General features: G+C 38.4%; 3 protein-coding genes and 1 pseudogene across 4 annotated transcripts; 2 read left to right on the top strand and 2 right to left on the bottom strand.

Moving 5' to 3' along the window:
• Positions 1 to 22,195: 22,195 nt before the first annotated feature.
• Positions 22,196 to 27,904, bottom strand: LOC306853250 (Golgi-associated kinase 1B-like). Its single transcript, XM_079390513.1, has 4 exons — positions 26,973 to 27,904; positions 25,308 to 25,516; positions 24,948 to 25,174; positions 22,196 to 24,163 (listed from the first exon to the last, which is right to left on the bottom strand). The coding sequence occupies exons 1-4, from the start codon at positions 27,775 to 27,777 to the stop codon at positions 23,956 to 23,958; spliced, it is 1,449 nt and encodes a 482-aa protein (XP_079246639.1). The 5' UTR covers positions 27,778 to 27,904; the 3' UTR covers positions 22,196 to 23,955.
• Positions 27,905 to 29,002: 1,098 nt separating this feature from the next.
• Positions 29,003 to 32,213, bottom strand: LOC306853329 (transmembrane protein 144-like; the record flags this gene model as incomplete). The annotated part of the gene is made up of 11 exons (XM_079390643.1): positions 29,003 to 29,086; positions 29,335 to 29,388; positions 29,481 to 29,578; positions 29,798 to 29,917; positions 30,015 to 30,133; positions 30,190 to 30,263; positions 30,393 to 30,474; positions 30,973 to 31,044; positions 31,792 to 31,891; positions 31,967 to 32,089; positions 32,159 to 32,213. 11 exons carry the CDS (start codon positions 32,211 to 32,213, stop codon positions 29,003 to 29,005), a joined length of 981 nt encoding a protein of 326 aa, XP_079246769.1.
• Positions 32,214 to 32,662: 449 nt separating this feature from the next.
• On the top strand, positions 32,663 to 35,828 carry LOC306853328 (alcohol dehydrogenase class-3-like; annotated as a pseudogene). The gene is made up of 9 exons: positions 32,663 to 32,680; positions 33,051 to 33,152; positions 33,323 to 33,474; positions 33,639 to 33,724; positions 33,840 to 34,059; positions 34,170 to 34,432; positions 34,621 to 34,729; positions 34,833 to 34,971; positions 35,804 to 35,828. The product of its transcript is annotated as an alcohol dehydrogenase class-3-like (transcript).
• A 3,492-nt stretch (positions 35,829 to 39,320) lies between these two features.
• LOC306853171 (alcohol dehydrogenase class-3) lies at positions 39,321 to 44,661 on the top strand. The gene is made up of 10 exons (XM_079390379.1): positions 39,321 to 39,374; positions 40,262 to 40,347; positions 40,468 to 40,569; positions 40,731 to 40,881; positions 42,810 to 42,897; positions 43,034 to 43,253; positions 43,364 to 43,624; positions 43,798 to 43,930; positions 44,083 to 44,221; positions 44,442 to 44,661. The coding sequence occupies exons 2-10, from the start codon at positions 40,330 to 40,332 to the stop codon at positions 44,464 to 44,466; spliced, it is 1,137 nt and encodes a 378-aa protein (XP_079246505.1). The 5' UTR covers positions 39,321 to 39,374; positions 40,262 to 40,329; the 3' UTR covers positions 44,467 to 44,661.
• The last annotated feature ends 27,428 nt before the right edge of the window (positions 44,662 to 72,089 follow it).

The raw sequence follows: 72,089 nt of genomic DNA, 5'->3' as shown, positions 1-72,089 counted from the left end.
ATCTACATTCTGATCCCATATCAATCTGATATTTAGTGTTCAAGTACTTTCTCCTGTCTCTGGCCCAATCCTTTCCTTTGCACCTCAACCCTCTGCTACTGTTGTTTGGGCCAGTTCAAAAACATCCTGCACTGTTGAGTTCCTGTACTGTTAAATCTCTAGAGTTCTGTTCTTCCTCTTCTCTTTTTACCCCCACACGACCCCACACACCACTCTGTCTGTCTGGGCTCTTGATCTTAGATGGTCTATACAATCATTGCGGCCATTACACGCTCAGCTGGGCAAGGATTGCCTGTGGCGAACTGAGCAGGGAGCCAAACATGAAGACCCAGGAGCTCTCTGCTCACGTCCTCTGCTGTGCCTGTTTGTGTATGTGTGCTTATACACCTTATTGATAACTCATTTCATCTTTTCAATATATATTCAAATCATCAATCTTTAAAATTTGATATATAGAAACTGCAGGTGCACACTATATTGGGGGAAAAACTAATATTTACTTGTGAAAATGAGAAGAAGAAAATATCCTCAAGACTATGAAACATTATTTTATAGTTTTGCACATAGAGACAAATTACAGCTCAGAGTTATGATTTAAATGACAGTATATAAAGCGAAAATGTAAAAAAAAAAAAAAATTACAATATACATAATCAAAACAATCAACATTTATTTTTTAAGAATTAAAAACTAAGTTTCAGTGTAAAAAAGAGTGGCAATATCATTAAAAAGTTAACACTTGGGAAAAAGCTTTCAACTGCAAATACTAAATGATAAACTGAAAATATAATCAAATGATGCATGGATAAAATACTTATTACTTAATGAATTGAAGTATTTCTTGTGGAAAGAAAACCTTAATGCGGCTCTGAACAGAAACACATTCACAATCACACATAGCAGCTGCATGGAAAGCACTGCTGTGAAGATCAGGTCCTCAGGCACTCTGCTCAAATTGCGTGTGCATTTGTGTGTGAACTGGAGACAGACAAAAAGTGACAGAATACTACAGATGTGTTTTATTTCACCTTGTCATGACCCTGATAAACAGAGTGCTGGAAGTGTGTATGGTTTCTCTTGCTCTAGGGTAATTTATATGCAACATGTATCTGTCATAATTAGGAGCACAGCGAGTGCTGTATTCCCATTTCCTGTGGGGAGAGTTACTTTTAGGAGCAGATCCCATAAAACTCTCCTCCCTACATATAGAGTTCAGAAGTCAACCAATATGGGGTTTTCAATAGTTAATGTTAAGTAATTACATTTGATTGCCCTCAATCCTGAGTATATAGTTAGGCTTGTCTTGTTGTTTGCTTCCAAAAGACTGTGGAAGGACATGCATAATGAATATAAAAAGGATACAGAGTATTTCAATGACAAGAGAGAGTTGTAAAAGTCTGCTTTGGACCTTAGTTAGGGTGGATGCCATATCTAATTTCTCATGGATGAAAACAAGGTTGAGAGGGATAGATGTACAATCTGTTCCATGGGTTGTACGCATAATCACATATCAACACACATACCTGTAGAGACACATAAGTTATGTATTACAAGCATACACTGGGAAAAGCTTGAAACAGAAGTTCTCCACGTGTCTAATGCTCAGGGGACACACTGAAATTCTCTCTCAGCAGCATGCAACTACGTTCTGCCTTCATTTACTTATAAATTATGAATTTACCTCATAACACCCCCCATTCTTTCAGTGCTGAAACATTTCTGAAATGTTCTCAGTGCATGTCATTAAAGCAGAAATTTTAAGTCTCTGGGCCCTTCTCATGAAACACAAACAGAGTGAGTTTTTAATTTTTTCGTTCATAAATCCATTTTCATGTGAATTGTTGCACTGAATTGAACATGACAATATATGTAAGAATGGTTTTACAATTTACACATAAATCCAATCTGCATGTGTTTCATGAATAAGACCCAGTTTTATGGGATTTTTGATGGTTTCTCATTTTCAGCTCCCAGCATGTATATGTGAGCATGCATACTGTATGTATGTATATGCTTTTCCTTTTGCATTTATGGATTTAATCATTAATAGAGCATGAAATGTGTTAAAGGCATGGCACAGCGGGTAGTACGTTCTTGTACACACATAAGACCTATAATGGGGATGTAGGTTCAAGCTTCATCTGTTTGAACCATTCCCCTCACACCCTTTTTTTTTTTTTTTACTTCCCTGTTCCTATAGTCTCCCGTGAATGCAAAAGACCTTTTTTTTTTTTTTTTAAGTATGAGAGGCTAAATAGCTCAAGGCATATTATGGAACTCATATTAGTGTACTGGACCAAAAGTAATTTGAATCTAGAGGTATTCAGCAGAACTTTGGCCTATCCTGAAAATGTGGAGCCACAATGTGATTAAGGCATACAGGGGAAAATCCCCACAACACAATCATGCTATATGATTGTATCTCTGCCAATAAGCCAAAAATAATTGCTTTAAGAATGTTACCTTCCAATTCAAAAATTAGAATTAGAACAAAATAATTTATTCTATTTTTGACTTCATCATTTGTGGAGAGATAATGGCCCTTAGGGATACATATAGTAAAACAACACCATTTTTAATCAAATTTACTGTTAATAACATCATTATTCATTGTAAAACTTCCATTATCTGTCCTCTTCATACATCTTTTTACTCTTTCCCTTCTCTCTTTGTCTTGCCCCTCTTCCTCTATCCACTCCACATCTTATTCTTTGTTGTATTCCTCATTCTTTATATCTTTTTCCTCCTTTTTTTTTTCTTTGCCCTGGCTTCTGAGAGATGAACCCCTTTATGCATAGTAAAGTTATGATAGTTATAGCAGACACAGCAGCCATCAATATGACTGCATCTGAAATCAAAGACAAACGGACAACTTGTTTAGAAACTTTTTGCTCTGAGAGTATCAAATCATTTGAGAAAAACTGTAAATGATGACCATTACACCTTTTAAAATGACAAATTGACATTTCACTGCAACACTTATCTCAAGGTAACATGAGTTTGAGTAGAATTCCCACACAGAACCTGTTAAGCCCCTTTAAAAGGTTCTTTACAAGCCAAAGAACCACTGTTGGTGCTGTTTAGCACCATTTTTGTTGAAGAAATATCCAATGCAATATGGCACCTCTTATGGTTCTACATAGCAAAATTTGACAAAGGCGCTGTATATATGGTGCTATATAGCATCAAAAGTGGTTCCCCTATTATTACGAGCCAATAACCACTTTTAATGCTATATAGCACCATTTTTTTTTTTTTTTTTTGAGTGTACAATTTTGCTAAAATTTTGCTAAAAAAGTCAACTCAGTGTAGAACTCTGGGTCTAATTAAAGGCTAAAAGCTTGGGAGGCTCAGATAAGTTGAGTGACTATACGGTGTCTGTGAAAAATGTATTTTTAACTGTTAATAACAGAATATACTCCACAGCAGGGGTGGCGAATCAATTTAAGTGTGAAAATAACCATTTTACAGACTGTCTAAGAGCAATATTTGGTCATTATTATTCAAATAACCAAACTTTTAATTATTAAATTGAAGCCTTTTTCGTTACTTCGTAAAAGTGAGAATACATTTAGAATCAGGTTTATTTGCTAAATGGGTTTATATGTGGGGAAGTATTCTATATTCCCTCTAACCTCTGCTCTAACCAACTGTACACATCCAATTCTATAATTGCCTTTAATTAACTAGACTCTCATTGCTTAATTGAGCATGGTTGGCAATGCGGAGGTAATTTAAAAGTAATGGGAATGCATGGCATTTTCTGACATTTAAAACAAATTCTCATGTGCAGACACTTCCTTAAACTTGCTGAAGTAGCATTATTGCATTACAATTACAGTATTTTTTGCCAAAGAAGGTCTTAATTACCTTAATTACCTCTTAATGACTTGCTTCACAGAGCAGGTTCTTATTGATCTAATTAATGCAGCCTAACAATCCTTTAATGGATTTGAATAATAGAAGTGTATTAGTGTGTTATGTGTAAGCCAGGTTAAAGAAATGTGTCTTTAATCTAGATTTAAACTGACAGAGTGTGCCTCTCGAACAGTGTTAGGTAGATTGTTCCAGAGTTTGGGCGCTAAATAGGAAAATGATCTGCCGCCCGCAGTCGATTTTGATATTCTAGGCAGGGGCGTAGTTTGTGGGGGGGAGGTGACCCCCCCCAATAACCAAAACTAACAAGTTCAACCCCCCCAATATTTATACCATGGTTAATGGAAACTTAGAATCAGGCTATTTATTAATTGTTTGAATCGTGCCTTCGACGCTTTTATAAGCGCTAACCTCACATACGAACCGAATGGAGCGCTTATCAGCACAATGACTGAAGCAGTTCTTTTAATTGTGCATGAGTGGCACGCAAATCACACTATACTCTGTGCGCGTGCACCAGCGCACTCGAGAAGCGTGAGAAGATTTGCGCGAGCCATTCCTATCGTATTCTATTGAGAAACTGACACTTTAAAATGCTGTGGAGAAAGTCGAACATTATCTAAACAAAAGGCACAAACTAAAAAGGCTGATGAAAAGAGAACAGACAATATTGCACCAGCACTAACATAATATTAAAATATTTTTAAACTACTCATGATGACCACCTTTACTATAATTTATCACGCTTTACTGTAAGCTTATTTAGTGTGGTAAATTGTGTCTAACTTGTAGAATTTATAATAGATAATCTGTTAAGGGAATAGATTTTCCCTATAGATTTACACTCACCTAAAGGATTATTAGGAACACCATACTAATACTGTGTTTGACCCCCTTTCGCCTTCAGAACTGCCTTAATTCTACGTGGCATTGATTCAACAAGGTGCTGAAAGCATTCTTTAGGAATGTTGGCCCATATTGATAGGATAGCATCTTGCAGTTGATGGAGATTTGTGGGATGCACATCCAGGGCACGAAGCTCCCATTCCACCACATCCCAAAGATGCTCTATTGGGTTGAGATCTGGTGACTGTGGGGGCCATTTTAGTACAGTGAACTCATTGTCATGTTCAAGAAACCAATTTGAAATGATTCGAGCTTTGTGACATGGTGCATTATCCTGCTGGAAGTAGCCATCAGAGGATGGGTACATGGTGGTCATAAAGGGATGGACATGGTCAGAAACAATGCTCAGGTAGGCCGTGGCATTTAAACGATGCCCAATTGGCACTAAGGGGCCTAAAGTGTGCCAAGAAAACATCCCCCACACCATTACACCACCACCACCAGCCTGCACAGTGGTAACAAGGCATGATGGATCCATGTTCTCATTCTGTTTAAGCCAAATTCTGACTCTACCATCTGAATGTCTCAACAGAAATCGAGACTCATCAGACCAGGCAACATTTTTCCAGTCTTCAACCGTCCAATTTTGGTGAGCTCGTGCAAATTGTAGCCTATTTTTCCTATTTGTAGTGGAGATGAGTGGTACCCGGTGGGGTCTTCTGCTGTTGTAGCCCATCCGCCTCAAGGTTGTGCGTGTTGTGGCTTCACAAATGCTTTGCTGCATACCTCGGTTGGTTAACGAGTGGTTATTTCAGTCAAAGTTGCTCTTCTATCAGCTTGAATCAGTCGGCCCATTCTCCTCTGACCTCTAGCATCAACAAGGCATTTTCGCCCACAGGACTGCCGCATACTGGATGTTTTTCCCTTTTCACACCATTCTTTGTAAACCCTAGAAATGGTTGTGTGTGAAAATCCCAGTAACTGAGCAGATTGTGAAATACTCAGACCGGCCCGTCTGGCACCAACAACCATGCCACGCTCAAAATTGCTTAAATCACCTTTCTTTCCCATTCTGACATTCAGTTTGGAGTTCAGGAGATTGTCTTGACCAGGACCACACCCCTAAATGCATTGAAGCAACTGCCATGTGATTGGTTGATTAGATAATTGCATTAATGAGAAATTGAACAGGTGTTCCTAATAATCCTTTAGGTGAGTGTATATTAAAACTGTGGCATGTTGTAGCTATTGTTTCTAAAGGCTGTTGTTTCTCATAACAAATGCAATATAGATTATAGATTAATAAAAAAGTCCATTATTGGCCTGGTAATGATTAATAGGCTAGCCTTTTTATAACAAATGCTACAGTTAACTTAAGAACTATGGTACTTTTTCATAAGAACAAGTACAAGTCAGAATCGAGAGCCAATGGGTTCTAATGATGAGTGATAGAAAAACCTTCAGATATTCCAATGATGGCACAGATTAAATCATTAAGAGCCTGATGAACTGTTAAGGAGTAAGAAATAAACAATATCAATAAAAGAAAACGTTAAGTTAGATTGACTTCCCATGGCATGTTGAATTAGAACATTCTGTCAAACTATAGCCTAAGTGTCTAAATAATATAAAATATATTATATCCTATGTAAACAAGTATTTGTTAACTAGGTTATTACTTTATTGCAGTTACGCAATCAACCAACTTTGCATGTGAGGTGGATAGCACAAAAGACCATTTTACAAAAATAAACATTTAAGCAACCAAACAAATAAATAAAATAAACTAAGAGGGAGCATGACCCGGGGTCCACTTCAACCCCCCCAATGTTCAAACCAAAACTACGCCCTTGATTCTAGGTATTATCAAATGGCCAGAGTTTTGAGAACACAGCGGATGTGGAGGACTATAATGTGATAAAAGCTCGCTCAAGAACTGAGGAGCTAAGCCATTCAGGGCTTTATAAGTAATTAACAAGATTTTAAAATCTAATGTTTGATATATTTCGTCTGTAAATACAGTGAGGAAAATTGCAGTAGAATTCTCTTTCAATTTCAAGAAAGATCTTTGCAGAATTACCGGACTTGCGTGTTCTGTCCGCGGGAGTCTAACTCGTGAAGTGGGAACTACCAAGGATGCAAGTCCGACATTTGCGTACTTGGTATTAAGAAACGCACGCAGACCTAACGTTATGTCACCAGACTATTGGCCTAATCTTCTCGGTACTTTAGACCGCGATGGAAACGCGGACAGCAACAGGTCTGGGGGAAAAAAGTTCCTGGGACATATTGTTCCAAAAAAAGCGGCTTATGTTTCTCAGAACTAATCGTTGCCTGGGTTGCTGTGGGGCGGATCTATCAAAATTGGGGCGAGACCCTTTTGGAGTAGGGGCGTGTTTGTTTTGATGATTTCTAATATCAACATTGGCTTCCCGAAATTGCTTACCCTGCCTTTAAGTAAATGGATTTAGTATCTTGTGTAAATCTGTGAAATTTTACCACTTGAAAAAATAGTGTTTGTAATTTTTAATGTTCATTTTTTGACTAATTAACGACTAAAACAGTTGGTTCATGATAGACCACTTCAAAATTTGGGCACAGCTGCTTTGAGTGTCTGATGAGGTCACAGATGGGCTCACTTATCAGTGAGCTCATCACTGAACTAATGAGTTCAATGTAATGAGTCCAACTAATGACTCTGAGTTATGAAATATATGCCAATCAAATTGGGCAAAATGATTTAATGAATTTAACAGAACAAATTCTCACTTGTTGTCATCATTAATAATTACTGTTGGTATGTAAATGTAAATTACTATCACTTGTACTTACATACCTGATAACACACACACACACACACACACACACACACACAAACACATAATTAAATAATAATTATTAAAAAGAAAAAAGAAAAATAAATTCAATACAAAATAGAATGTTGTGTATTCACAAATTAAGATGTCTTACTGGATGTACCCTCCCAGGCCAAAATATATATGGCATCAATTGCTTATTACATGCCATCTTATTGCATTGGACTTATTATACTGAAAGTTTCAGTCAGGCTCTTTAACACTTATGTTAAGCAGTTTCCACATATACACCCTATAGTTTAACAGTGCTGTCCAAAACAGAGGCAGGTGATGAAAATAAAGTTATAGTAACTCACTGCCGTTACTTCTGAGAAAATAAGGTCCAGCATCATTTGTTTGCACATATTGATATGATATGTTGTTATCTAATGCAACATAACCAGTGTAATGTATATGGAGAAAGTAAATTATGTCAGAGTTCTACACATTCATACATACACATACATGCATACATACATACATGAATCTTTAGGTAATTATTCATTATTTTTCTTTGTATTAAACACATTTTTAACTCCATGTATTTATAGCTGGCTAATAGCTCCCAAACTCTCCCCTTAGAATATGAGGTCCCTGTATGACAAACAGTACTGAGAAAGCCACATGTTAGGTGGCTTGATGGTGCACACACACATTTATTGTAATACTGACAATGTATAAAAAATAATGCCACATGCAATTATGTGCAATTATATTTGATTGTATGTTCATCTGAATCAGCAATATGTTATATCAGAGTCATTAAAATGAATGAACATTCACGCTGTCATACAAGATTTTAGATTTGTCAGAATGCAAATGCAAGGGCATTGCATGATGCCAAAAAGAAAGCTGTAAGCTGTACTCATAATGACATATATTGCTATGAACATCAAGTTTGAAATTCAATATATGCTATAATATATGCACTGCAAATACTGTCAACACTGAATAGCTCTTAACTGAGTATCTAGCGTCTTATACAGTCATACTTCAAGGATGATCAAATACTGATAGAAAACACCAACAGTATATCCCTCATTCTAGATTTAATATAACAAAAACACCAACTAGATTTAATACAACAAAAGCATGAAAGATTTACTGAGCTTTGCACACTCCACATTAGAAGAACGCTGTCTAGGGATTACTATTATTTTGTTGTACAGCAGTAATTTTGCCTTGCAACTTTGGCGCTTTCTGTAAGATCAGTACTAACAGAAGTTCACTAATGAAAAACTGGCTTTAAATTATGGGTCGGAAAAATACATTTGGATTATGGGCTCAAAGTACTAGATGGATTTGTGGATGTGGGAAGAACAAAGGCAATTTAAACACAAAGGGAAATAGCCATTAATAAAAAAAATTATATATATATATATATATATATATATATATATATATATATATATATATATATATATATATATATATATATATATATATATAATCCTTGTGCTATGTTGCAAATTAAATTCTCTAAAAATCCTTCTCTTTTATGATTCCTGCTTTTGTGTTAAACGGAAATACAACAAAGTCTGTTTTTGCAAGATTGAATATTTAAAATTGTGCTACATACAGTATGCAGCCTCAACCCTCAGTATTCTACTTCAGTGTGTGGTATCCGGGGTGGCCTGGGATGTAATTTATTTCACAAGGCCAGTTCTAAATCACATTCAGAATATTGTAGGCATCTGGCAGGAGCTCCTTAGAGGGTCATTAAACAGGTTTAATTGAATTTCTGTCACCAGTTTTGACTAGACCAAAGAGCAATGGGAATAGCATATTTATTTTACTCCTTGTTGACTGGAGTATCTTACAATCTTATGAATCACGAACAACCACTTCAGGTGTTGCCATTTAACCATATATAACCATTTGGTGCATGCTAAACCTGGCTTATCAAATATATATATATATATATATATATATATATATATATATATATATATTGTGCAGGTTTAATTAAAAGAAACATAGATATACGAGTATTAAAAACAGACACCGAAACACACACATACATTGACCCCAAAACGTATTTTGACAGCCAAGCTTAAAATATATATATATATATATATATATATATATATATATATATATATATATATATATATATATATATATATATATATATATATATATTATAATTTTTAGGTTTAGTATGAAAGAATAAAATATATAGTGTTCAAAATTAAGAAAGCCATTTGAATAATTACTGGTTGTCAAATGTTAACGGAACATAGGTAATGTGATGAACTACACCTGTTAGGATACCTGTGGAAACTCAACTATATATCCTCAACTGGATATACATCAACTAAAATTCACATCATTGCAAAAACGGGATAAAATGCAATTACTTCTGAGGAAAAAAAGGTTCAGCAACATATGTCTGCATATGCCACTTGATATTCTCTCAAAGTCTCCCCTTAGAATATGAAGTCCCTGTATAACAAACAGTACAGTGAAAGCCATCACATGTGTTATGATGATGCATGGTGATTCATCGTGGGGATAATGACGGAACCTGATGAAAAGTACTTTGCTCTGCCTCATTTGTGTGATGAGAGAAAAAGAACATCTCCTGTGTCAGTCACACTGTCGGTACCTGTTTGTCTTTCAGTTGTGAAATTAGGCTACAAAGTTTATGCTGATCATTGTCATTTCATCTGGTCAATTTTCATCAGTTTATTGTCATTTACTGATGTCTGACCTAAACACACACACACACCACAAATATCCCTGTCACATTCTGCTATATGTATGGGTATGTATACGTTCTTGTTGAGGTTGTGGAGGTGAACGTGTGATTTAGCCTTTGTGAAAATCAGACTGAACTGCCTCAACCCAAAGTAGCATAAGCATCTAATATGCTGTACATTTTATGATTTGGGGCATTCACATACATTTATTGATCTCCATGAACTGAGGGAATGGGGAGGGTATACCAGCAAGGACTGAAGCCACTTCAAAGAGTAAAATTAATTGGAACAGAGCAAATCTAAAAATTGTGTCCAAACATGAATCTGAAATCCTGTATTCTCTTCTGCTCCCTTCTTCGATTTTACAATTACATGGCATCTGTATCAGCAACTTTCAGATCATTCACAAAACATTTCTCTGGGTAAACATTAAAGCATAACAGGCTTTAAAATACATTTGGTTCACAATATGCAACAATGGCCAGTCACATTACGCCACAGCTAGGCAATGAAAATGTTATGTATCCCAGAGCTCTTAATGTTATGGCCAGGAAGCATGCGCTCTTTCTGACTAAATTACTTTCTCTAATAAAAGGAACAGTCACATATAACATTAGACACAGTGTGTGCATTCTTGCAATTCTGTATTTCAACTTTTAGTGAATGCTGTGTTTAACTGCAGAGAAGCACTGCCCCCCAATGGCCATCTAAAATCGAAAGCTCTATGCTTTCTTTGTTCCTGCTCCCCAAGTATACCCCGGTCATCAAACGTGTGAAACCTACAACAAGGACTGTTAAAATCTGGCTGGAAGGTGCTGACTCCACTCTTCAACATCAATTCCAGCTCACAGAATGGAGTGAGTTTGCTGCCCAGGCCACCACAAACTCTCAGATTAACATTGACACTTACACCAACTCTGTCATGGAGCACATCAACAGCTGTGTGAGCAGAGTGACTACACACAAAAAAATAAAAATCTTCCCCAATCAGAAGCCCTGGATGAACAGAGAGGTTCGCCTCCTGCTCAAAGCAAGAGATGCAGCCTTCAGGTCTGGAGACCAGGAGGCTTACAGCTCAGCCAGAGCCAACCTGAGGAAGGGTATCTGCCAGGCCAAACTCACACACAAACAGAAGATTGAAGAACACTTCAATTCTTCAGACCCCCGGCGTATGTGGCAAGGCATACAATCTATCACGGATTACAAACCACCTAACTCTGTGCCCCCCTCCAGCTCTGCCTCCCTCCCAAACGAGCTCAACCACTTTTATGCTCGTTTTGATCAAAATAATAAGGAGATCTCACTCAAAGCTGAGCATCAACCCAGTGAACTGCCTCTCACTCTCTCCACATCAGACGTTTACTCCACTTTGCGTAAGGTGAATGCACGGAAGGCAGCTGGCCCTGACGGAATACCTGGTCGTGTGCTTAAAGCCTGTGCGGAGCAGCTAGCTGAGGTCTTCACGGACATTTTCAATCTGTCCCTGGCCCAAACAACTGTCCCCACTATCTTCAAAACCTCCACCATCGTACCAGTACCGAAACATTCCACTGCCTCGGTCCCTAACGACTTCCGTCCTGTTGCACTCACCCCCATCATTGCCAAGTGTTTTGAGAAACTGGTTGCATCCCACCTAAAATCCTGTCTCCCTGCTACACTGGACCCATTCCAATTTGCCTATCGCCACAATAGGTCAACAGAGGACGCCATCTCAACAGCGCTTCACTCTGCCCTCACCCACCTGGACAGTCAAAACACACATGTGAGAATGCTGTTCATGGACTTCAGTTCTGCATTTAATACAGTAATCCCCTCCAAGCTGATCTCCAAGCTCAGCCAGCTTGGAATCAGCACACCCATCTGTAATTGGATTCTAGATTTTCTGACTAACAGACCTCAGTCCGTCAAGTTAGATAACCTCTCCTCCTCCATCATCACCCTGAACACCGGCGTGCCACAGGGCTGCGTACTGAGCCCTCTCCTGTACTCCCTCTTCACCCATGACTGTGTTCCTGTTTATGGCTCCAACACCATAATCAAATTTGCAGATGACACCACGGTGGTAGGTCTGATCAAGGATGACGATGAATCAGCCTACAGGGATGAGGTGCAGCACCTGGCTGTATGGTGTGCCACCAATAATCTACAGCTAAACACCCAGAAGACAAAGGAGATCATTGTGGACTTCAGGCGGACTAGGAGTCATGCACACACACCCATCTACATCAACGGAGCTGAAGTGGAGCGTGTGTCGAGTTTCAAGTTCCTTGGCATCCACATCTCTGATGACCTCACCTGGTCCCATAACACCTCTACTCTGGTCAAAAAGGCACAGCAGCGCCTTTACTTCTTAAGGAGCCTTAAGAAAGTTCACCTGAATCCCAGGATCCTTGTGGAATTCTACCGCTGTACCATTGAGAGCATACTCACGAACTGCATCTCAGTATGGTACAGCAATTGCTCCGCATCTGACCGCAAAGCACTCCAGCGGGTGGTGAAAACTGCTCAACGGATCACCGGCACCCAGTTAACTTCCATTGAGAACATTTATTATAAGCGCTGTCTGGGCAGGGCAAGAAACATCATCAAGGATGCCTCTCACCCTAACCATGGACTTTTCACCCTCCTTCCATCCGGCAGGCGTTACAGGTGCCTACGCTCTCGCACCAGTAGGCTCAGGAAGAGCTTCTTCCCCGAAGCTGTGACACTTCTGAACGCCACACCACCAATCTAACCTGCACCTGCTTATTACTGCACTGGTCACAGTACTTTAAACACATGCATTTGCACTACTCATATTTTGCACAGACTGCACATCGTTCAAGTCATTACACTATAAACTGTTTAAAGTTGTTACTGTACAAGCACAGTAAACTATTTCTATAAAATATTGCACTACTGCTATTTTGCATAGAATACATTGTTCTATCAATACTTTGCACACTCATCCAGCTGTATTTATTTATTACCACTGTTCTCACGTTTCTGCTGTTCATAATGTGTATATATAATCTGTAATCTATATAATCTACATTGCTCTGTTCATAATGTACATACAATCCCTACACTGCATTCCTATTTTATATTCTGTATATACTCTGCTCAATACTGTATATAGCAATTCCACTGTATATTCTGTAAATCATATCTTCACTTACTCTGCACTTATATGTATATAAAACACTATATTCTTGCACTTCTGGTTAGATGCTAACTGCATTTCATTAGCTCTGTACTTGTACTCTGCATAAATGACAATAAAGTTGAATCTAATCTAATCTAATCTAATCTAAAAGACAGTAATGTGATAGCAAAAGGTATTGATAACCAAACATCAAGCTGTCGTTGCATACAAAGAAATATAATAATAATAATTTGTCACTTTCTCACCGCCATGTCTTTCAAAATCAGCAGGCTATCTCTGACAGAATGTCCTCAGGCAGCTCTGTCCTGCATAGAGAATTATGAGGCGGTCACTTCTGTAAATTTAGTGATACCTCGCGCCATCAACAAAACTCAGACAGTCACGTGCAAGCTTCACTGAACAGCAGCTATTAGGACTTGTGCGCTCATTTAGAGAAATATTGAGATCTTTACACGTTTACTTAACATTTCTCTAGTTTATGTTAATTTTTCATTTAATTATGTGATCTGATGAGCATTAGCTGCGTCCAGCTCCCTCACGAAAATTAACCATGGTTTTACTACAAATTAAAACAAAATGTTACTATAGTTAAACCATGTAACCACAAATTAACCATGGTTTTGCTAAACTGACCATAGTTTAACCATGGTATTTATTGTAAAAATGTATCTATAAAAATGGTAGCCTAATCAATATGCCACCCCCCCCCCCCCCCCAAAAAAAAAACACACTTTTACTATATGAATCTTTCAGATAATAAGCATATGATTTTGATAGTATAACGTTTGTATCCGATTTTCATGAGATTTTGGCCATTTTCATAGCAAATAAGGGTGTTTACATGAGAAATGCTAGGCTGTTTTAGCGATTAGCCTGATATTATTTATTACAAAAAGGTCAATGCTGGTTTAAATTGAGTTTTGAGTGTAGGCCTATTAGTAAGCTTATAAATCGTCTTATGTTTGCTGTGATGCATGTTACCCTGCAGTGATTATATTTCATGATGTATTCTGTCAAAGGAATTCTTGTAAGGTTGTGGTTTTGTTTTCTAGAAAGACCGTTTATAATAAATGTCATTTGGCTCTGCAGTGAGCACTACCTGAAGCAATGTGGGCCAGGAAACATTGGACTATAAGGAGTGGATGAAAAGATTTGTAAAAATGAAAAACTGAAAGGCTGTGCCTCTGGTTGTAACCTGTGTAGATGAAAAACAGCTTTATTATGTTTATGTTAAATTACATTGGCATCATTTAGGTGTTATGCTGTGTTTAATTTAATGTTAGCTTTTTGTTAGCACCTCCGCCTCATTTTGCGACAGGAAAAATTCCAAATTCAACTCCAAACACATAATAGTTTGCGTAAGAACAGAAATTTAAGTAGTTGTTCACTGAAACTCTTCCCCTCGCTGTTGCCATTAGCATTCTATTACAAAAATGGTGCCGCTCTACTTTGACCCCAATGGTCACATGACCAATTGCGACACAGTTAAAAATGTCAATGCAAATGTTATTTAATAACAACAGCAGAGAAGAACATTATCAGTCAATAAGAAATTTAGATTCAACCTGTTATTTATAAGTACCATATGACTGCAGAAGATTCTGAAATTATTCAAGGAAAAAGATGTTTCAAGAAACCTCATGTTCATGTGCTCTTGCCATGATTTTGAGAGAGCAGAAGCAACTAAATATTCATCTCCAGTTGGCTTTTCACTGACTGTGATTGTAGAGGCTCATTCATGTGATGAGTGATTCAAACCAAAAGTTGACTTTTCTTTAGCACAGAATGTTCTAGCATCTGTCGGCAGGGTGACTCATTTAGCACATCCACACTGGTTAAAAGGTCCTATTTCTCAGAAGGAGGAGCAAGGTACCATAATGAAGTGCACATCAGTTTTCTCTGACTCGTTTTAAAGAGTTTTTGAACAAATTTAAAAGAATTTTAGACTATTTTGACCTGTCTTGCAGCCTTGTTTGTTATAGGCCTATGTTATTAGTCATTGCAGACACTTGATGACTTTTTGTAGTCTTCATTTTAAAACACAACTCTTGGGTCTGACACATCCTCAGCAATGTTTACATCTCCTGTGTAAAGAGTTCTTATGGTCTAAAAATAGATTACATACCCTCCATTTATACAATAAATACTGATAAATGAGTTTGGCTTGTATTGTGCTCGCTACTCTTGGCCAAGAGTACCTCGGGACATCTTACAGTATATCATCAAAGCTTTTTTTCCCCCCTGAAATGATGTTTGTGTTCTCTTCCTTCCCTTGAGAAGTACAAAAAGTAACTTCCAGTTGTTTATGACAACAGGTAACAACTGAAGACCAATAGCTAGTTAGTTGATTGTAAGGTTGTTACATTTTTTTGTACTGATGAAACAGTTACTTTTTTCTTTTATCAAATCATCTGACCTTCATAATGTTTTTAATCTGCTGTCTAGAATTTTACAGACATTGTCAAATGTCACATTGATAAAAACCCATTTTTACAGCCAGCGCTTCAGGAGAGTTTTAGGGTGATGGTCCATAGTGACGCTCAGTCACAGACATAAAAGTGTGATATGTCTTTATTTCCCCAGATAAAAACTCTCTCACAAGGACACATGGAGTTTGGCTCTAAAGGTTCACTGCTCTCAGCAAGTCTTTTTAGCAATTGTCACTTTGTCACTATCAGAGGAGAGTGGAGACCTCTGGGGTTTAAGCTCACAAATCTGCTCTCCAAGTAGAGCGGTCCTCAAATCATATGACAAACAATCACATGCAAAGCAACACTGAGTGAAATATGAATGGGTGCATTGTTTTTTAGCTATGAGGCTCTGACAAGCCGTGTTTGCACATAGTCAGACACTATGTTTGAGCAGCTGGTAAGTGATTTACAGTCTGTAGATTAGTTGTTTAATTTTCTGTCCTCAGGAAGGTGTTTCAATTGTGCATGCTAGATATTTGCTTTGGTGGTCAGCTGATGCTGATTTATTCACTGTTGGGAAGAGCTGCTAGTGCACAGTGTCAGAGAGTACATGAGCTGTAAAAAGTATCTGCACAGAGCTCTCAACATCCCATAGTGAGGCGGTTGCCACGGGAACTGGCTAGTACAAATTCCTCCTCACTAAAATGATCTACAGATAGTGATGGCATCATTTCAATAGCTCATTCGATTCTGTTTTATGGTAAGAGAGAGTACAACAGAGTCAGAGGAACATATGTATGTACGATAAAACCATGCAAATGACATAAAAGATATACCTCCCTTGGACAGCAGATGGAAGTAGAGTTTAATTTTGAACGTCTCATCTAAAGTTGAATTTGGATTTTGAATCGCAGTACCACTCACATATGTGTGCTGAATGAGACTTCTTGAACGGGATTTCATAGCGAGAAACATCTCATGCTCTTCGCGTCTTTGTACTGACGCTAAAAGTCTCCCAGGTCCGAGTTCGTCCATATAGCGACGCCGAGAGGCACCTATGGCATCTTCACAGTGATGCTAAAGGCGCTTGACCATGCTTCGGTTTTGACGCCTAGGGAGTGAGAATGGGTTGAGTAATCCTGACATCTTTGCCTGTGAGTTAAAAAAATATATATATATCTTTGAAAATGTAAACTAAATTTATCTCTTCTTTAAACCAACCCGAGTACGTTCCAGTTTATATTTAATGTTTATAATAAGTTAGTCCACTACACTGTAATGCAATTGCCTGACCACATATATTTAACCCCTTTGCTCCAAAGCCACTTTAGGGTGTAGCCATTATTAGGTCAAACATTAATAGACACAGACAAAACAGAAATGTAAAATATGCTAGATGCACCAATACTGAATATGAGAGAATTTTAAAAAGACAAGTGAAACATTCATACTGTTTCTTAAGAGGATTTTTTGCCACCAAAATTAGGAGTAGGCCTGTTGTTTAATTAAGAATCTAGAAGTTACTCTTTTTAATTCTGTTTCTACAGTTTCTTACAGAGAGATTTAGCTTTTCCTGGCATGCAGACTGAAGCGGAAGAGAGTGAAAGGTTAAGCTAGAACGAATAAACTGAAGACTGCTGCTCCAGTTCCTCTTGCCCTCAGATGACGTTGAGCAGCAGGAATGAGGTTTTTGCCTCCTTGTCTCTTGTCCATCCTGCCACATTAGCTGGCCGTCTGCTCTGAGCTGCCCATTCCTGTTTGTCTTCCTGCTGAAGTCATTTCCCAGAAGGTTTTTCCATAATGTTGGAAAAGGGGGTGCAACTTTGTTTGTAATGTACTTTTCAGCACTTAACTATTCTCTTTAACGTTCATCACAAATTTTAAGCACAGAAATTGCATTACATTTGAAACACTTAATAATTCACTAATATATATATATATATTTCCAAATTAATCTGTCATATTCACAGCAGCTGTCTTAAGTCTTGATTTACACACCATTTCCGTCCCATTTGAGGTACTGTAGCGTAGGTTACAGCTCCCAAATAGACATCCTCCAAACATGACCCGCCTTCTCCTATAAGAGCTAGTACTTCAACTCATAAATCAAATGACACAACAATAAACAAGATGTTATGTGTATCTACACCACTCATTTCGCAACTATCAAATGGTGGTTGTAGCAAGTCAATTCATGTTTGAATAAAAATCTTCATCTTTGAGTAGACGTGGTAAAACTCAATTATTACATGAGTTGAAAACGAGTTGAAAATCTCCAAATACATTTCCAATTGGGCACATTTGTTTGGTGAAGTAGAACTTCAAGAACCTGAAAACATTTGGAAAGGGCAAAAGGAAGTTTGATGATGTTTAAAAACCCCTCATTTCACTGCCGGAGACTTATTTTGAGCTGTAATGGCTTCTAAAGTTAACTTTTGTGTCACACCTATATTTAGTGAAATGGCATGGGCTCCTCCTAACTGTGTATAAGTCTAACAGCAGCTCAGATGATTCAGATGCCGATGTGAGGCAGATTCTCTGGCCGGCTGGACATATGAATAAGTGCCATGTGCTGGGTCCCCTATAGTTCTCATGTGGGGTTAACCCCTAGCACTTGGGGACACAGACAGCTTTAGTGTGAGCCTTTGTAAACATGCCAGTGACTATTCTCTCTCGAATACACACACATACACAACCACACTCTCATGCACAAGACATGAACACATCATAATCTCACATGCATAGCTTATTTTACTCTTTGTTCTATGTGCATTCCTGTCAGGCAGACAATAGGAGCCACACTATAGTGTGGCTGAGAATTTAAGAGCGAGAGAGAGAAACCTTAAAGGGATAGTTCATCCAAAAATGAAAATTGTGTTGTACCCTGTGTAATGTTTTTTTTTTTTTTAAATAAAGTTGGTTCAAAGTGGTTACATCTCTGAAGCTGTGAAAAAAAAACCCACCATAAAAGAGTCCATACAATCATATGCTACGTATATTCCAAGTCTTATGTGTGTGATTAAAAGTCAGAAATTTCAAATCAAATACACTCTTAAAAACAAGGGTTCCAAAAGGGGGTTTTCATAGTAATGCCAGAGAAGAACCATTTTGGGTTTCCTAAAGAACATTTCTGAGAAATGTTCTTAAAAGAACCACTTTTCTTACTGTAAAGAACATTTTAATCATCTAAAAGAACTTTTTTTTTCCACTATAAAGCAACTTTTTTTTTTGCAAAGGAAAGGTTCCATGGATGTTAAAGGGATAGTTCACCCAAAATGAAAATTCTGTCATTAATTACTCATCCTTCATGTCGTTTCAAACCCATAAGACCTTAGTTCTTCTTTGGAACACAAATTAAGATATTTTTGACACAGTCAAGGCATAGAAATGTAGTAAGGGCATTGCTATAATGGTCCATATGACATCAGTGGTTCAACCATAATTTCATGACGCTATGAGAATATTTTTTGTGTGGGGAACAAAAATGACTCTACTCAATTCTTCTCCCAGGAGTTAGCATCTTCCACCATTACGGAGAGTACCACGATGCATATGCGTGTTTTCCTCTGCACGTAAACAAGGCGCAGCGCATGCGGGTTCTACGTCAGCAGCACCAAACGCCTATGTTGTGGTACTTTCTATAACGGCGCTAGGGTGACGCGGAGGGGAAGAATTGTTGAATAAAATTATTTTTGTTGTTTTTGTGCACAAAATCTATGCTGTACTTACTACTTTCTGTGCCTTGACCATGTACCCTTGCTGTCTTTGGAGGGTCAGAAAGCTCTCAGATTTAATAAAAAAATATCTTAAGTTGCTTTCCAAAGATGAATGAAGGTCTCACGGTTTTGGAACAACGTGAGGGTGAGTAATTAATGACAGAATTGTTATTATTATGAAGAATTTTTTGGGTGAACTATCCCTTTAAAGCTTCTTCATGGGCCATAAATGCCAATAAAGAATGCTTATTTTTAAGAATGTATGGTGCCAGGTGTGTCACATCAATAATATTTGGTCTCAGGATGTGTGGTAACCATTTATGTTTGACATAATTAACATCCAAGCACCACATTTGATTTGATAGCTGTGACAAACGAGAAAATGTGCAGTGAATTATTATTTATGATTCATTTTCAGTCTGTTTGGAGCTTGGCATGCCATACATCTTAACCATGAACTGCGGTTTCATGAAGAAGAGTTGCATGAAGCTCTCTTTTTGTGTTCCATTAACTTAAAAAAATTCTGTTTTTTTTTTTTTTTCAACAAGTTATGACTATTTTAATTTGGGGTGAACTGTTCTTTTAAGATCAAATCAATGTGTTTACTTCCACCAAAATTAACTTTCATATGAGTTTCTGTGGTCAGGGAAGAGTTAAATGGCTTGCATCCTACTGTTAGATCTGACAGCTGCACACAGTCCCCGAAGAGAGATTATTTTTGACAAACTGAATAGAACAACTGAAGGAAACCTGGCTATCTGCCTCAGGCGTGTTGTGCTGTTTTTACACGCTGATAGCATGTTTTTCCAAGCTAAAAACCTATGACCAACATGCATCTCAGCAAACATCAATAGTAGCACAATTGAAAACCTCCTTTATCTCATCACAAAGTTCATTTTCAGGCTATAACATGCCCTGATATTTGATTTAATCTCCTTTTTTTTTGCCCATCTGTTTTATTCGTTTCATTTTTGTCTACTCATAGAGCACGTTAATGTTGAGCAAGACTCATTTTCCAGATGGGAAACTGAGGGGGGCTAATGTGCCCATGTTATGTCTAGAGCTGCCTGATTTTGTGCAGAGGTATGAGCTCTCATCGCTGCTTGTGTTCTATCTGATGCTTTCTACCCGTCAAACTCTTACTGTACATATGTCTGCCAACCAGGTGGGATTTTGCTGGGGTGATATTGCCATAGCAACAATGAAAAGGAGGAAGAAAAAAAGTTAGACAGCGAGCAGCAGTGCACAATTCCTTTCCATACTTTCACATGCTTGAGAAATGGAGCAGGTCAGCTGGTACAGGCAAACGAGAGGAGGATTTTAGGACACAAAAATGTGAGATGCGAGATGTCTGTATGGAAACAGCTGTGAGTTGATACGAATGACAAGCAATGTAATTAAAAAAAATTGTTCTGGTTATTATAGTTGCAAGAATGAAAGACATGACATGGAAAGGTCTTCTAATCAATGTTCAGCTATCTTTTATAAGTCTGGTTAAGGTCACAAGCTAGAACGATAAAGAGGGACAATTGGAGAATAATGGCTTATTTGACAGAGGGGAAAATGGTGGTAATATTCTAGCAAAAGAAGTGATCAGAGCAACTGGTATAAAAGCTTCCTTGTTAGGATATGAAATGAGGGGAAGAAAAAGTGGAAATGGTCCCTCGATGACATACACAGGGTGGCAAGCAGCATGTTTAACACTGTTCTTAAACTCGACTGAAGAAACAGACAGGAAGTGATGTCAACTGAAAGGAATTTCATTGCCCTTCAAACATTTAAATAAAATGAGGTCATATGTAAAATCAGCTCTCAATAGTTGTTTCTTTCCATTCCTATTGTGGTATCAGTGAAAACAAAAAAACTGTACTACTGCTTCGATCGAACATTCTATTGAGAAAACATCTGCAGGATGAAAAATGACATTGTTTTAGTAGGGATGGCGAACATTGGCACTCCAGTGTTTCAGAAGTGTTTGCATATCATCTAGATGAGCAGAGGTGATTTAACATTCCAAATGACCAGGTTTTGTCTGTTGAAGTGTGTGGCAAGACACAGCAAGTCTACTGTGCAGAGCAGATACATCTGAAATGGATTCTGGGTAGCGCTGCCAAACATTAAGTATTTTCAACCCTTGTGTGAGCTTATTTCTGTGGGTAAGTATGTGTCTGTACACTTTTAAAAGGGGTCACACTTTAGGCTCTGAGAACTGACTGACTGGTTGGCTGGAAAACCAAAACGCATATGAGAAAGGGAACAGCAAAAAAGAAGACAGCTGAACTCAGCTGCACTCAAACTGAATGATTCCTAGCATGAAAATGAACATAATAGCTGTTTAGGGGCTACAGTGAATACAGAATGTGAATCACATTCCACACAAATTTGAATGTGAATCACATTCCACTCCATTAAAAGACCTTTGACTGAGATACACCCATGTGAAGTAGGCAAAGTCAGATCTGAGAAAAAACTATTTAAAGTTTTCTGAAGGCTCCAAAGCAAAATCACCTAGTAACATTGTATTGTTTCCTCCGCTTCCTTTCTTGATATTAATTACTATAATCGCAATGTAACCATTTTTTATTTTATCTGTGTTATTAAAAATAAGAACAGATGCAAAAAAAAAATAACACCAACAACAGTAGAACAAATAGGCATAATGCATTATTTTTTTTATTTTACATCTAAACAAATAATCATATTTAAAAATCACTTCACCGTATTTATTACAAATACACTGATTATTAAAACTACAAAAGCAGTTCAATCAAAAGCAGTGATCTTTTCTTTTATTGTTAGATTAATGAGACAGACGGCCTATATAGTACAACAGTTCACCAAACATTCACTTAAGACATAACAGTTTATGTCTACTTAAATACTGTAATTCTATGTATACAGTCTGTGTGTATATTTCTCGGGATCACGCACTGGTGGAAGCGCATTTACAGTATAAATCATAAATCAGTCAGCGGCAGCGCAGAGAAAAAGGCACTCATCTCAGAAAACGTACAAATAAAGATCATTTTAGATGTTTAATTACTATTTGGTGCATTGGGATCGTTAGATGAGGGCTTAATGAACTCAAAACCTGAAATTTGACTAAAATCTATATTTTTTTCTTGTCTGTAAAATTAAATTAACCCACGAACATTTTGCCAGCATGTTGCTAGCATGATTTGCACGTTCCTAACATGATTTAACACATTGCTAGCATTCTGTTAACATGATTTAACATGTTAGCACAATTTAGCATTTTGCTAGCACATTGCTAGCATGATTAGCATGTTGTTGACTTGTTTAACCAGTTACATGTTTAGCATAATTAACATTAACATGTTTTAGCATGATTAGCATGTTGCTAGAATGTTTCTATCAGAATCAGCCAGCATCAGAATCAGCCAATCAGAATTGAGTGTTCAGACAGACCATGGTATAAAGTACTTTTCAAACCATTTCAAAGATTGAGATTTTCCTCAAAATTGACAAACAGTGGTGCTAACAATTCATGTAATATTGAAATGATTTTGCAATGAACTGATATGTAACACTTTTATTCTATATATGTATTTTTTTTTACAAAGGCAAACAACAGTGCAAAAATAAACACTTATGAGAGAGCACAATGAATACTGCCATTCATATGAAAGAAGATTCATATCTTCACAGTGATCAACACAAGTGCAACGTTAATAGATTTAACCATGCTGGAACCATCATCACGGACACCATCAAAGAAAAAAAAAAAGTGCAGATTATAGCAGAAATGTTCTTATAAACCTGTATTGCAGATTGAAATTAATAACTGACTGAAACTACATATTGAGCAGAACATGCATTGATTATAAAATTGGAATTTTAAAGTGCTTTGGTATTGTTTATGGAATAGCACACACTCTTTGATGCAACTAAAACAGGTGTCCTGAGAAATTGCACTGCTCTCTGTCACAACCTTACAGCTCTGTAAACATCAAGACAGACTAGCTGTGGGACATCCCTGTGCAGCTAACCAAAAGACTCAGTTTGAGCATTCAGATTGCTTGCATCAGGTTTGCTGACATGTCATTAGTGGGTGGGATTTTGGACAGAAGAGGCAGTTGAATTCAGAAGCTAAAGCTGGTAGAAGTTAACGAAACATCATATCACTTACAGTGCCTTTAACTCATGGAATGTCAGTGGTGCCAAAAATTAGCCCTGTAGCTATCATTTCTTCTCGTCTTAAATGGGAGCAGTACTTACAACACCACAAAGTGCTTACATTTCTGTAGTGCATAGAATTTTGACTGAAAGATCTTCAATTCAGCAGGTCTTCATTGGCATACTAATCTGTCGAAAACATCAACATTCATTGAAACCAAAAGGTTGGTGGTTCGTCTTACGCATTGTAAGCTGAAGCTCCATCTGTCAAGAGTTCATTGGTACTACTTTAATCCCATGAGCATTAATGTACGTGAGCAAGACATTGGCTCTTCTCTCAATTACGTCAATGAGTTTTTCAATGCCTTGACGGCCACCCTGACTGTCCCAATACTGCTGGTCGAGAAACAGCGATTGCAGGAGCTTTTCCCTGAGACGCTGAGACCTCAACACTGATACAGACTGATCTGGTAGCCTGAAAGGGAAAAAATATTAAAAGAATATGGTAATGCACTCCAAAATTATTAAAACAAACTAAGTTATCCACATTTTTCTTTTTTTAAAAATGTAACATAAAATATCATTATACCATTTTCACAATCCCCTCAAACTAAATTGTATTGCTAACTTCCATATTATGTAATACCCAGCTGTAATGCAGATAACGTGCAAGCGGTGATACTGAAACACAGCAATGCCCCATCATTTCTTCTGATTTATGTTATTGCACAAGTGAGCTTGCGTTCCCAGAGATATCACATTAGCAGCATTGCCAGCAGAATCCCTTAGCTCAGACAGCATGTGTCAGATTGTTGGCGTATGTATTTGCTTACGTCTTCAGTGCTGTTGTGGGTGGAGGTGTTGGCTTACTGAAAGCTCAAACTTGTGGCCTCACCGAAATGAATTCAGTTGCAGTCTTAGTTGCAGCAATTACAAACCACCTCAGCTTGTCCAGTAAGACCAAGGACAGAAGATGCCCAAAATTATATTTTATTTTCAAAACCATAATGTCTATGTAAACCTGATAACCTGTGATGACTTGTAATCAAACTAAGGATGTAAGGACTCATTTCTTTGAGGAAATAAGTTTAAAATTTTGCATTTTAATGAAACTGAATGCAGGTATGTGTAATGATCTGTTTTTAAAAAGAACATTTGTGCAGCATCTCTGCAAAATCTCTGTGATTTTTGACACAATGTTATTATAAGATACAAATGAAAGATCAAGTGGTAATATTTGAATTCTAACTCCTACTCACTCTTTGACTCCCTCTAGTAGCCTGAAGTTCAGATTCCCCTCGTCTCGGTCAAAGTAGCCCTTGTTGTTGAAGAAAACCAGGTGGTGTGGGTCATGTTTACGGTGGACTATGTGTCTCAGCTCTATGCTGTCCTTGTCTCTACATTCTTCATGGTGACCAAGCTCAACACAGGTGTCCTCTGGGCGAGGCTTGAATCCACAGCAGTTTTTATCCAGACGTTCATAAATCTGAGAAGAAACAATCTTTTTGCTTTAAGGAGTAAACTTAAAATAAAATGTTCCAGTTGTTTTTCTGAACAAATGTTGCTTATCAACAAAGTTACAGTTGCAATGCAGAAAGACACCGATGAAAGTGGAGTACCTGCAGGAGGAAATCAAAGACTACCAGCTTGCTCCATTCGTGGTGATGGATGCTGGTGCAGCTCCACTCTGGTTTAGGTATGACGTCCCGATGCCAGCACTTGTGTTTAAGAGAGGTTTGATATGAGCCCCAGTTCAACTTTTCAGAAGGTCGATCTACTACTGGACTTAAAGAAGGGTCCCACAAAACCACTGGACAAGGCTGACCATCTGAAACAAGATTAATATGTATACATTCATTAAATCAGCATCAGTCATACTTGCTTTGTCAATAGCTCATGACAGCTTTTGGTTAGACTAAAAAGGCTCCCAGGAACCCCAGTCTATAAAATCCACACAAATTTTATTTTCTCATAAGTGACTTCACTTTTAAAAAAAAAAAAAAAAAAAAAGTAAACACCACTTGGTTTGATATTTTTAATCTAATGTAATAATACATTTTGCCTCGGTTTCAAAGACGAGGCTTAAGCCTAGTCAAAGACTAAAATGAAACTCTGAGCTGTTTCAACTGAAAGAAAATTGCACTGACCGATCTTAAAATATCAGTGCCATTGTTTTGTCTCAAGATGCACACTAGTAATATTTCTTCTAAAGGTCTCTGCACACTGAGTCCGAAATTTTCGCACGTTAAAAATTAAATACGACCTCAAGTTGTCAATCATATTTACACACTGCCTCCGAAACTTTCGTCCGTCAAAAAAAATTCGGATCAGGTTAGATTTTTTGCGTTTTTGCATCCGTAGCATGCATTTTGGTAGGAAAGGACGGAGAATACAAAAAAAAAAACCCGAAAAGATTTCGGACTCAGTGCAATGGCCTTAAGGTATGTTCATAAAAATGACTTAAATGTCCAAATTGAACTATGGCCTAATCCTGGCTTAGTTTAAACCCTGTCTGTGAAACTGGGCCTTTAAATGTGATGTAGTCTAAATTTCCAAATACTTTTTAGGTACACTATCCCCCAGTTTCATAGGCAAGTCTTAAGCCTAGTCCAAGACTAAAATGCATGTTTAGGCTATTTCAACTGAAAGAAACTTGCACTGAGTGATCTTAAAATGTCAGATTCATTGTTTTGGGGCAAGATGCACACCAGTAATGTTTTTATCTAAGGCATATTTATAAAAGCTACTTAAATGTCCTAATTGAACTATGGCCAAATCCTGGCTTAATCTAAACCCTGTCTCTGAAACCAGGCCTATGTTCTATACTAATTTAATCCAAGATTAAATAAAATGCAGTGTCTGCTACTAATATATATATATATATATATATATATATATATATATATATATATATATATATATATACACACACATATACATACACATATATATATATATATATATATATATATATATATATATATATATATATATATATATATACATACACATACACACACAATAAAACAAAACAAACATAAAATATAATATATAATATGTAAATAGTGACAAAAATAAATTTCAAAAGTTTTATGTTTAATTATATACAAAGGGAGAAAACACTGAAATGGGGTCAAATTGTTAGTTAATTGCAAAGAACTGGGAAGTATCATTGAATTAAATGTGCAATTTTTTAAGTAGAAAGGCTAAAATAGTATTTTCTTGTAACACGCACTGTAGCAATCTTTGTTTTATGTACAACTTTGGAAAAAAGTGAACACTACCTCCAAGAGAGTGGAATCGTCTGCTGACAGCTGGCAGAGTTCTGTTCAGTCCTAAGATCCTGTCCAGATGAAAGGCGAACACCTCACTCATGTCCAAGGGTCGCTTGACAATACCGCGACATTTACGACACTCATCAACGTCGTCCGTGAAATTTGTCACACTTTTAAATAAAATTAAAGAAGAGAAGCCCCGAGGTGCCACTTCATCAATTTGCGTAATTTTACTCTCGGCTAGAAAGCGCATGGCAGTGATATCGTCATTGCTGAACCATGGAGGAGCTCTTTCACTGTATATCCTTATAGTTGAATAACCAGTGTCACTGCCATCAAGCTCAGAATACCCAAGTCGTTTGTTAACGGTGCTTGTATTGTGCCCCGCGTCCTTCGCCTTGCCCTGTGTGCCACCCTGCTGTCTCACTTTAACTTTCTTTCTCCGGAGTTTGGGTCGCACTGTGCCCCTGATGATGGCCGGTTTGTGCCGCTTAGATTTGAGTGTTATATACACCACATTAGACCTGGTCGGGCTCACAGATTCATTCCCCTCCCCATCAGCGGGGTCCTGGTCATTTTTACTCTGAGAATAAAGGCTATTTCCAGTCCACAGATCAGGACGTTTGTCTCGGCGAGTAAACGTGCGACTAACATGAACGGTGAAAAACAAATAAACAAAACACACTACAGCTATAATCAAATACTTCCGAACGGCAGAATATTTCCAGCAGTTGCAGATTTTCAAAAACGACACTGACAAATAAATGAAAGAGTCCCAGTAGACATTTCTAGGACGAGTCGAATGCGTATCCATTGGTACGAGTGTCTGCGCATGATTAAGTCGATTTTCTTTTATCCACGTTGGAATAGCATTCGTTTACATGTTGATGGTAGACAGGAGCTCCAGATGGTCCGCTCAGCGCAACCGCTCCAGCATGAATGAGACCACTGTCCCGATGCCGGATCAGCTGAGATAACAGTCCCAAACTAACAAGAATGTCGCTTGCCCTTACGCCCCATCTGCAAGCGCAAGAGACTAGAACGCTGTCAATTTTCCATATAGCCAATAGGCTATATTTATGTGTACATTTCTTAGCTAGCCCTCCTGAGAAAAATCCATCTAAAACAGCATAAACTGGTCTATTTGCTGGTTTTAATGTGGTTTGGGGGTCAAACCAGCTAAGACCAGCAAACAAAATAAGGTTGGTTTGAGTTATGTATTTTTATTTTCTCAGTGAGGGTGAGAGCTTACCAAGTTCAACTCTTGCTGGAAAACAAGTTTCAGAAGGGTTTAAGGCACTTCTGACCAACAGCTGGGAGACGCTCTTAATTCAGAAAACCATCTTGGGCTGATTAATTTTATTCCTTATTTTTACAACTGCTGATAAATTACAAAACAGAAAAGCCCATTAACCAGGTCTGTCACGAAAACCTTAAAAATGAATTACAATATTCCGCCAGGAAGACGTTGTGCACACCTGCCTGTAAACAATGTTGTGTTTACATGTTCTGTGCTTGAATTTACTGGTGTCAGTCTGTGAAGCAATACCATGCAATAATGATGGGCTCCAGTAAAGAGAACAGGATACAGGAACAACAGTGAGGACTATGTACTCCTTTATGTACATCAGGAATGCCATGTTTTATACTGTAGCACTTTCAACTGTATGCATACACCTATCTTTAGAAGTGCTAGTCTGTCTGCTGAGGGTCTTATTGGAGACATAAAATGTCATGAAAATTAATCGGTCAAAAAGTTATATATAAATGACCCCAGTGAAAAGCTTCAGACTCAATTGAGAAAATACAACAAATATAAACAAATATACACAGCCTGTAGCCAGAAAGGGGAAATGGTTTAATTCATATATGTGTGAACTTACAAAACACCTCAAATTAATTTTGATAGCAATTAAAATGCTACCGCAAGAAATGTGGAAATCACATCAAGGGCTACTAAGCAACTGCAGAGGCCTTATGCAAGTTTGGCTTAAAACTTGATCCACCATTGCCATCTTGTGGTAACATAACGTACAGACTCAAGTCTTTGAATAGGCGTTTAACAGGGAGCCAGACAGAACACCACAAGACGCCAAAGAAAACAGCAGCAAGTTCCCAAATCCCTGAGGAAATAAAAATCAGTTTGTTAGGACAGTCTAAACAGAAGTTGACTCTACTTAATTTCTTTAATATTACGAGTTATGAATCAATATTAAAATAAAAACAATAGCCGTTTCAATACATTGTGTTCTCTGAAGTTAAATGAACATATAAATAGCTACTCAATTTCATTTGAAAAAGTGTCAAGCTAGGTTATATCAAAATGCCATCTGAAACACTGAATGAATACAAATAGTTTTATGTGACCTACTTTGACCTCTTTAAATACCACATTTCCCCACAGAGCAGCTACTAAGCCATAACCCTGAAAGCAAAGTAGAACACACTATCATTACATACGATTTGCAATGCAAGGTGAATGAGGACACAAACGATTTTTTTTTTCATGATACTTACAGCATTAATTATAGGGAATGTGATCACTGCTCTAAGGTAGTAATTTGCTATAAACCAGGCATATGTGGCTAATCCCCACATCAGGCCACTCAAAAAACCTGCACGGAAGATCTTACTTGAGGAACACAGGAACTCAATATTCAGCAGAAAGGTGATAGAATCTCTGGAGGAATATTTTGTATTGCAAATGTATTGGGTTCAGTGCCTGATTGTACACGTAAATAAATATAATCACAACTGTGATGGAGTTACAAAGCAACATGGTCCTTTCATCTAAGTTGAAATAAAGACGATGCAATAGAAAGCACATTAATTACCAGGTAAAATGGCTCTGGGATAAATCCGAGGCCTGTTCTTCATGACTGCATAGTTAGAAAGAAAATACACTGTGCTGGTGAGGAAAATTCCACTGTAATGGGCAAAGCAGTAGTCAATTTCTGTAATGGATGGCAAAAAAAAAAAAAAAACCCATTAACATCTCATTAAGCCATAGTACAACTGCATGTCAATTTTAAATCGAACTAGTACACATACCATGCTGACTGGATCCAATGAACATACTTGAATTGATTGTGGCATGGACTTTAATATAGAAAACAGGCATAAAAGAAGAACCATAAAGGACACCTGAAAATACGGCCAAGATGCAGCCACTGTAACAAAAGGATATCATGAAAACCCATAGATTTGATATTCTACAAATACTTACAACACTCTCTTGCTCTTTGGTGAAATTGTGTCCACCCATGAATCACTGGAACTTGTGCTGTCTGGATTCAACCTCTAAATACAGACGTGTGAATGCACGTACGCACAATCTCAGCAAAAAATTGGATATCCAAGACATAATACACAAAACAATATTCTGCATAAACAACCATAACTCTTGAGGAAAAGCCCTAACAAACCTACCCTATCATCAATCAACAAAGGCATGAATTCAGTAGATGTGTGTTTCTGAACATCACTTTTCACAAAGAAGAATATGATGGCACTGAAACAAAGACATGATTGTGTTACATAAAAACTGTACCACAGGGTTCTCTCTCACAATAAATAAAAGGTAAGGATGTTTTTATTCCATATCCCATAAAATCAGATGGAACTGTGGATCCAATACAATGTGACTTCAGGTCTTAGGAGGAGATTTATCCTGCCTTACACAATATATTACATTTTCAATTTCCGAGAAACTTTTAGGCGAGTAAAGACAGCAGCTCTCTGATCTCAAAAGGATCTTTGTGAGGTGTAACTCCTGAGTGAACTAGAAATATTTTTGGGATGGAAATATTGTCTAACCATATTAAATTAGTATGCCTGCAGCATTTCCTTTCTATTGCCGTGGCTTTTGGCCATCCTTTTGAGGACACAAAATTACTATGTAAAGTTTCAGCCTTCATTAACCAAATAAAAATCCTCTTGATGGTCTGCCTTCAAATGCTGTGCACACAACTAATCCTTGAGGATATCACATTGCCTGCTCTCTCATTACCTTAGGAGACAAAGGCCAGCTCCACAATAATTGTGTATTGGTTTGGTTACTTCCTCTGAATGCAGACCAAACCTTGAAAGGAATGAATTAAGAGGTAAATTCACCTCTGCCTTTAATTAAAAACATGGATAACACTTTACAATAAGGTCTCATTATATTAACCAACAATGACCAGTTACATTATTAATCTTTGTTGAAGTAATGAAACTTACAACTGTTCATTGTTTATGTTAGCTCAGGTCCAGCAATAATAAATATTAACATTTACTAATGCATCAAAAAGTTGTAAATGTCGGAATTTACATTAAGATTAATAAATACTTTAGAATCCCTACTTTGTTATTAGTCCATGTTAAAAGAAAGTAGTTAACTTGTGTTAGCAAATGGAACCTCAACCTCAAGTGTTACAGCTTAGAATATTTTTTTTAAAAGTGCACTAAACCAGTGCAACAATACTTCTGAGAAAATGTATGAATAAATTTCAAAACGGCATGCAAATAAACATTCAGATCACAAAACTTGTTACTTGATATTACAGATGAGCTCAAGTTAAAAAGCACAAATAATAAGCTAAACTTAAGTCAAAATGATCTGTTATCTGACTGCTAAACATTACATATTTATCAGTGATTTAAGCTGCATCAAGCAAAAGTTTTCTGTATTTTCCAGATGCTTGTGTCACCAGTGGACTGCTTATCCAACTTAAAATGGCATAAACTAGCCTGGGCCAGCATGGAAATCCGTGTTCCAAAGTTTACATCTGGAAATTCAGTTCATCCCTAGTTTAAGCCCTTTCTGTCAAACATCAGTCTGGCTTACCTTGAGCTTGCCCATCCAATTAGCAATGCACTGGATCCCCAAAGCAAAATCCCAAGTCCAAGGCCAATAAACTTCACAACTGGGACTGCTGTTATATTTCCTGAGAGGTAAATCTGTTACAAATAATATCGGTATATTTTAAACACAGGTTTATTCACTCACACGTATGATTTACCAGTGGCCCAAAGTGCTCCTCCAAGCATTGCAGCAGGATGGGCTCTGGAGGGGTGAAACAATATGTCCGCAAACAGTCCAACAAACCATATAGCTGAACAGCAAATCCACTGAAAAAACATTCCTGTAAAAACAACAGATTTTAGCACAAGCCCTTTCAAATGCTGGCTTAAAGCATAAGAGTTAAACTCACCATCACCGGTATCAACGGTTTTAACAGAAACAAAGTAACTTCCATACAACAGCATTGCAATCACACAGGCCACAAAGCCATAAGTGGTGTCTGTACTACTGGCTTCATTAGAGGACAAAGGCTCTAGGTATAAAACAAAACTGAAAGTTGACCACACACTTGTTGCATGTATGCTTCAATAAATGCATAATAACTGTCTGCAATAGAGCGACTGTTGATTTTCTAAGCATATTTTCTGTATTGAACGTCCTTTTGAATGGTAAAATGTTGAACTGTGAAGTAATAGAGATTAATGCAGCACAATGGACTGACAAGAGTACTGGAATTAGTAGGCAGTGAAACATTCTTGACATGAAAAACGTTAACCTTTTTTGTATAATCAGAGTATTTATTCTTTTGCTTCGGCATTTTAATTGTCATAAATGTTCTGTCTCTGCAACGCTGTCTACAGTAGACGAAAGACCATAGAGGAAAGATTCACTGTATCAAAAGTGTGTCGTTGCCATGGAAACTGAGGGTAAGGTAAGGACATAACAGGAAATTAATGTATTGTTGTAGCAAATGAAAAGCATTTATTTGATGGAAAACCCAGTAAAACAGTAACATTGTGAAATAATATTACAATTTTAAACAGCACGATCCTTAAGAAATCATTCTAATGTGCTGATTTGGTGCTCAAGAAATATTTATTATTATTTTCAAAGTTCAAAACGGCACTGTTGTGCTGCATAATATATATTGGGGAAAGCGTGATGCATTTTAGGATTATTTTTTAAATAGAAATAACAGCATTTATTTGAAATATAAATCTTTTGTAACATTATAAAAGTCTTATGTTATTATTATAATTTTTTTAATGGTTTGAATGGTGGTGCATAATTTTATCCCTAAGGTGATCGAGTGCAAGGCAGCAGTGGCCTGGGAACCAGGAAAAGCACTCTCTATTGAGGAGATGGAGGTTGCCTCTCCCAAAGCACATCAAGTACGAATTAAGGTAGATCCATAGCACTATATTTATCATGTTAGGCTAGATGTAGACTAAGCTTAAAACGCAACTTAAAAATAGGCCTGAGAGTAAGGCCTGAGAATAACTATATTGTGCTTTCAAAGAACCAAGTATTATTTTATTTCACTAAGAAGTGTCTTTTCATCAACTGTTTTTAGATATTAGCGTCTGGAGTATGTCACTCAGATTGGGTTTACCTGTATGATGTTGCTAAAATTAAGCCACAGCCTTTTCCTTTGATCCTGGGACATGAAGGGGCTGGGATTGTGGAGTGTGTTGGTCCAGGTGTCACAAAAGAGTGTTGGTAAAGGTAAACCAAAAAATCCATCATAAACACTTTTAATGTTTATAAATGCAAGTTCTGGTTTCTCAGTTGCTTCATCTTAATCACTTTGTCCTAGATGCATGAATGTAGAAGTGTGTAGGCATGAGACATGCATTATTTCAGAACACTTTATTTTTATATATCTGCAGGAGATAGTCATTCCTCTGTTCCTGCCACAGTGTGGACAGTGTGAACGTTGCCTGAGTCCAAAGACAAACCTCTGCACCAAAAACTGGTTATAATAATAATAATAATAATAATAATAATACACAATTTATTGATAGTAAATACTATGTATTTTTTCATCTACTTTTGAATAGAGGTCAACTGTAGTTTTCTCTGCCTCCCAGGGACAAAACTCAACATGGTGTCCTTGCAGATGGCACCAGCAGGATCACCTGCAAGAATCAGCAGATTTACCAGTTTATTGGTATCAGCACCTTCTCTGAATATACTGTTGTGCCAGAGGACAATGTCACCAAGATTCACCCAGATGCTCCACTGGACAAAGTCTGTCTGCTGGGCTGTGGAGTGTCTACAGGATATGGAGCAGCAGTGAACACAGGCAAAGTGTGTGTGATGTCTGATTTCTCCTGCCATATAAGGCAATACATAAAATAAAAACAACATCCCACAAGCTTGTAGCATGCGTTATATTTTTTTGTCATTGTCTTCCCCAGGTAGAATCTGGCTCTACATGTGCAGTGTTTGGTTTGGGAGCTGTTGGACTGGCAGCTGTCATGGGATGCAAGGCTGCTGGTGCTTCCAGGATCATCGCTGTATAGACATCAACCCAGACAAGTCTGAGATCACCAAGACTTTTGGAACAACTGAGTTTGTGAACCCTAAAGACCACAGTAAACCCATTCAGGAGGTGCTGAGGGAGCTGACTAATGGTGGCGTTGACTTCTCTCTTGAGTGTGTGGAGAATGTGGGAGTAATGGTAAGTTCTTATTACCAATGTGTATTATTATTTAATTAACTGTAAGTTTATTAGTAGAGCTGTAATTTTCAAAGATGTTCTTACTTCAAATGTCATTTATATAACCAAGTCAAGTTGCCATGTAGAAGAAAGTAATTTACTGTATGTGCCCTGTGGTTAATTGAACTAATACAATTTCCTCTGACCAGAGGGCTGCTGTGGAAGCGTGCAGTCCTGCAGGGGGAATCTGTGTGATTGTGGGATGGATTGAGGTGGAGGAACTACTAGGAAGAACTCTGAAAGGCACTTATTTTGGAGGTAAATGCTTTCCCTGTATTTAGTGTAGTGTGAGCTGTCATGATGGCAAAAGCGCAAAATGAATCATTTACAGTAATTAACCTGTTGTTTTCCTGATTGACAGGATGGAAGAGTGTTGAGGTGGTGCCCAGACTTGTTCAAGACTATATGAGTGGGAAGCTTCTGTTGGATGAATTTGTGACACTCAGACTGACTCTAGATCAGGTTAACCAGGCCTTTGATCACATGATCACTGGGAAAAGGTCCGTTTTTTTGCATCTATTAATGAACACAATTATGGATTTTGTTTATGATGAAAAACACCAGAAAATGTTGCCTTATATGTGTAATGATTTTATAATATTCTGTAATGTCCAGCATAATCAAATGTTAATATTATGTAAAATTTCATTCATCTTTAGAATAACTCAGTTCATATGCATGGCCGTAACCAGGGTTTGAAAGTGAGGTCTGGGGTGGGGTTAAGAATTGTGCTAAAAGCGAATTACCCCTGAAAACACAAATTTATATACACTAAACACTTTAAAAGAGACAGGTATGTGAAAGATGTTTTCTCTGTTTTGGAGGGATGAACATTGTTACATTATACCATATTTATTGCATCAAAATGTATTAATATTTTACTATAGGGTGGATACTTTTATCAGTTGCTTATTATTCATGCAACAATAGCTACATATTACTATTATAGATTTCATTAATAACTATTGCTATAGATCATAACTTTGTATATGATAACTCTGTTTTTGATAAGGTTTGATAGCATTGCTACTGGTTTTGATAACCTGGCAATATTACATTAAAATTGTGATGAAACTGAAGTAGTGGCAGATCTTTTCCTCTGCATTGTGTGAGGCAGATTATTGAAAAATATTGATTGTGGAGGGGCGGGGAGAACTAAATGATCATACATGAATGATCATTGTAAAATCATGCATACATTTGTAAAATAAATAGGGTTGACTCTCTCTATTTATAGTTTCAAATCCCACAATAAAAAGTCTAGGCATGAACAATTAAAAAAAAACAAAAAAAAAATTATGTAATTTGTTCATTTATTTCTCTTTTTCTTAGTATCCAGACAGTGGTTGAGATGTGAAATGGAGATGATTCTCAATATCCTTCAAACAACTCAAGTATTTTGGTGGGTTCCTCTACCTCAAATCAAATCAAATCAAATCACTTTTATTGTCACATCACCACAGCACATGTGCCTTCGTGAGTGAAATTCTTGAGAGCGTGCTCCAGACGGTGCAGAAACAATTTACATAGACATTACCATACATACGTACAGACTTATACAGATGACAATGTGTAATATACACACACGTATACTCAGTACACACAGTGTACTATTAGACAGACATACAGTTACCGATACACATTATACACAGTATGTAGTACACATTCTACGTTATATACACACAGTAATATGCGAAGATGCAGCAGATTATATATAAACCGGATGTGCAAATGTCATGGATGTGTATTGGATGGTATCCAGTGCTGGCAAAACGATTGTTGTATTTGTGCAGTAGTGTACTGGTAGTCCAGTTTGAACTGTATGGAATTAAAGTGCAGTGCGTGGTATACTGTAAGGTGGGAGTATGCTGTAGGGTGTATTAGTTTTGACTGTTCATTAGCCTGATAGCCTGAGGAAAAAAGCTATCCCTCAGTCGGCTAGTGCGGGATCGGATGCTGCGGAGACGTCTTCCTGAAGGCAGCAGAGAGAGCAGTCTGTGGGACGGGTGGCTGGAGTCATTGATGATCCTCCGGGCTTTCTTTATACACCGCCTGGTGTAGATGTCCTGGAGGGAGGGAAGCTCACCTCCAACAATGTGACGGGCAGTTCGCACGACCCTTTGCAGAGCTTTGCGGTTGCCAGCAGTGCTGTTTCCAAACCAGGCGGTGATGCAGCCGGTCAGGATGCTCTCCACAGTGCAGGTGTAGAATGTTCTGAGGATGCTGGGGCTCATTCCAAACTTCCTCAGCCGTCTCAGGAAGAAGAGGCGTTGGTGTGTCTTCTTCAGCACTGCATCTGTGTGAGCGGACCATGTGAGATCCTCAGTGATGTGAACACCGAGGAATTTGAAACTGTTTACTCGCTCCACAGGTGTCATGTCGATGGTGATGGGTGTGTGTTCTCTGCTCTGTCTCCTGAAATCCACCACCAGCTCCTTGGTCTTATCGATGTTGAGTGAGAGGTGGTTCTCTTGACACCATTTAGTCAGGGTTCTCACCTCCTCTCTGTAGGCCGTCTCATCATTGTCAGTGATCAGGCCTATCACCGTTGTGTCGTCAGCAAATTTGACGATGACGTTGGAGCTGTGTGTTGCTGTACAGTCATATGTGTACAGGGAGTACAGGAGTGGGCTGAGGACGCAGCCCTGAGGAGGACCAGTGTTGAGGGTCAGCGGGGATGAAGTGTTGTTGCCCATTCTGACCACCTGACATCTGCCTGTCAGGAAGTCCAGGATCCAGCTGCAGAGAGATCCGTTTAGTCCCAGAGTCTGGAGCTTCTCAACCAGTGTGGCAGGCACTACGGTATTAAATGCTGAGCTGTAGTCCACAAACAGCATTCTCACATAGGTGTTCTTATTTTCCAGGTGGGAGAGAGCAGTGTGCAGGGTGAAGGCAATAGCATCGTCTGTGGAACGGTTTCTGCGATATGCAAACTGTAGGGGATCCAGTGAGTCAGGCAGCACAGAGCAGATGCAGTCTCTGATGAGTTTCTCAAAGCACTTGCTGAAGATGGGTGTCAGAGCAATGGGCCTCCAGTCATTCAAGCATGTGATTTTATTTTTCTTTGGTATGGGCACAATGGTGGATTTTTTGAAGCATGCGGGAACCACAGACAGAGAGAGGGAAAGGTTAAAAATGTCTGTGAAAACCCTGGCTAGTTGGAATGCGCATGCTCGGAGCACACGGCCTGGGATGCCATCGGGACCCACAGCCTTGCGGATGTTCACCCGTCGGAAGGATCGGGTTACATCTGCGACAGAAAAGGAAAGTGCGCTCGCCTCTTCTGCTACAGCCGCGGGAGCGCGCTCTGTGTGGGCGGTGTTGTGAGCCTCGAAACGAGCATAAATGTGATTAAGTTCGTCCGGTACAGAGGCGGCAATGTTCACAGTAGCTGGTTTATTCCCTCTGAAATCTGTGATGTTATTGATACCCTGCCACATGCTTCTTGCGTTGTTGGTTTTGAATTGTTCTTCAACTTTGTTTTTATATTGTCGTTTGGCAGCTTTGATTGATTTCCTGAGATCTTAACTGGCTTGTTTGTGATCGTCAGAGTTTCAGGATTTAAAGGCAGATGTCCGCGCTGACCTCTCTAAAGCCTTGCAATCAATGTCATAAGTTAAATGTCATTATGAACTTTGCAGGCTAGTATAAAAGACTGTTTTCGCAATATTTACAAAGAAAATATATTATTTTATAGTTATATCTATAAAAAGATAAAGATATATCTATTTAGACAATGATTATCTGTGCGCTAATCCAAAGGTCCCTTTTCACTGCCTGTATGTATTGGCTAAAGTGCACAGGCCTGTATTAAAGGTGCAGAAGGAAAGGAAAGTCCCATTCACTGAATAAATCATTGCTTCTTTTTGTCTATTGTCTCAACGAGAATACAAGGACCATGTCTGTTATGATCAGAAATTGTTCCATACAATAAAGCTAAGTTTGTTGAATTTGATTTGGTTGTATCTCTTCTTTATTAGCAGCAGATTTACTCCATTTATTTTCTCTCAATGTACACTGTACAGCAAGAGTATCTCTCTCTTCTGTGTGCCTCGAGACCAACAGTGTAAAATTTCACCGGTCTGACTTTTATTATTTCTTGAAGGCTTATAGTCATTGAATTATCTTCAGTTAAGTGTTGCAAATTTCCATGGGGCTTCAAGTGAAGTGACATTCAGCCAAGTATGGTGACCCATACTCAGAATTCGTGCTCTGCATTTAACCCATCCAACGTGCACACACACAGCAGTGAACACACACACACCGTGAACATACACCCGGAGCAGTGGGCAGCCATTTTATGCTGCGGCGTCCGGGGAGCAGTTGGGGGTTCGGTGCCTTGCTCAAGGGCACCTCAGTCGTGGTATTGAGGGTGGAGAGAGCGCTGGACATTCACTCCCCCCACCTACAATTCCTGCCGGCCGGAGAATCGAACCCGCAACCTTTGGATTACAAGTCCGACTCTCTAACCATTAGGCCACGACTTCCCAATTTCAGGGGAGAGCGCGAACGCAGTCCCCCACTACCATAAATTATACAGTCGAGATTCCCACATTTGGGGAATTCGCAGGGGTCAGCACAACCGGAGTGCAACGGCCAAGCCTCGCTCTGGGTGAACCGCCTTCTTGATCATGGTGTCTCCCCTACCAGGTAAGTATACATACATTCAATACATGCTGATCATGATCAAACTTGTTTTGCTTTTGCCATTGGGAAGAGGAAGGTTGACCCATAGTTATCTGCAGGTCATCCAATCACATGCAAGCAGGACTTTGTTCAGCTGCTGTATTGGTCAATCAGCCAGTAACACGTCTTGAATAATCATATAGCAGCTGTGCACTAGTACAAAGTACACTAGTACCAGCAGGTCCTCTCCTGAGCCCTGACAAAAACAGCTTTGCGTGTAAGTTATTAATAGCATACAAACATTTGCAAACTGTAAATCTGTGCGTCAAGTCATCTGCTTTACTGAATGCTTTTTAAATATAGTAAACTTGTCAAAACTGAAATTTAGCTTTGAGGGATATCACAATCCCCTAAATGTTAATGAATTTGAAAATGTATTAGTATACTGACAGTATAAATATTAGGCAATGATTTATGCTTGAACTGTTTTAAGATCAAGTGAAGATTTTTTTTAATGTTTAAGAAATGTGTACTGTTTACAAAAAATTGTAATTAAAACATCAGCATTCTACTATGAAAAGTGTTGCATGCTTGTAATGTAAACTTGAATGAATGTAACACATCATATTGTGCACTTGCATACTTCCTTTTTGCTACACCACACAAGGGTAACGCATATATGATACCATATATGCAATGTCATGCCTGTGTGCACAGATACAGATATTAGTGGAATATAGGCTTTAACTAATAATATATTTCATAATGGTTTATTAATGATGAGAATCCATCAGAATAGCTTTAAAAGTGACCCACTTTACATGAAAGCTACGGTTTCTTTTTATCTAACATGTTAAGCATATGTGGGATGTTGCTTAAATTATGCCCTCACAAATATTTAAAATATTGCAAGAATGCATGTATTTTTATAATTAGCCATGAACTTAGCTTATATAAAAAAACAGTGTTATTTTTGTGACAATAAAAAAAAAAAAAGAAAGTAAACAGTGCTACATACATCACGTGTTAATGCAATGTCAGAACAATCAAATATTTTGGAAACATTTTGAATCAAACCATTCATTCAAAAAAAAAAAAAAGCAAAAAAAAAAAAAAAAAAACTTTAACACAAATTCCAGCTTATTTTCTTTCATTGTTCTTCAGGTTCTTTTAGGAGGCTGTTTATAGACAACATTGGAAACGATTCATTGGATTAAAAGTGTGTGGTTAGTATGGAAACTGAGGGTAAGGTAAGGACATAAATAGGTAAGGGAAAAAAGTCCTCAGATAGTTATCCTCAAAAAATGATGAATGTTTTTGATTATAACTATGAAACAAATCACATTAAGATTTTTTTTTCTTTCTCTAAGGTTATCAATTGCAAGGCAGCAGTGGCCTGGGAACCAGGAAAACCGTTCTCCATTGAGGAGGTGGAGGTTGCGCCTCCCAAAGCACATGAAGTACGAATTAAGGTACAGTAGGTCCATTACACTTCACTGGCCATGTCTGCATATAATCTCTTTACATATGACACTCATATGTAGACTTTCATAAAGACATTATTGTGATGTTGTAAAAATGACTAAGCAGTGTTTATATATTAGACTAATGACTATCAATTGACCCATGTCAGATAGTAGCATCTGGAGTATGCCACACAGACTGGACTTTCCTGCATGAGGTTGGTAAAACTATGAATCCCCAGCCCTTTCCTGTGATCTTGGGACATGAGGGGGCAGGAGTGGTGGAAAGTGTTGGTCCAGGTGTCACAAAGATGTCCAAAGGTAAACAATTTTTTTTTCCTAATTTTTATAATTTTATAACTCCTTCAAAAACCTTGGAGTTGTGACTGATTTCTCAGACCACATTGCTAAAACTGCCTGGTCCTGCAGATTTGCTTTATACAATATTAGGAAGATCCGGCCTTTTTTTTTTTTTTCGGAACATGCAACACAACTCCTTGTTTAAGCTATTGTTCTGTCCAGACTGGACTATTGCAATGCTCTCTTGGCAGGTCTTCCAGCCAATTCCATCAAACCTCTACAATTAATCCAAAATGCCGCTGCAAGATTAAGCTTTAATGAGCCGAAAGAACCTCTGTTCATCAATTTGCACTGGCTACCAATAGCTGCTCGCATAAAATTCAAGGTATTAATGTTTGCCTACAAAACCACCTCTGGCTCTGCACCCCTTTACCTAAATTCAGTATTTCAGACCTATGTGTTCTCTAGAAGCTTGCGTTCGGCAAGTAAACGACGCATTATTGTGCCATCCCAAAGAGGCACAAAATCACTTTCACAGACTTTTCATTAACTGTTCCCACCTGGTGGAATGACCTGCCCAACTCAATCAGAGCAGCTGAGTCCTTAGCCATCTTCAAGAAACGGCTAAAGACACATCTCTTCCATCTTTATTTGACCCTCTAACTCTAATTCTATTTTATCTATCTGTCTTCTTTTTATTTACAAAAAAAAAACACACACACTTGACCCTCTATCAATTGCATATTTATTCTCTAACTGCTAGCTTTTCTTGAAAAACTATCACTAGCTTGCTTTTTTCTATTCTATTTTTTTTTTCTTTAAAAAGCTAAAAAAACAAAAAACCCAGCTACATATACTGCATTACAGTAGGTTAACTGAGACTTGTCATTGCACTTGCATGTTGTTGCCGAGCATTAATCATTGAAACACATACATACATACATACATAGCAGGTAAAATAAGTATTGAGCACGTCACCATTTTTCTCAGTAATTATATTTCTAAAGGTGCTGTTTACTTGAAATTTTCACCAGATGTCGGTAACAACCCAAGTAATCCATACATACAAAGGAAACAAAACAAATAAGTTCAGAAATTAAGTTACATAAAATAAATGACACAGGGAAAAAGTATTGAACACATGAAGAAAGGGAGGTGCAAAAAGGCATGGAAAGCCAAGACACCGGCAGAAATCTAATAGTAATTAAAAAGCAATCCTGTCCCAGTCAGTGGAAATCAATATTAGCTGGTTCAGTCTCAACACCTACAGTACCAGGATGATGACGATGAAACAAGGGTGGACATTTCAGCAAGACAATGATCCCAAACACAGCCAAGGAAACTCCCAACTGGTTTCAGAGAAAGAAAATAAAGCTGCTAGAATGGCCCAGCCAATCACCTGACTTGAATCCAATAGAAAATAAGAACTAAAGATCAGAGTTCATAGAAGATGCCCACAGAACCTTCAAGATTTGAAGACTCTGTGGAAGAATAGGCCAAAAGCTCAAATGAGCATTCCAACAAAGGCTTTTGTACGAAGTATTAAATACATTTCAGTAGTTCAATACTTTTTCCCTGTGTCATTCAATTTTATTACACATAACTTAACTTAATTTCTGAATTTATTGGTTTTGTTTTCTTTGTATGTATGGATTACTTGGGTTGTTACCGAAATCTGGTGAAAATTTCATGTCAACAGCACTTTTAGAAACATATTTACTGGTAAAAATGGTGACGTGTTCAATACTTATTTTACCCGCTATATATAATTTGTTCTGAAATCTTCAGTTTACCTTTGCAAGTACAAAAGTGTAACAAAAGCATGTACAGTATGACAAGCAAATGCAAAAGAAATAGCAAGCTCAATAGTGATTAAACTGTAAATATTTTTTCTTTCAATATTGCTCTAAGTCAAAACACTGCACTACCATTCAGTCATTTATCTACAGGAGATAAAGTTATTCCTTTAGTCGTGCCACAGTGTGGACAATGTGAACGTTGTCTGAGTCCAAAGACAAACCTCTGCACCAAAAACTGGTGAGTTAATGTTACTGATGTATACATGAGTGATGTTTTTCTGCTTTTTTTGTTCTTCTGAATTCATAGACTTCATAGATTCATGAGGTAGGTGATAAAACAAATCAATTCCATTTAGACCCTCTATATTTCCTAGGGAGACAAATCAGCAATGTCTTCTTGCAGATGGCACCAGCAGGATCACCTGCAAGAATCAGCAGATTTACCAGTTTATTGGTATCAGCACCTTCTCTGAATATACTGTTGTGCCAGAGGACAATGTCACCAAGATTCACCCAGATGCTCCACTGGACAAAGTCTGTCTGCTGGGCTGTGGAGTGTCTACAGGATATGGAGCAGCAGTGAACACAGGCAAAGTGTGTGTGATGTCTGATTTCTCCTGCCATATAAGGCAATACATAAAATAAAAACAACATCCCACAAGCTTGTAGCATGTTATTTTTTTTTTTGTCATTGTCTTCCCCAGGTAGAATCTGGCTCTACATGTGCGGTGTTTGGTTTGGGAGCTGTTGGACTGGCAGCTGTCATGGGATGCAAGGCTGCTGGTGCTTCCAGGATCATCGCTGTAGACATCAACCCAGACAAGTCTGAGATCACCAAGACTTTTGGAGCAACTGAGTTTGTGAACCCTAAAGACCACAGCAAACCCATTCAGCAGGTGCTGAGGGAGCTGACTAATGGTGGCGTTGACTTCTCTCTTGAGTGTGTGGGGAATGTGGGAGTAATGGTAAGAAAAAGCAAATGTCTTGAATCTTTTATCTAACAATACTTTTAGGTTCAAAGAGGTCTATTTCAAATTGTGAAAGCAAATCAAGTTACCATATAGTCAAACAAGGACTTTACTAATCCGGATTCATATGCAGTTGAATGAACTGATAAGATGTCATATCTTACAATCAGAGAGCCGCTGTGGAAGCATGTACTCCTGCAGGGGGAGTCTGTGTGATGGTGGGCTGGACCAGGATGGGAGAACTTACTCTGGTTTCTGAGGATATTCTACAAGGAAAAACTCTAAAAGGCTCCTATTTTGGTGGTAAAGCATACCTGATAAATTTAAATATATCTTATGATGATCTATTGTAGCCTATATGTTGCAGCACCAGGTTGATGTGAAATGGAGAATTAGGTCTAATCATTTTAAAGTCTAAGCAAGTAACTTCTCTGTTCTTTCTGTCTGATTGACAGGTTGGAAGAGTGCTGAGGCAGTGCCCAAGTTGGTACAGGATTATATGAGTGGAAAGCTTCTGCTGGATGAATTTGTGACACACAGACTGACTCTAGATCAGGTTAACCAGGCATTCGATCTTATGATCACTGGGAAGAGGTAAGTTCTGTGAATCTACTAATGAGCTTGTATTGTGCTAAGCATTGCCCACGACTGTATGTCTGACATTTTTCAGTATTTTTGTATTCTGGAATGGTCATATACCACACACATTAGTCAAGAGAAGAAATTATTTGTTATGGTGTCTAATTATTTCTATATCTTTACATACACATATACATACACACATAGACTTAGCCTCTTTCTTTCTCTTTTTCAGTATTCGTACAGTGATCAAGATGTGAGATGAACTGCTGTCTTTAAACGGAAGTGTTTCTATTCTGTTCTGATATTACATCCATCAGGGAATAATCGGTGTTGTCATAATGCAATGCAATAATGTAATAAAGCTGCATAGGTCTCAGTTCAGATCTCATTGGTCCCAAATCATATTCAGCATAACTATACAATAAACATTAATAAACTTGTCACATCACACAGCTCATTTCAAATTCAGTATGGTTTCATATGTACTGTACAAATAAGTTTTATTTCTGATATGCTTCTTTAAAATGCTTATATTCTCAAAGAACATGTATTGTTTCATGCAATAAAGCTTATTCTGATGCATTTCATTTGATTGTATCTTTTTCACCAGTAGATGGCAAGCTTGTACTACAAACATACTTATTCATTTCCTCTGTCTTCTGCATGCTGTCTGCATTGAGTCTCGTGAGTTTCTTCACTCTAATCTTTATTATTTCATATCACCTAGGCTTGGCTCAATATCCGTTAAGTGTTCATGTGTTTATGTTCCATAACGTTACAGAGCAAACCATGAGCACTCCAGTCTCTTAACTACCATATAGCATTATTGCCCTTTGAAACCACTATCCACCGGTTTCCATCTACAATAATATTATTATTATTATTATTATTATATGAGCCTTCATCGTCTTCTAGTGGGACATGAGAAGTCTCTAGAAAAATAGAAAGAATTTTGTTATAGGGAGATGGATGGGTGCTTGTCACTAGGGTTTACATGCAGCTGACCATGGGTTGCATGTTGACCTTGGTAATATTATATATTGATTTAATATAGCATGCTCTTGAGGGTTAGAATAGCAGTTGTGGCCTGTCAGAGCCAGGAGACAAAAGGCTGGCTGGGGAATGCCTCTCCATGATGAACTGGGATGGCTGTCCAGGAATTTGCTTTATTGTAGTTCCATTCAGACCAAATGAATACTCTTGGCAGATCCCCTCCCCCTTTTCCATCTTTACGTAAAATGGAAAATGAAGCAAAGTCTCCCTGACGTTTACCCCACCCCTGCCATATTGTGCAATCAATCAGAGATTCAAAGTTTTCGTTGCTCTTTCCATTGAAACGGAGCGATTGCTGATAAATGGAGACATCAAAAGATAAAAGTGACAAGTAGCAATAGGTGCCTGTTCACTGAGCTCATTTGTGGATGCAGGACAAATTTACAAAGGCCGTCTAAGGTAATATGCATTTAGAGAGATCTTGCATTTTTTTCCTCATTCATTCAAAAATTTCTCTCAAAAAAACTTCTCAAAATAAATAAATATACAAAGATCTACAATTAGTTAACTGGGCCATTCAGGCTGTTTATTTTTAGTTAGTTGGCAGATGTGGAGATGAAAAAAATAAACCTACGCTTTTATGTTAGTAGAGGGTAGTGTTGTGACATTTTAAAACCTTTATAATTGGGTAGTTGACAAATAAACATTGGACTGTCCTATGGTGTGACAGCAAAAATGTAGAAAAAAATAAAAAATAAACCACATACAAATAACATTGGAAAAATGTATCTTCATTCTTAGAGTTACGAATAGCATGAGAGGTTTATCTTCAGTGTTAGTTTATTTATTTTTTAAAAATTTTCTGTCACACCGTAGGACACATTGATATGTCAACCACGCAATTATTTTAGCAATAAAGACGTTGGTTGATTGGTTGGTTGGAATTAGAACAAGTGATGAATGGCCCAGTTTGTTTAAATGAATTGGTCAAAATTAAGTATATTTTCAAAACCTTGAATCAGTTAAACCAATTGCTTTCCAAAATGATTTGTTTTTTCAAACACTTGAATCTCCGCACGCTGAGGACATCTGCTGCTTAATGCAAAAGTATGTTCAATGAAATGCGCTACAAAATATTGCAGGTCTTGTCATTGTAACAATATGGCAACAAAACATTGCAGGTAGGTATAGATTTTAATCAGGGTAGTGCCATACTTCACTTTTTTACAGAAATGAAAACAAGGCCTTGAGGCTGTTTAACAACTTACCGATTGTTCAGCTGAGGAAACTTCTTCGAGAGGGAGGAGGGGGGCAAATTACTATAGACAAAAACGTCTCAGGTTACGCATGTAACCATGGTTCCCCGAAGGGAACGAGACGCTGCGTCCGAAGACGCTTAGGGAACGAGATACCCACGCCGCCAGACTGACAAGTCCCTGCCTAGTGCGTACTAGGACGAGAGGACAGAAGAGCCCGGAGCGGCTCGAATGTTGAGGTCATAAAACCTTACAAAAGTGAGGGGCGTGGACCACCCAGCAGCGTTGCAGATGTCCTGCATAGACACAGCTGCTAGGAAGGCCTTGGAGGCCGCCACACCTCGGGTTGAGTGAGCTCTGACTCCCATCGGCGAGGGGAGCTGAGAGGACTCATAGGCAATATGAATAGCATCCACTATCCACCTACTGAGGGTCTGCTTAGTAGCAGGAAGACCCCTCTTAGGAGGACCATAGCACCTTTCTCCACAGGGCAGCTCTGTGGATGTACGTGCCCAGTGCTCACACTGGACACATACAATTAAGCTTCTGCTGGTCGGGCTCCCTGAAGGGAGGAGGACAGAAGCCTCAGCGCACCGCGGAGGAAACGTGTAACTAGGGGGTGTCTACCCACTGACTGACCACAGACAGGAACGTGGTAGGCCGCAATGGCCGCCACGTACACCTTAATGGTGGAGTGGGTTAACTCTGCGGAGAGACGGGCCTGCAGAAACTCCAGAACTGTATCAATCGGGCGGTTAACTGGGTTGAGCTGGCGGTCTCCGCACCATGAAGTGAAGAGTGTCCACTTCAGGGCGTACAGTTTCCTCGTAGAGGGAGCTCTGGATTGGAGGATGGTCTCGACAACCTCGGTTGAGAGACCGGAAGCTATGAGCTGTGCCCCCTCAGTGGCCACACCCACAGCTTCCACAGCTCTGGGCGAGGGTGTACGATAGTGCCCCCCGCCTGTGAGAGGAGATCCTGACGGGAATCTCCCATGGAGTGCCATCGAGCAGAGAAATCAGGTCTGAGAACCATACTCGGCCCGGCCAGAACGGTGCTACCAGTAGTAGACTGACCTCGTCCTAGCGCACTCTCGCCAGAAATCCTGGGAGCAGAGCGATAGGGGGAAAAGCGTACAGACAAAGCCTCGGCCAAGTCTGCTCCATAGCATCCAGTCCCAGAGGAGCCGGAGGAGTCCGAGAGAACCAGAGGGGACATTGAGCTGACTTTATAGTTGCAAACAGGTCCACCTGGCCAAAAACTCTCCATATCTGCTTCCCCACCTCGGGGTGAAGCATCCATTCCCCAGGCCTCGGCCCCTGTCTCGACAGAACGTCTGCTCGCACTTTGAGATGCCCAGGAATGTGCACTGCTCTCAATGAGAGGAGTGTGCCCTGGGACCACACAAGGATCTGGTGCGCCAGCTTGTACAAGGGACGCAACCGCAGACCTCTCTGGTAGTTTATGTACGAGACCACCGATGTGTTGTTGGTGCGCACCAACACGTGGTGGCCTCTTAGGTCTGGGAGGAAGTGTTCGAGTGCTCGAAACACGGCCAGCATCTCCAGCCAATTGATATGCCATGTCAGATGGCGGCCACTCCACAGACCCTGGGCAGGGTGTATACATATATACACATCTAACTTCTCCTATAGATGAATACATCATTTAATTCCTCAAATTAAATGCAGAAAGACAACCAGACGAGTACACACGGTCTGATATGAAAATGATTCATAATAAGAATGAGAATCACATAATGCACGCGGTCGCTGCAACAGCGAGCTCTCACTCAAAGGGGGAAGCACCGCGGGCTTCCAGCCCCAAGCGAGAGTGCTAGATCTGGGGAATGCGGGTGGAGATAGGGCGAACCCCTCTCCAACCCATCCGCCAGATCCATGTTGCAATCCCCGCGATCTCACTCGCTGCCATGCCTCAGCAGTGGCGGACCGGAACCGCGAGATCTTACGGCGGGGAAAAGCACAATCAGCCCTTTATCTTAGAGCTGACAGCGCGAATATAATGATGTCGTCATTCATAATATGCTTGTGCAAACACTGCAGCTTTACGAAGCTCATCGACGTCTTTCACGTCCACGGAGGAAGACAAGCGGAGCGTCGAGCTCTCTCTCTCGGGGAAGAAACCGCGGGGTGGGGCTCCCGAATAGTGATGGGCGATACGACTTATTTTATTTTCGATCCGATACCGATATTTTTAAGCCCAGTGTAGTATACCGATACCTTGACTAAACTGATCTTTTAAATTAGTAAAAAAATATAATCAGTAATTATACTCACTTAATATTAGATGGTTTTTTTTAACATTTCATAGGCTTTTTTTGTTTTTGTTTACACTCAGAAATAAAATAAAGTATTTCAGCCCTTTACTGGGGCAGTAACCTCAAAGGTGCACCTACCCTAAAAGGGAGCATATTAGTGCCATACAAGTATGCATGCTTTAAGGGTAAATAACAAATGTGCACCTTTGAGGGTACCTCATGAAAAATAAACATTGTGTTCCATAAGTAGCCTACTAAAATTATTATTTTTATGATAAATTTGTGGTTACTGCAGTTTTACTACAAATACTGTGGTAAACTGTGGTTACTGTAATAAAACCATGGTTATTTTTTGTAAAAGGCTCCCAGGCTGCTGTACTTCTAAAGGTGAAACTTTAGCATATTTTTTTATTAACAGCAATTACAGAACCTAACACAATCCATTTGAACTTTTAACAACCAGTTTAAATAAATTTACTTACACAAACTAGCCTATTTAAAATAAATATTACATAAACCAAGTTTGGGGTTAGTAAGATTTTGTAATATTTTTTAAATAAACATCATGCTCACCAAGGTTGCACTTATTTGAACAAAAATACAGTAAAAAGAGCAATATTGTGAAATATAACCATAACCATTAAAACGACTATTTTCTATTTTAATATATTTTAAAATGTAATTTAAAATGGCTTTGTGATCAAAGCTGAATTTTTAGCATCATTACTCCAGTGTTCAGTGTCACATGATCCTTCCGAAATAATTATCATTTGCTGCTCAAGAAACATTTCTGATTATTGCTGCTTCATATTTGTGTGGAAACCGTGATGCATTTTTCAGAATTAATTTTATACATAGTAACAATGATATGTAATGTAATGATGTGGCAATGTTTTATAAAGATCTACTTATGCTTCTGATGCTTTTGGGAAACGTAGCTCTATTTGAACAAGCACTGTGACTGAGCCATGAGTCACGCTGTCTGTGATTGATTGGTTTTGTCTTTCAGCATTTGCGTTCCGATCGAGCAGGAGAAATCACTCTAACACAATTAGACTAACACTTAAAAGCTTATTTATGCACAGAATGTCTTAAAATTAGTGGTTTAAAAAATGCACTTTAGAATCGATATTTTTATGTGAGGATCGATCCTTTCGATACAACATTAGTATGGAAAGTATCGATACTTTAGGATCGATCCGCCCATCACTACTTCCGAACACAGAGAGCGGGCGCTGGATCTGATGATCCATGTGCCAGCCCCACGAGTGCAGCCGCCGCTCTGCCTCGGCAGCCGAGGGGCCAGCACCGTGAGGAACACTCGCAAAGGCTCCCTTCTCGAAGAGAGCCCTCCGGGAGCGAAGCGTGCGTAGCGGAAGCCGCTCACAGTGTGAGCAGTCGGCTCCTATGGAAAGCCAGCCGACTCCGCATGCTTAGCGCCCAGGCAGACCACACGCAAACTGTGTGTATCCCCGCTCGTGATTGTAGTGAGAGCAGGGAGGAACACACAGCTTGAAGCGTGATCCAAGATCGCCCTTATGCTTTGATTTACTTGTGGCCTTGGTCATAGTGCTTTTTTTTTTTTTTTGACAAACAACACCAAATAAGACTCACAAAACAAATATCGGACTGACAGACACAGAGAGCGCTTACTGAATGACAGAAAGCTGAAGCCGGCTTTGCCGCACGTGCCTTTATAGCTTCCTAGTCGTGACGTCACCTGCCCGTGACGCCTCGCCCTTCCATTGGACTGATTGTACAAATGCTTCAGAGCGCGGTCACGCTGAAGGCGTTCCCTAAGCGTCTTCGGACGCAGCTCGAGTTCCTGAATGGGAACTGAATAATACAGTTATAAATGTTATGAGTTTTTAAAATCACATGAGTTAGAAACTTTATACATTGAACGCCATTATAAAACTGCACGTTTATGCCTCACATCCTTTCATCCGTGTTATTCAGTAGCCTACGTCTTTATGTCCAACCTGATTAAGGTTTATTGTAGTCTACAAAGTGTAGATTTATAGTAAACACCTTTTACTGGTGAGCAAGTTGAGAACAAGACAATGGTAAGAACTTCACAGAAACATCTATTTAGGCTAACCTAAATCAGTTTTGTGAAGCAGCGTTTCGAATGCTCACTTAATTGTCTGAAGCGATTATATGTTTTATCAAAGCAAATACATTTATTTTGTTTGTATTTTATGTTAATTAAACGTTTCTATTTTATATTTTCAAAATTTATTCCATGCCATTTAAAGGGGGAAGTCGTGGCCTAATGGTTAGAGAGTCGGACTCGTAATCGAAAGGTTGCGGGTCCGAGTCCCCGGCCGGCAGGGATTGTAGGTGGGGGGAGTGAATGTACAGCGCTCTCTCCACCCTCAATACCACGACTGAGGTGCCCTTGAGCAAGGCACCGAACCCCCAATTGCTCCCCGGGCGCCGCAGCATGGCTGCCCACTGCTCCGGGTGTGTGTTCACGGTGTGTGTGTGCATTTGTTCACTACTCACTGCTGTGTGTGTGCACTTGGATGGGTTAAACGCAGAGCACCAATTTCGAGTATGGGTCACCATACTTGACAATACGTCACGACTAAAGACTAAACTAAATTAGTCACATTTTTAGTAATGGTGTGACCTTTGATTAGACTGCCCTGTGTTTTTTTCATCAACGTGATTGACATATAAATAGAAGGTAGAGTCAACTAAAGCAATGGAGTATCAGATTCTAATGAACAATAACGATTTGTCCTGTGTGCTTACCATGACAGATATGAGACATATTCCTCTCACATGAGCTTGGTCCAGGCAAATATCAGGCATTTACCCTGCCAAATGTGTAGTCAGCACTGCGCATCACTCCGACAGACATGACAGCCTCATAAGGAAAATTGACAAACAACGGAAATGCCAGCATAGGTAAATATTGCTGAGCAAATATAGCCTGGAAGAGAAAAAATGTCAAAGAGGCTGAGTTGCCTTCCTCAATATTTAGATGGGGATCAAAAGATTTCTCCCTTAATTATTATATTTAATGTGTGTGAGGGTGTTCAAATGTGTGTGGGGGTGCACCTGTGTGTTTGAATGTGTGACACTGCTAGGTGGTGGTGCAGTAAATCCTAGTGCCAAATAACTTTGGCCACAATTCTTGTGCATGCTTTAACCAATATATTATCTCTATAATTTCAACCGATAGCCTCAAGGATGAGGAACATTTCTGTACAAGATATTCTACCAAATTGAGTCAGAAATACAGCAGACTCTATTTAAACCAAACTGAAATGTGTAGTTAAACATTTCTACCCAGGTGGCCTAGGTGCTGAAAAATATGACAAACTGGTCAGACCATGCAGGATCTGGGCCGTGAGCTATACATAGCGTCACTGTGAACGACATTACGCTAACTGAGAGACAAATCTCATGATTCATTTGATCTGAATGTAGAAAAATGCATTTGTAATGCCTTTGAAATGTAAATGTATTGAGGTCAGTTTACTTAGTATTTGCAGTGATTTATGTGCACAGGTAAATCAAGATTTGTCAAGATGAAGACTTTGCCAGTTGGTATTTCTCTCATGTGGAAATTGAACAAATAAAACGTCATTGTGTCCTGTGCAAGTATGAACAGTAGAGACAAGATTCATTATATATGTATGACTGTCTATTTGAATGTTCGTTTGAAGTTGTTTCTGTGTTGATGAGGCATAAAATTCAGTTTTGGTTGTCTGTATTCTTTGGCATTTCTTTGCTTTGAGAGATGTCTCCTTTCGTGTGCTACTCAGAGCTCAAAGGGTTTGGCGTAGAACATGAACAAACACAACCTCTGGATTGTCTTAATTGATGGTACACTCAAGCTTCAGTGGCAATGATAACGTTAAAACAAGTTCCCGAGACAGAGAGACAGACAGCACACATACAGAGAGAGAGAGAGAGAGTTCAGAGAAAAAGACAGTGGCCTAGAACACAAAGCCCAAACTGCCATGGAAGAATGCGTCCCTAAGTCGGGGAAAGACTACCCTGGTAGAGGCCCTGTTTTAGCAGTAAATCCGTGCCATTAGTGTTAATGCCAGCCATTGCCTCAGACATCCCCAGCCTAAAGCTCAACACAACAAACCCGGATCCAGTGACACAGTCCTGGCTGCTCCAGCAAGGGGAACCCCTTATCAAACGTGCCTGGAAGGGTTAGGAGAGGTCAGCAATACTGAAGTTGCACACCTGCACTGCAGCGGATCTTCTCGTCTGAAGTTGGTTGACATTGGATTAGCATAGCCTGTTGGGAATTTTAAAGGAAGTAAATTATAATTATTTGACTGGTGAAATGACTGCGCACATATCTACTTTATTAAGTAAAATGATCCTTTCATCCTTTCAGGATTGTATATGACAAAAGAAGATATTTAGACATTATAATGGTAATACTTTACAATAAGCTTAAATTTGTTCAAATTTATCAATGCATTAGGTGCTGTATCATGCACTAAAATGAACATTAATTCTTAAGCATTTGATAAACTTGGTTAATGGCAATTTATACATACCCCACCATTCAAAATTTTGGGTCAATGGTTTTTTTTTTTAAATAAACAATACTATTATTCAGCAAGGATGCATTAAGTTAAAACTGATTGAGTAGAAAAAAAAATAAATCACTGTTTCCACCAAAATATTAAGTAGCACAACTGTTGATAATAATAACATTGATAATAATACATGTAGAATGATTTCTGAAGGATCTTGTGACATTGGAGACTGGAGTAATAGCTGCTGAAAAGTTATTTTTTTTATTTTATTTTATTTTTAATAAATGCAGCCTTAAGAGACTTTTTACAAAAACATTACCAAACATTTTAAAGTGGGCCTAGTGTAACTAAATGTATGCATTTCAAGTTGTATAAATTAACATTTAATGCATCATGAACAAACACCATTTCACTATTCAGAAACATGAACTGAAGCATTAACTAATAGCTAAAAAGACTTCAAATGCAGCAATAAATAAGTTAACCACCTTATTTGCATAAAATGCATGAACAACCAATCAGAAATTACCTTGAAAAGAGAACCTATTGTGAAAACAGCTATCAGCCTTCTAAAAAACTCCCCAACACTGGTGCAAAAAAATGTTTGAGACAATGCTAAGGTTTGTTTGTTATGACGGTTTGCTAATACCCACATTCAAAATTTGAGGTCATGTTGTGTAATAGCTGTGAAGGGACACAACAACACCCACATACACCACCAAAATGGATGGTTAGCATGTGTGTCTGAGGAGCAATTACGCAACTGCAGTATTAAGAAACACCGTCAAGCTAGTAAATGGGAGGAAGGGCCTCAGCACCCTTGATTCTCTACATGTTTTGACTGCAATGTCACAGAGTCTTGTCTAACAAAATGTACATAGATGAATATGTTTGTTGCATCGTACCTAGACGTGTTGCACAAAAAGACATGGGTGTGGAGGGATAAATAAAACAGAAATGAGCAACACCACTCTCTGTCCGCCTCTCACACAACAGAGATACAGAAGGCTCAAGAGACATTTAGAATATATGCTGTCTGTTACCTTCATTCGTGGCCTAATGGTTAGAGAGTCGGACTCGTAATCGAAAGGTTGCGGGTTCGAGTCCCCGGCCGGCAGGGATTGTAGGTGGGGGGAGTGAATGTACAGCGCTCTCTCCACCCTCAATACCACGACTGAGGTGCCCTTGAGCAAGGCACCGAACCCCCAATTGCTCCCCGGGCGCCGCAGCATGGCTGCCCACTGCTCCGGGTGTGTGTTCACGGTGTGTGTGTGTGTGTGTGTGTGCATTTGTTCACTACTCACTGCTGTGTGTGTGCACTTGGATGGGTTAAACGCAGAGCACCAATTTCGAGTATGGGTCACCATACTTGACAATACGTCACGACTTTTTTTTTTCAGCTAAGCCTGGCCTTAGGTTCAATAGCTCACTGGCTTAAATATTACACCATATGCAGCTTGGAGATTTCCAATGGATTTGTCATTTTATCTGATGATCTACACATCCATGGCATGAACATCTACTCTGTTTTATAGACCAGCAGAGGTGACCTAAGATAATGGTTTTTAAAGGAAGGTCAACTCATGTTTGAATGAAGGTGCACAGTGTTACTTTGGCTAAACCTAAAGAAGAGCATTTATTGAATATGAACGTTTGCTTATGGGGGAGGAATGTGTGTGTTTAAACCTCATACTGGGAGGCTCTATCTATTTAGCAAATATCGAACGTTTCCTCCCTCAGGTGGTCGGAAACCTTTCCCGTTTGTGCTTGCTTACACTTTAAAATCCCTAAGAACAAATATAAGCAGCAGCAGATTTGCTTAATATCAACTCTGCCGCAAAACACACACACGTGAAATGTCACCATGGTCCCCAGGTACAAAGTCAAAATATAAAAATGTCAAACAAGCAGGGTGCAAGGCATGTTTAAGTTGAGAAAGCGGGCCTACATGTCCCCTCGGTGCACACAGAGCTTATCTCACGAGGGGACTAATAACTATGAAAGCATGACATAAAAGAAGAAACAAACAACCTCCTGTTTTAATTGACAATATTTGAGGTTAAGGTAATTGAGGTGGCCCTAGTGTGCACAGCATCAGTAATGAGACACTACAGGGAGACTTCCTCGGATGGCTGCTAATAAAGAAGCCATAGCTAATCTTTTAAACAAACATTCATACTCAACTAACAAGACTACTTGCTGTCACATCATACATTATGTATATTTTTCCACCTCACTTTTGACTTTCAGTGCACTCTTGAGTTGAGTTCATATCCAAACACATCTCTTTCTCTTCCCTTCTTGGGTAACTTTAATTAGCAAGGGTCTCAGATAGCGCCTCTCACGAGGGGAGATGGGCTAAATTCTCAAAACAAACAGAGCCACACTGGCTTCCCGTTCTGTGTCTTTTCATCTCCTCCTGGCTGGCCTGGGCAGCCAGTGGCACAGAGCAGCAGAAGGGGGCCACACATGGTGTAAGTAAACACTCATAATTGCATTAGATCCCCCCCTGTGAATATGTAATGCCTTCTCAATACCAGAGTGCTAGGGGACAGATCCTTCACTTTTTTTCTCAGTACAAAGACCTTCTCCTTCCATGAGAACTTTGCCACGTAAATTTGCAAAAAAAATCAGAGATTTAAATGGTCAATTCAGATGGGGTGAGGATTATTTCAGCTTTTTATAAGAGTGCTGAAAGGGATAGTTGATAGTTGAGGGATAGATGATGATTCTGTTATCGCTTACTCACCCTCATTGTGTCTCAAACCTTTATGAAAAAACAAAGTATATATATATATATATATATATATATGTGTGTGTGTGTGTGTGCATGTTTATGTGGTTTATGAGGACACAAATTTGTATAATGACATGGGTATGACAGAGGTATTACAATATGAAGGTGGTTTATGAGGACACTGCCTATGTCCACGTAATTCAAAAGGCTTAAAAAACATACTAAATGGTGTTTTTTTGAAAATCTAAAAATGCACAAAGTCTCCTGTGAGGGCTAAGTTTAGGTGTAGGGTTGGTGTAGGGCAATAGCACACTCAGTTTGTTCAGTATAAAAACCATTACGCCTATGGAGAGTCCCCATAAACCACAAAAACCAACATGTGTGTGTGTGTGTGTGTGTATACATATATATATTTTTTTTGGCTTACTCGATGTGCGCACTTAGACTGTTATATATATATATATATATATATATATATATATATATATATATATATATATATATATATATTAAAATGCCATTTATTCCTGTCATTTAAAGTCGAATTTTCAGCTGCCATAACTCTAACCTTCAGTGTCAAAGGATCCTTCAGAAATCATATTAATATACCGATTTTATTATATTTATTTTTTACTTCATTGTTGTACGTTTGTGTTTATGTAGCACCGTGGTCCTGCGAGGCACGACATTTCATTCAACCGTATGTCCCCACATGTAGCGGAATGACAATAAAGCTCAACTTGACTTGATTTGATGATCAAGAATCATGTGTTATTTTAAAACTTTTTTTTTTTTTTTTTTTTTTTGCTGCGTGTATATATTTTTGGAATTTGTGATGGGTAAAAATGTCAAAATAACAGCATTTATTTGAAATAGAAATCTTTTGTAATAGAATGTCACTTTTAATCAAATTAATGCATCATGGCTGAATAACAGTACTAAATATATATACTTTTTTAAATCAGTAATTAAAATTTGAATACAATTTCTTTCATATTTAAAAAATAATTACAATTTAGAATAATTACAATTTAAATACAATTTCTTTAATTTAAAAAAAATGTACTGAACGGTAGACAGGCAGTATTTGTACTTGCTTACTTAGTTTTTAGAAAACTCTTCTTCATAATTCAAACTTACAAAAAATCAGACCTAAAATAAATATAAAGTAGGCTCTATGCAAAGGCATAGATGCAGTTTTGTGAGTAAGATCAGAGAAACACTAAGTCAACACCGATCCAACGCTGAGAGGCCTCATCACAACAGAAAGCTGATGAGGGCATGAAAAGCATGGGCTGTATTGTTTGTGCGAGGGTGGTTTAATTTGTGAGACGCTGAGGTTTGTGTCAGAAAAAATAAACATGCCCCATATCCTCTCTGTGATAGGAGCTTTATTGGGTACTCTGGAGCTCAGAGTGGAAAGCCGAACTTATGTATGTGCCTTTAGGAAGAGCTCAAAACCAGCTTGCATGACATTAAAAAACATGAATTTCCCTTGATTTGGAGACCTATATGTCTTTTAGCCTCTCTGTTCAAACTGATAAAAAGGGTTAACAACATAAGATAGCAGATTCAGGTATTTTCAAAAGAGTTGAAGCTATTTTTTTTAATGAATCACTGTGTAGTATGTCTTGTTGTTTATGCACAAAAGGGACAATGTTTGGCTGATTAGCATGACCGTGTCAGGTCTTACCAGTAAAAGTCTTCACATTATGTGGCCTAAAATAATCTTTTTCCATTACTAGTTACTCCTTTCAAAAGTAATATTGTTACTTTATGTATTACTTTGTGGCAACAGTAATTAGTTACATTACTTTTTCTTCACGCCCCACAGAAGTTGTAACTGTGTATCTTCCACATGAAATTCTTCTTGAATGTTACTAACAACATATTTCTGCCTCATCATTTGACCAAAATCCACATTGGATCGCAATCAGAAGTTATTACAAACACTCAATAGTGATTGATAGTGACTTTCAAGTAGAAGTGAATTGCATTAATTGTCATGTGTAGCTTGAAGCTAATTGTAATTTCTCCGTTTCCCATATACTATTATATTTAATTGTATTTTATGAAATCACATAAGTTTGTAAGAAACTTTAATTTTCCAAAAAGATTTTTAATTATAGAAATATAGCCTAATGTACCACATGCTGAACAGATGGATGTGGGGGGAAGTTTTGGTGCTCAAGAAACATTTTTTATTATTATTATTAATGTTGAAAATGGTTGTGCTTCTTAATATTTTAATATTAAAGTGTGCAGTCTTTTTTATGATTCATTGATGAATAGAAAGTTCAGGTTTTTTATCAGATATTATGTGATATATTATAGATGCATTACTTTTCAAAAGTTTGGGGTCGGTAAGAGTTTTACAAAAAACAACAACAACAACAACTAAGAGTTAGTTTATATTTTGTCTTTTTTTTAAAGAAATCTCATGTTTTCTAAAGCTGCATTTATTTGATCATTAATAAAGTAGAAACAGTAATATTGTGAAATACTCTTTCAATTTAGAATAACTGTTTAGTAGTTTCTATTTTAATATACGTTAGGTATATAAATAAAACAAATGGAATTTGTATTTTGTAACAATTATCTTTACTGTCCATTTAATTTAATTCATCCTTGCTGAAAATAAATAAATAAATAAACTTCTTATATATTAAAAATATAAATAATATTATATAAAATAAAATTATAATTATATTAGAAAATTATAATTATATTAGAAAATTATAAATTATAAAATAAATTATAAATAAATTATAAAATAATAAAAGAAAACGAAAGAAAGAAAATAAAATAAAAGAAAAGAAAGACAAATGAGTTTAACTGCAATGAGTGTAAAATCTACAATAAATAAATAAACAAAAATAAATTATTTGAAATGACAGTGAACATTAATCATTACACTGACATATCTTTCCATATTTACCATGGAATATTAAAATTCATATGATCACGATCAATCAATGAATCTCGTGCCTTTCTCTTGTTGGAGCCATGTGACTGAGTGCCCCACCCATCCTGTTTGGAGCTCAGGAGGATTTGAATTTTAATCCAGCCACGCTGGCCCTCAGGGTAACTCCCACCCAGCAGTGCCCGCACATCTGCCCCGACAGGCTCAGAGCTCACCTGGCGAGACCCGGCCTCAAAAACATGCAAGAGGCCTTATGTCAATCAAAAGGATCTGGGACGAGGTCAGAGTTGCATGTCTGGGAAGCTGGTTTTCACAAGTTGATGTGTGGTTATGATTGCTGTGAATGTTTACCTTGAGGCCTGTTGAGCCAGCAGAGGCTGAAACCTGTGCCAAACTGTTCTTCTGTGTTGGTTAGACACTGTACATCAGTTACTGTGGCAACACTCTACAGCTACAGCCTCGTTGGAACGTAGCATTAAGTCAACTGTGTGTGGGCAGCCGGTGGTGAGCATGTCTTTTGGAAGGCTTACATAATGGAAGCTCCTCAAGCACCACAGCCTTGGCCCTCAGCCCTACAGCCACCCACAGAGAGGTGTGCTTAATTGCTGTTGCACTGGGCGTTAATTACCTGAGTCACTGATTTAAAAAAAAAAAATAACTCTAACAGAGATGTTTAAAAACATCACAACTGATTACTATAGTGGCCTCGGATTATAGTCCTTTGATTAAGAACGAGGGGAGATAAATGACTTATTCTTAAAGGAAAAAACAAACAAACAAAAGAACAGAAAAGGAGGAGATACAATTCTAATAATACACTGCCTATATATATATATATATATATATATATATATATATATATATATATATATATATTTCCTCATCCTCTGAACAAAATCCACTGGTGGAATAGAATCAATTGATATACACCTAGACAAGATCCTAAAAACAATCCTAAATGAAATATTTGTTTGTATCTGGTTATATGATAGTGTTTTTCATTTCTTTACACCACAAGGGGGAGCTAATGTGCAGACAATCAAACAAGCAGCCTTTAGAAAAGCTATTCCCATGGAGTAATGATGAAAATGTTGCCTGTGGAATTGAAAGGAAGAGAAATAAAAGAAAAACAATAAGGGAATACTGCACTTGAAAGTATATGTCACACTATAACAGTGGACATATACAAGAAGCGAGTGCGTTTGAGCACTGTGAAGGATTCATTCAATTTTCCAGAGCTTAGGACCTTGGAAATCACAGATGGAAAAAAAATATTTTTTTGTGCTTATGGGCATATGTGTGTGTGTGTGTGTGTGTGTGTGTGTGTGTGTGTGTGTGTGAAAACTGAAATATGGTGTGTCATTATTTTACCAGTTCCAACTTTTGACAGAATAATAATGTCAGCCAAGCTACACAGATGGAGTGTAGCACACAAAAAATGGGGAAAGTAAATGTCAAACTCAAAAGTGTGAGCAATCAGACTGCCTGACTTTTACAGTAATCTCGAAACTGCCTGTTCTCCCCGTCTGCATGTATAACCCGAGTGCAGCGTTCGGCGGAGGAGTGTCAAAGAGGTCATTTATCATGTTCCAGCAGTCCAGTATTAATGCTTTGAAATTCTGCCACAGCACAGTGAGTTACAGGCTCTGTGAATTATATCTTCATGCTAGAAGTAAAGATATGCTTAAAAATCTTCATCCTGGAAAAAATATTATAAACTTTTATGACACTGAGGCGTGGGTTCAATGAAACCACAATAAATCTCCCATCATTCTGAACCAAAAAACAGCACCATGCCTTCACCAGATGACTCCATCAGGGCTGTGTTCATACAGACGAATCCCTAGGTAATACACACAAGGCCTAAAAGCTTGAAATCTGAGGTTTCTTTTCTTTCCTTTTCTGATTTAGATTTTGTCTTTCCCTTTTTTACCTGTAGAGGAAGTAAAGGACCAAAGATTCACTTTCAGGCCAATTAAAGTCCTTTGTTGCTGGAATCAATAAGCACACTATGAGTAAAATATAGTTTCAATGGACTGCGGCTGTAAATAATCACATAGAATTTACTGACTGGTTTCTAATCAAATCTGTGGATGATTAAAACGGTGATTTAAAGCACATCAGACTGACAATTTAATCAAAGGTTTCTAGCCAGTCAAAATGAGTGCAGATAAAATCAGACGGTTGATGGACTACATCCTGTTTAGTCAAAAAATGATAAAGTGTCCTTTTATTTGTGCTACACCTGCTGTAGCTTCTCTCGGTCGCTAATGGCAGGCTGACGGATTGACTTCATGAAAAATGCTAAGCAAAGAGACAAGTCTCAGGTTTATGCACTGAACCAATTAATTAGCAAGGGGAGATGTACGAATCGAAGGGACGAAGGGAGGGGACTTTCTTGACCATTTTAGGTTTACGATGAGAGGTTATTTTAAAGAGCATGGAGAAGTCAGATTGCCGTGGTGGAGAAACATGACCTTTCTGTACACACTCATGGCCTCGATCCCCTCCCCATGCTTCAGTCTGCCACAAAGGCTAACAAATTTTCCTTTGATGGTGGGTGAGTAAGGACGCATACCACAGATGTTTGAACACAGGGAATGCTGATGCATATTAGAACTGACATGTGATACCAAACATGCATACTGATCATATCCAACAATGCAATGCGATTTGGGACTCCTCGTGCTGTCAGTTTGTTAACGTGATGGCCCTTTAGATGTGCACTCAGAACATCGCCTCATTGAAGAAAAACCCAGGGCTTTAGCTCCGGTAACAGTTCCCCTCTGTCAGATTACAATGCTCTGATTCCAGATCCAAGGTTTATCTTTTGCAAATAACTGTGAAATTGCTTGGCACAAAGTCCTTTCACTCAATAAGCTTTAAATAAGATGTCAAGTGTGGTTTCAGTTGGTGGCTAGCTAGCTGGTTGGCAGGGCCGGCTGAATTTGAACAGGGATTCCACCGAGATCTGCTGGCTAGAGACTCTAAATACTCTCAAAATGGATTAGCCCGGACCCTCGGACCCACTAATGCATTCTGGCCACAAACCTTTTCGACGACTCCGCCTCGCAACAGATAGAAGATGGTGAAGCAGTTATAACGGTTCGGTGGAATCTGAACAATATTTTCATTAGCATTTTAAAAAAGCACATATTTGTTTTGATGTTCATACCTGTTTAGGGCTAGCTGGGAGCTGTGCTTCTGCCAGAGGAATCTCAACAGGCTGTTATCCAGGAAAAAGTTTTGAACCAAAGGTCCAAATAACAGTTACATAACCACATGTCTAGTAATAACAGGAACTGTCTGGAGCTGTTACATTTCATTCTGTTCTTTATAGGATTTGTCTGATCAACAATCACAGAACTAGAAACCCTCCTCAATGCAGTGCGGCGCCCTATAATCTTGAATTTCTATCAGAACTGAAAGACAAGAAAGAAAAAAAAACTATTGGAGAAATAATACGCATTACATGCGTATTACATTTAGATAAAGATAACTCACATCTATGATGATTTTGCAGAACTTCTACATTTATTTTACAGCGATATACAAATTGCTTATACATTTGATCAATACTAGAAGAACTTGACTTAAAAATCATAATAATATACTATGAAGTTAAAGTCACATTTTAGAATTAGACATTTTAACAATTTTTTTAATTTTAAAAATATTTTTAATATTTATATTTATTTACACTGATTTGTTTGTCATGTTAATTCTGCTATTTTACAGTGTCCATTTAACCATACATGCACATTTTATATTTCTATGGAAAAAAATAGAAATGTTAGCATTTATGAAAAATAGAAAAATCATGAAATATCAATTTATATGTTATTTATAAAGTTCTGAATGGAAGGATTTTGAGAATAGAATGAGACCACAGGGTAGCAAAGCAAAGTATTTTCTAATGCATTGTAGAAGCATCTTAAATTCAGTTTTTTTTTTTTTGTTTTTGCAAAATGGCTAATATTTTACATATTTTGAAAAGCCTATCATGAAATTCCAATGAAACGCATCCACATCCACATTCACTCATTCATATTCAGTTTCTCTCTCTCACACACGCTAACCTAAACAAAATAGCACAGTGGATGATCAGTGATCCCTGGTAAGCCACATTCAATCGCTCCTAAACGGGTCTCGCTTCCTAGCAAAGGAATCAGAGAAAACCTTTAAGTCGCCAGCTAATTCTTGTTTCAGTTGTCTGGCAAAAAAAAGAAGAAAAAAACTATCCTGCGCTACAACTTAATACCAGACAGGATCACGCTGAGAGGCCAGAGCGGAATCAATCTTCAGCACAGACACCAGACCTGAGCTTTTGCTCTCCATTTTGTTCCGCACATTCTCTGTTTCTTTCACTCTTTTGTGCTTTGCCAAGTCTTGCACCAACCAGAACCAAACCTTTCTCAAATGCACCCACCCACCTCCTCAAGTCAGGTTACCACACGCACTCGAAGAAAGGAGATGTGGAAAATTACATTTCCTTGAACCACCCAACCCCCCCGGCCCGCATATATATACACACACAAACACAAGGACCGCCACACATGACCCCCACACCCCCCCAATCTCTAATCCAATCAATGAGGCCTTAGCTGTCTAATAAAGTGCTGCTCTCATGGTGGAACTTTATCCCTGCAGCTGTGCCGGCCCGTTCTCCGGCCAGACCAGGCTCTCCCTCTTTCCTCTGATCACACATTTCAATATGAATGGAGCCAATAAGGGGGTGGATTAGGGGCTGGTTACTCCGTAAATCCCGGGCCGGCTTTGATGCCCCTGCCGGGTTTGGCCGCCCAGGCCCCCAGTCAAACGGGCAGCCGGCTCTGCCACCTGGCTCAGCCTGCTCGTTCTGTTTGCTCATATGCGCTGATTAAACATGGCATGGCTTGCGTGGCTGCACCGGGCACCAGATGGCGCCGTGGTAGCTTTGCCCGAATGAGCAGGTGGAGGCGGGGCAGGCTGTGCTGGCTGACACTGGCACACATGGTGCGGGCACAGACCTCTGCCAACCTAAGGATGGCAGGGAGAACGGCAAACATTCCTGTCCCATAGTAAACTACAGTTCCTGCACATACACGCGCACACAAACAGGGGTGTCTTTACTCCCCCATTCCCACAACATCTGATTCCTAACTCCTTCCATCCTCTTATGGCTCAGTGCGCTTTGTGTGTGACAGAGCTATTGCTGATTAATATTTGTTTTACCTCTTTTGGGATGGAACGGGACCCAGCTGATCCTGGGAGATGTCCTAATCCCCACAAGATCCGTGCCAACAGGGGGCATCATTTCGTTTCCAACTGGGGGTCAAAATGTCTGTAATAAGGCAGGCAGGGCAAACCGTCAAGTTTTAGAGCTTAAAAGTGGTGAGGAAACAAGAAAGTAAAGTTAGGCTAACTTGCAGAGAATTTTTCCACAAATGTTTGGGATTTGAATATGAAACTTCAAGAGTTTCGGTTCTTGGAGTCTAGTCTTTCAGTCTGATTTTATTTTCACGCTCACCGAGACGAGTGAAAAACGGAACAAAGGAATTACTGTAGGTTGGCATATTAAATTTGACAGCTCTTTCTCTTTCTCTTACACACACATTGTGGCATTATAAACGGAGATGGATATGACAGGTGTAGTTTGTGTATATATTAGCAAAAAAAAAACTGTTGTGCTGTGTAACGTTTCAGAGGTTGTAAAAACACAGCTGTTTTAAGCCACACAAACTCCTTGGTTGTGCTCTATGGTTTATCCAGCAAGGAAAAGTGCAGAAGCAGCACTATATAAAATGCTGGGCAATTATATCATAATAATATCAACAAAAGTAAAGATAAATAAATAAATACATACATACATAGTGACACATAATTAAATTTTATTTTAATTTAGTCCTTAATATAATCTCCTTTCCAACATCAACCTACTACTTTATGATAAAACTGACACAGTAAGTAAATCTATATAAACATGAAACTTTTTGCATGTAAAAGGTATTTTTTCTATGATTTTAAAATACAATTTAGATGTACGGTATACAATTATTTATATACTATAAAAAGCATAACAAAAAATGTAATTATATAATACTTTTCAAATAAAAAAGATAAATGTAAAAAGTTTAATAACTGTTTTCACTTAAGTATGTGTGAGCTATATGGACACTGCGTTGGTGAATAAAACAGACAGCAATGAATTATGGATGCAGTCTGGTGCAACTCGGTTTGGGTCCAAAAGACTCACATCATGGTGCCAGGACAACTGTCTCTCTCTGAATGTGAGCAAAACTAAAGAGCTGATCATGGACTTCAGGAAGAGACAGCAGCAGCCCTACACACCTCTTATGATCAGTGGGACCCCTGTGGAGAGGGTGAGTAGCTTCAAGTACCTCGGTGTAAACATCTCCGAGAACCTGACTTGGACTACACACATCCAAACTCAGGTAAAGAAAGCCAGGCAAAGACTGTACCATCTGCGACAGCTGAGGAAATTCAGGGTCTCACCAGCAATCCTGAAAACTTTCTATTCAGGGACCATAGAAAGTGTATTGACTCAGTGCATCTCAGTGTGGTATGGAAACAGCTCCAATCAGGACTGCAAAGCACTACAGAGAGTTGTGCGCTTAGCTGAGCGCATCTCAGGGTCTGCTCTCCCCTCTCTGCAGGACATCTACCTCAAACGCTGCAAAAATAGAGCTGTCAAAATAATCAAGGACTCAAATCACCCTGGTAACCAGCTATTCACTTTGCTTCCTTCTGGTAAGCGCTTCCGTAGCCTGATGGCAAAAACTGAGAGACTTAGGAGGAGCTTCTTCCCCCAGGCCATCAGGCTCCTAAACTCTAACTCTGTGTCATAACATCACTTGACTCCATGTAAATATCACCATATCAATAAGCTATTCATAATTTTTCTCTACCTCATATTGCTGCTATTATATACCCTGTACAACTTTTTTGCACATTCTTTTGCACATTCCTCTTAGTACTATTTAAGTCAACAACATACTGACCTGCACATTTATATTTATATTTTTTTATCTATCTTTTTATTGTATTCTTTTTATTTTATTTTATTTTTTTCTACTTTTCTTCTCTTAATATTTGTATACTTTATAATTGCACTGTCCTTGGAGCGGACCTGACCTACATTTCACTGCTGGTTATACTCTGTATAATTGTGTATGTGACGAATAAAACTCTTGAATCTTGAATCTTGAATCTTGACAGATATTGATTCTAGCGGTACATGGCAGTAAGTATATATTCACAGAAGACACAAAAAACTGCTTGTTGTTATGATTCTGAAAAAAATGTGATTTGTGATGATGATGTTCCGTCTTTTATATTTTAGAAAATAAAAGTATACATATTAATATTACATTTTTTTTGTTTTACCCAAAGTGAAAATCTGGATTTAGTCAGCTAAATTTCATAGAATTATTGTGCTTTTCCTTTGTGTACAGCAAACTCGATACACGACCTTAATATAATTTATGCACTTTAAGAGTACGAGTAGCCAAGCCATTTGTAATAATATGACACTGTTTGATCATATCATGAAAACGCTGCTATTTCACACTCACACACCTGTAAATCCAGAACGATATCTTCACCGAGGTGCACCGCTGATATTCTTGGCTTTTAATGTGCTTATTTATATTTATGGCCGACTTCTCTTGACCCAGCGAAACAAACGTATGTCAAGAATGACCTGGCTTATTGAATGTGTGACTACAAGTCTAATGTGTGTTTGTGTGTGCGGTGCCTGACACGAAAGGCAGTCTGTGTGGGAGAGGGCCAAATGTTGGAAGCAGCTTTTAGCTCTCCATAAAGATGTCTAATGAATGGCGCCAAACATCAGGACGGCCACACAAATTACTCTTCTTACTGCCAAATCCCTCTTTCACAGTTCAGCTTATTATGTGCTTGTGCTGTTCAGACATTTCCTTCATGTTTTTGTCCCCTACTGCTTCAAAATGTCATTCATGTAATTTAAGGTATTTCATATAAATTATAAAAAGTATATAAAGAAAAGTATATATATTTGTATCAAATATACTCTTTTTGTTTAATGCTTTGCTTGAAAATAAATAAATAAATAACCAATCCCTCCACCCCTACAAATAAATTTGTTTCCAAAATGTGGTCCAAATATATTTTGGGGGCACTGTATTACTCAATACATTATCTGACAGCAAAAACAAAATGCTTTTAGTTACTTTCAATATATTAAGCTTTAAAAAGGCAATATCATTTTAAACAGCAATAAAAACAAATAAATATTATCAGTTATACACATGACTGAAGCATATCTTTGTACCATAATCACATGACAGGTTCTTTCACTCCATGATTTCTTTACTTGATCTGCCATATCTCGTACATTCATAGAGGGTTTTACATACTGTATAGGCCTATTCCCTTCTTCACTCCATTTGAGTTGTGATAAGAGCAACTTCCTGGATTAGAGAGGTAGCTGTGATGTCTCTCCAGAGAGCCTGTTTGTTTGGGTAAGACAGCTCGTTCATTACAACTCAGCATGGGGGAGGATGGGAAAGCAACCTGTCTCCCAGATACTGCAGGACCCAAGCCAACACTTGCATCAGATATCTGGCTCTTTATAGGATCGTTAGGATGCTGTAATGTGTTACCTTAACTATGACATTATTTCAGCTGTTTTGGCATTTGTTAAGCTAATCTTAAATTTGAGCATGGGGGAGAAAATGTGTGAAAACAGAAGATAACATTAAATATTACAGAAAATAAATGCTATTTCCGTGTTATTTCACACAATTGTGTTTTTTGTTTTTTTTCACACACAATCCGAAAACATTTGAAAATAACAAAATTAAATAAAACAAAAATAAGTCCTTAAAGAAGAAATGTAATTGTTTTTTTTTTAAGTTGAATGCCATAATTTTTAGTTGCTAAATTTGCAGTATACTAAAAAATTAGTGTGGTTTGATAAAATTGAGAGTGATACATAATGAAACTTTATTTTAATTTCGTCCTTTAGACATTTTTATTTTGACCTGGTTTTAACAATTAATGAAGCATTGCAAATTCTTTCATTAACCTTGAAATTATATTTAGTTGAGGATAAGTTAGCCATCTTACATAATAACGTTAATCGTGTTATTTGTCATTATTAATCTAATAATATCCAAAAGACAGAAATCACGCAATCAGAGTGTTTTAAAAAAAAAAAAAAAAAAAAAAAAACACCTCACCTTTCAGTTCACCAACAACTCAACCAATAGCCACTGCACAATAAGCAAATCCCAGCTGGTCCGTCACTTTTTTTGGGTCCCCTTGAAACATTTCCATTGTGGTCCATGCAGCACGTTTTTGTGAGGATTTGCAGCGTTTCTCAATTTGCATGGGTTGTGAGCATTTGCAGCGTTTCTCAATTTGCATGTGTTGTGAGCATTTGCAGCGTTTCTCAATTTGCAGCGTTTCTCAATTTGCATGTGTTGTGAGCATTTGCAGCGTTTCTCAATTTGCAGCGTTTCTCAATTTGCATGTGTTGTGAGGATTTGCAGCGTTTCTCATTTGCAGCGCATGTGTTGTCAAAATGATGTTTTCTTGATTTGCTGGTGTTTTGTCTATTTGCATGTGTTTTCTGAAGTTGCAGCGCGTTGAGCTCTCACGGCCACCATAATATTAAAAAAAAAAAAAAAAAAAAAAAAAAAAGGATGAAGACTAGTGATTACATAGTGTTTTGAATGCAAAACATTAGTATTATTACAGGTAAATCCTTTAACTTGTTAACATGCAGGGAATTCATTAATGTCTAAATTATTCCACATAATGTGAAACATCTTCACCACATTTCCAATCATGTAGGATTACTTTTAGGTCAACATCATGCAGCCACATAATGAACTGCACTTTAACATTCTACATACACAAACCGGGAAAGAAAGATAAAGGAAGAAATTGAGTAAGGGTGACGGTTTCATCTTTGCTCTGAATGCCACTTAATCCTTTAAATGCTTGTTATCAGCAAAGAAATTAGAAATCATCCTCTGACAACTCTACAGATGCTTGTGCTCATGTTTGACAGAGTATGACTCGAGCTTGTCTTTTACAAGTAGTTTTTCAATGAAATGTGTAAAATATGTAAATGTAACCCTTGGCTTAAAATATTAAAAAGAAACCCGACTACGCCACCTAGGTTAGCACCCAGGAAAAGAATAAAACAGTTACCCCAAAAATATGAAACCCAAAAGTTACAACAATATGAAGGACCCTGCTGGTTCGGGTTGGATCAAAGACAGAGACGTGACTTACCAAAAATTACCCGTTTATTTCACACCAAGGGATGAATCACAAGTCAAAAAGATTAGTCAAATTAAAAAAAAAAAAAAAAAAAAACACACCTCATCAACAGTTTACCATTTAAATACCCACAGTTAAAAAGAGACCATAACAGACCCTGCTGTCACAGAAGGGACAAACCCCACAGCAAAACGGTGTCTACAAATTCATAAAGCAAGTGACAAAGATAACAACAAAAATACACACTCCCCTTCTGTTAAGCTTCAGTATTACGTCTCAACCGGCATTCACCTGTGGATATTTATACGTATAATGTTTAAAAATCAAGCAAACTGTTCTAGCTAAACAGGATACACATAGATTACTTTAATAAACTTACATAAAGACAAACATATCCAGAATTTCCTCGCATCACCACAAATCAGTCTTATGGAACCTCGGTGGAGCACAATGCTTCACCGTGACGATCACACAGTCAGCGGTGCACGCCAGGCCGCGGAACAGAATGCAACAATATACAGCACAGCAATATGGAATACGTAAAACACCAACTAAAAACAACATTAAATGAAACTGGTACGAACAGCGGTCATGAATACAGGGATAAGAAAACAACAGCTAGCGTTCTCAGGCCACACCTAAAACACAAATATAAAAACATTTAAATTTCAATAATGAATTCCCCCTTTTAAAACCCAAAATAAACTTCTTACCTCCGAGAAGAAATTCCTAAGCTACAGCAGACTCTACATGAACTGCGCTTGCCACTCCACGGACCCACTCCTAATGGTAAACATCTTTAGACAGTGACGGCTTACGAAACAAACTATAAAACAGGCAACAACTCACCAAGGACGGGCTCGACAAAGATTATAATTGACCACAGAGTATGAAGACATGGTAGAGAAGTCACACACACAAGCTTTACCCAAGATCTTTTAAAACAACGTAGATCAATCAGCTTCAATCAATGAGCCACACAGGTGTGCTCAATGATACTACGCAACGGCACCAGTGGGAGTGTCTTGCCATCGGGGATATACCCAAACATTACGAAAAGATTAAGAAACTAAACCTGCCACATAAAGGTTATCAGCAACAAGATACTTAGATGGAAGCAAGAACCACAGATAAAACTCAGAGTTGGTTAGCTGAGGAGGAGTTAAAAATAACTAAAACTAACTATATACACTAAATACTCTACAGTCTGCTATTTCCTATTGCATACAGTACTTTTGTCACTTTAGCATTTGAAGGGAATCCAAATAGTGCCCCCTTAATCGACTGCCACATACATGAACTGTCATCAGTTTTGAGAAAGAGATAGAAAGATGCTTTGGCCTTTGACTCCTTATAAATAATACAAGACAAAAAAAGATTGCTCAAGACAATAAGCACTTCTACAGTCCACACAGCCAATCAATCCACAGCCCTTCCTCCAATGTGGCCAATCAGAGACCGGCCCCAGAGGTCACCTGGCTCAACAGGCTAATCCTAAATTTGGCGTGTAGATTAGTGTTCTCAGCCTCGCCGCCACTCACACCCAAGCCTGTTAAATCCCGAGGTAAACTCAGGAGCTGCCATAAGTGGGTAGTGTAGCCATGCAGAGTGGATTTAGCAAAATGGGATAATATTTGTTAGCGTCTTGCCAAAGGTGATTAAGGGAGGGGATAAACAGTAATGGGAGTGATTAGCTGTTTTCAGCCACTTTTGTGAAGAGCTTGAGGATCTGCGGACGAGTTTGTAAAGCCTTGATCATTAATTGGATAGAATAGATCCACTGTGACATACCTTGTGGTGCCAGTTTACATAAGTTACCACATGAACACAGAGAGAAAGGTAGAAGTGCATTTTTTAACAGGATTTATTGCTCCTTAACAATCCGTTTAAATTGACCATCGCATTTGAAAATAAATGCATGACTGGGATAATTCTGATTAGACAAGTTCATTCAGATTCAAAACAGTTCATTCAGATCCTCCAATTTTGATTGGCTGTTCCATGCTGGGTCTTTTCACTGTTACCACTCCACTTGTTTGTGCGTTCATTGCAGACTGTCAGTCAATGCATTACTTGTGGGATTTTTAGTGACTCTTTCTGTTCCTTTGCTATACTTGTAGATGCCATGAATGATTTTTAAAAGTTCATTCAACTGTTCAAATCACTGAAAAATATTTGCATAGAGATGCAACTGTTCTGTTATGGCTGCCTTTGGAAGAGTTAGCGGGACAAAAATAAACTATATAAATTACTCAGCATTAATGTCTTGTTTATTAAACTGTCTCATTTCTTAATTTTAATGAAAGATCATATTCAGTATAGTGGTTGTTTTGTGGCAATAGATCAAGTGGTCACTGCAGGTGGCAGTGTTAACCTTTTTTGGTGCTGGCCAGCAAGAGAGAGACCGAGGAATGAGAGAGAGACAAAACAAGCTTTAGTTCTGTCTGGATCTCATTACTAGCCTTAGCCCCGCAGGGAGAAATGAATTAAAGTAATGAAAAGTAACAATAATAATAACAAAGATTATCTGCGTCATCGTGCTTATCAAAACAGAAGTAATAGAGATTTGCCGGGTTTGAGGGCAGAAATAAACAACCATCAGCTTCAGTCGGTAAGAACACTATATATTGAAGAACAGAGGGGCTTGCTTTTCCTTCTCTTGTGGTGATGTGTGGAGGAGGGGACAGGGATCTTTGTTATTCCAGCAAAGTTCATGCCCGAGTCAAACTTGGGCCAGTGGGCCGGTCGCACGCTACAGTCATGAGTGGGGAATCTGAGGGAAAGGGGCAGGTTACAGAAAGGTGAGGAGCACTGAAGAAGATAAGAAGGCATGTTGGGGAGATATGAAGGAGGGAAGGGGAGGAAAGATCTGTGCTGTTTGGTCATTACTGACCCCCGCAGACT

Source organism: Barbus barbus (genome assembly GCF_936440315.1).
Source record: "Barbus barbus genome assembly, chromosome: 33".
Taxonomy (NCBI): domain Eukaryota; kingdom Metazoa; phylum Chordata; class Actinopteri; order Cypriniformes; family Cyprinidae; genus Barbus; species Barbus barbus.
This window is presented reverse-complemented; position numbering and strand designations above follow the sequence as displayed.

What these genes read in the sequence shown, in the direction of transcription:
- LOC306853250 (XM_079390513.1), bottom strand. Translation starts at nt 27,777, where the DNA reads ATGGATACGCATTCGACTCGTCCTAGAAATGTCTACTGGGACTCTTTC. An exon ending in ACGATTCCACTCTCTTGGAG is followed by an intron (nt 25,517 to 26,972) that starts GTAGTGTTCACT and finishes ATCTTGTTTCAG; the next exon opens with ATGGTCAGCCTTGTCCAGTG. An exon ending in CTACTAGAGGGAGTCAAAGA is followed by an intron (nt 24,164 to 24,947) that starts GTGAGTAGGAGT and finishes TTTCCCTTTCAG; the next exon opens with GCTACCAGATCAGTCTGTAT.
- LOC306853171 (XM_079390379.1), top strand. An exon ending in TGTCACAAAGATGTCCAAAG is followed by an intron (nt 40,882 to 42,809) that starts GTAAACAATTTT and finishes ATTTATCTACAG; the next exon opens with GAGATAAAGTTATTCCTTTA. An exon ending in CAGCAGTGAACACAGGCAAA is followed by an intron (nt 43,254 to 43,363) that starts GTGTGTGTGATG and finishes TGTCTTCCCCAG; the next exon opens with GTAGAATCTGGCTCTACATG.